The sequence below is a fragment of the Rhea pennata genome, chromosome 2 (assembly GCF_028389875.1).
Source record: "Rhea pennata isolate bPtePen1 chromosome 2, bPtePen1.pri, whole genome shotgun sequence".
In the NCBI taxonomy this organism is placed as follows: domain Eukaryota; kingdom Metazoa; phylum Chordata; class Aves; order Rheiformes; family Rheidae; genus Rhea; species Rhea pennata.
The window spans coordinates 63,869,510-63,941,598 of NC_084664.1; the positions used below are offsets into that span (position 1 = coordinate 63,869,510).

General features: G+C 37.4%; 1 long non-coding RNA gene across 1 annotated transcript; it reads left to right on the top strand.

The window, feature by feature from the left end:
* Nucleotides 1-598: 598 nt before the first annotated feature.
* LOC134136193 (uncharacterized) lies at nucleotides 599-30,772 on the top strand. Its single transcript, XR_009957450.1, has 4 exons — nucleotides 599-737; nucleotides 25,156-25,238; nucleotides 26,148-26,200; nucleotides 30,640-30,772. It is a non-coding gene; the product is annotated as an uncharacterized LOC134136193 (long non-coding RNA).
* The last annotated feature ends 41,317 nt before the right edge of the window (nucleotides 30,773-72,089 follow it).

A 72,089-nucleotide genomic window follows, 5' to 3' on the forward strand; every position in this document is an offset into this window, starting at 1 on the left:
AGTCATTGCTAATACTCAGCTGTTAACTAAAATTCTGCTAAACCATTCTAAACCAACAATTCTGCCATTTTACCAGCAAATATTTGCAAAGTTCCATCTCCACCTAACAAGTAGATTTTTTTTTTTTAAAAAAAGAACCTCAGTTTGTCTCTTGCAGATCCCACAAAGAGCCACCAGATCTCTAGGTGAAAAAACACTACTACATTCCAGCTATTCTTTCCCACAGCTTGTTTTTTCTTTTTATTTCTTGTAGTTTGCAATCACTCCTTCAGCTGCATGTAAATCATTTAATTACTAAGAAATGTAAACTGGTACAATTTAGAATAGCTCAGAATTTTGCTGTTTCCTGTCTCCCACCCCATATTCACGATGTGATATGAATTCCAGTAAAAACCATGAACATTTTTGTCCAAGTTCTTTCTCTTTCCAACAACTGAGAAGTCATCACTGCTTTTGCAGTCCACTTTAAAGATCACATAATGCCTCAACTAAGAAAAGCTTTTAAAAAAATACCAATATTTTATTATTTGTAGATTAACACACATTCGCCGTTCTCTTTTATAGGAGGTATTCCTCTGAAGCTAGGAGCACCCCATCAAAAGCTGCACCGTCTCCTCAACAACCACCCAGTTGTCCGGGAGATCGATCACAGAGGGCACGTAACAGAACAAATACGGGTTAGACGTACTGGCTGCATCCATGCAGGGCAGCATGGCTGCTCCACCTTCCCACGCCCGGTGGGTGCCGTTATTAATTTACGGGATGTACAGAGGCAGAGCAGATGGGTACTACTTTCAGGCTTCCCTGGGATACCTGCTTTTGCAGGCCAATGTTTCTCAGGTTAAACTTTTAACAGGAAAATATTGCTTCTGCTGAAAACCTTGGCAAACCCCATTGATTTCAAAAGGAACAGAATGAAACCATCACAAGAGGTCTGTAGATGGTCAGAGGAAAGTCACTAAAACACTAAATCAAGAAAAAGAAGTATCAAACTTGCAAACAGCAAGTCTGTACAGCAAAAAGACAAAAATATATATGAACTATGTTTTCAGAAAAGTTTCAAGGAGGGCAAAAAATTAAAAAAAACACAAAATCACTTGCTTCTTAATTACAATAGGGTCCTATAAACTTGAGTGCGACTTTTTAAAAGGCCTTGTAATGGAATTAAAAGGAAAAAATTAGCCTTACTTTCATTAACGGGGGGGGGGGGGGAATGTTTAAGCTACTTCCTAGAGAAATTAAATTATACCCACACCCACCCACCCATTTTCAGAAAAAGGGGAAAATATACCAAAGTTACTGAGCAATGCGAAAGGCTGAGAATTCTTTCAAGATTTAAGGTTATTTTCTGACAGAATTTTCATTCAAAGCACTTGAACCAAATGAGCTGCAGATAACAAACAAGATCTCTTCCTCCAGTCTTTGAAGGAATGACATCCTTTCAGCAAATCTAGCAATTTGGAATTTAAAGTATTTTTCAGAAAAAAATTGAGACAGCACAGTGTTTAGGACAGAAAGCTGACTGAAATCTGGATTATATAACCACTTTTAATTATTTATTCATTACTGTGCCAGACCTGCTTTCATGCTGGGTGAGAGAATGGAAGGCACTGGTCATTTAGTCTCCTGTTGCTAAAAATCTCTACCTGAACTAAACTGTAATTGAATATTCTTTTAATCACTATTTCATTGGTTGCTTTGATTCAACTAAATGCAACCAAATGGAGAGTTGGGGGAGGGGGGAAGATAGCCCTCCTCCAGAAAAAGCTCTGTCACCCCATAGTTTTGGGGGCTCAAATGAGGAAAACCACACAAATCAGCAGCTCACTGTACAGGGAATACAAAAGTGTTGCCCTCTTGTGGCTCTTGTTACACTGAAGTGTATGGGTCATACATAACCTATATATAAACCATAACAACTAAGAGCAGGTCTTTTGCTTCAGTAGGAACAGCCTTATTCAATTTGGGGAGTTCTTCTGTTTTTTGTAACATAACATACAGGGCATGACACTGGTTGTTTCAAGATATTCATTTGTTCCAGGAAAGGAATGATCAATTTATCCAGTGACTTTTAGGACTTCATGGATAGTTTTATATGCTTATTCCTCAAAAAAACCCTCTCTTCGCATGTTAGCTTTTATGCACGTTAACTTAAAAAACCCCACAAATTCCTAGTAATTATTCATGAACCACATTCCAGTATTTAAAATAAGGTATTTTGGAACTACAGAAACGCACAGTAACTTCCCACTTCAGATAGTTAACTGTTCACTGTCTACTCAATGTAAACACTGTATTTCTGAAGTCCAATCTTTAGGTGAACTCTTTCCGATCATTGCTTAAAAACAAAGAGTTCTCAAGTATGTTCCTGCTAGTAATACTGCTTGCTTGGGTGTTTGTGGAAAGGAAATACAAATAAGGCTCCAATACAAACAAAGTGCATTTGTTTAGGTATTCAGATAAATCTCTGTGGAAAGATATATCAGGCTACAGTTCCCACCATCGATAAAACTTCAAGTTGCATCAGTACACTTAATGAGAAAGCATTTCTGCACCACCACTTTCAAGTCCAGGTGCTCAAAGTCAGCATCTTCTCTAATGTCTGGATACCCAAAAGTCACCTGTGTCTTCAAATGCTAAACTGCAGCAAGTAGGGGTTAAAAAAAGCAAAAACAACCCCAAACCCTAAAAACCCACTATCTCTTAAAGAAACAAAAAAAGAAAATCCAAAGAACTTGTTTTTTCTATCTTTCCTACCTGAGCAAGTTCTGTCCTTAATTTATAAATAGTTTTCTGTCAGACTGGAGGGCAGGTCTATTGGGGACAGGAGCAGGAAGGTGCAGTAACAAGTGCTGCAGGGGCCACTGATTGCCTGTGCTGAGACTGCACTACGCTGTCCTGCACGGGCTGCTAAGAAGCAACAGCAATAGAGGACTTCTCTGAAGAATACTGAGATCTTAACTCACAAGTGTGAAATACGTTAGGCAGGGACCTTAGCTTTTATCTGCATTTGGAACCTTACTAATTTGACTAACAGCCTAAGTTGCAGAGGGCTGTCAAAGGTAGGTTGTGTTTTCTATCCAGGAGACTGCTATTGGTAATGCCTCACTGCATACTTTACCATACTTCTGAATATTTGTTGAGAAGAAAAAAGAGAGAAAGGGGTGGGTGTGGAGAGGAATAAACACAGTGAGACAGTATAATCCACACAGAAATGCAATGTTTCCTTATTGCCCTGCTAGGGTAATGCTCCTATACATATAACTGCTTGTTTATATAAAAACCCTAAGTAGACCAGATGTTAAAAAAAATTGAAACCACACTCAAATATTTGAGTCTGTAAAATACATATTCCTAACACATGATAGCGTTTCTTACGTCTCTTTATAAGTGTTGACTAGTGTCCATAGGAATGCATCGCAACATTCTCATATCCTGTGAAGATGAGGCACGACAGCCCACAGGTAAACAAGTAATATTAAAGATGTGTTATTCAGTGGTATACTTCATAAACAAGACTTTTGGCCCACCTAACTAACAATCTAAATACCTCTGCTGAGCTGTAAACAAACGTGATTTTTTCCCCCTTTAATTAGAGTAATACTTCAGTCTATGTCCATAGTTTTGTTCATGTCTCATTCTTAGTGTTGCTTTTTATTCTGGACCGGATCACACCTTTTAGACTGCTTTGTAATATTCCCTTCTGGCTCTCCCCAACCCTCCTCATCCATTCTACTTGGGCAGAGATTTCAGAGAGATTTGGTGAATTCCCATCTTTCCTTTCCTAAGCATCCAAATGCAGACAGTCAGACACTCCTAGGGAAAGTGCCAAGTGTTCTTCCTCAGCATAGAATTTTCCTAAGATGGTCTCAAGTTGGAATCAAAATCAAGGCAGCTCAAATAGCAAGTTATTCTTTAAAATCTTGACTGCTTTCTTAATTTCAAGTGTTAGCTCCTCCTCCTTCTAAAAGTCACTTTCACAGAAGTTACCTTGTATGACCAGCGCAAAAAGCCAGATTTTTTTTATTGAAAGTTGTAATGAAATAGATTATTTCAATACATATTTACCATATGTCTCTAGACAGATCAAGCTTTTCTAAAAAACACATTGTTTAACAAGACTTAATGCAACACTGACTACATTTATGATTTAATTTTGTGATTTGAGCATTATCAGAATAGAATATGGATTTTCAAAAAGGGAGAAATAAGGAACACAGAAGTTAAAAGGCTCTTTAGATTGCGCACTCGAAACCTGCCCAGACAGTTAACTCAGTGTCATTTCCTAATTGCCAAGGAGCTGCCAACATGAAGCTCTGTGCTTTGACAGCCCAGGTACACACGAGTTTGGCTTCCCTTAAATTCAGTTGTGATAGGAGCACTTGCTGACAAAAATTGTCCAGCTGCACTTTCAATCCTCATCCTTGTAAACAGTATAAGAGTCACAACATCAGCAGTAGAGGCAGCGCCCCACGAGCATTCACCCCCTACAGAAGCATGGTGGTGAGGGGGGACCAGCACAGCAGGGAGCAAAGGGGGCCTTGGTTTAAGATATGTTTATACACACACACACACACACACACATATATATATATATGTGTGTGTGTGTGTGTGTGTGTGTGTATATATACACACATATATTTGATAATATGTATGTATGGCATCTGAGTTCCTCCTCAAATACATGTGACAGTAACTAGACCTCAGTGATACCCCAGAGTACCCCACTGAAGTTATGAAGTTATAACATAATTAAAGTCTTACTTCAAAGAAATAAAAAATATACCACAACAGCTTAACAGGTAACAGATTGCTTTAGTGTCTGTTGACCAAGGTCGGTAGAGAACACACTCAAGACTTACTCTGTGATTGCGTATTTAACAATATCCCCTGACCAGGAACTTGTCCTTTGAGCCAGGAATTATTAACCAGCATAAGCTAATCAAATGATAGACGTCAGCAAGCACATAAAGAAATACTTGTCCTACAGACACAATACCTTGTGCCAAGGCAACAAAACCCACATAAAAAACAAAAGTAAATTACAGCATACAGCAGCTTGTTACTAGAGTTAAGAAACTTATGACTAAAGTTTGTTAGCAAGCACCTCTCTGATATACTATCTACCAGTCTGTCTGAACAGTGGTCTTGTGAGTTTGCAGTATGTTTACTGGGCTAAGAAGGAAAACTGGGCTTGTTTTTACGTAGTGTATTTAAATAACTTTAAAATCTAGGAAATGTTAGGAAGACTAATAATACAAAGCAAGTTTATCTGACAGCGAGTATTTCGTTAGGCATAAACATTAGAGGGCTGCTGTATAGAAAAGGAATAATAATTGAAAAACACATAGAGCCAATCTGTCAAGATTAATTTCATCCTATTACTTCTACACACAAGGAAATGTGGTTTAACAACTATGTTAGTTATGAATGAATCTGTCTTGGTACCAGAAGACTACCTGCACAGTGTAGGATGACTAAAGAACCAGATCCAGCTAGTTAAGATGAAACATCAGGCTGTTATCAAGTCTCAAACCACCTCATTCACTGAGCTGTATACACAAACCTTCAGGCAATGATAAGTCCATCCCAATATTGCCAGCCTGAAGAGATTAAAAGCATAAACTATTCCTCCTGAAAACTCATGCAAAGACTATTTTAACTTTCAAAAGATTCAGGATAAAGTTTTGGTTTCTATTTTCTAAGGACTTTAGTGCTCGTACAATCTGATCTCAGTCTTCCTAGTTGCAGGGACACTTTTCAAAGAGTTACGCTTATCAAAAGTATTCCGACTCCAGAAGATCCCCAAAATCAAGAAATAAATGTGTTTTTTAATTACTGTAAACCAATGATCCTAAAGTTCCAGAACGGCACAAAAGATGTCTCGCTATGTGCTGTGACCACACTTATTACCTTCTGAATTAAAAAAAAAAGGCTTTCTGGAATGTCTGTTTACTATTCGGACGTTTCAGCAAATGTACCGACTCTCATCTGGTCTCAAAGCTCCTTCTGCTCTCTTGCCTTGCCTCAGAGGGCTCCTTGTTAAAAGGAAGTAAAACTGTGAAGCTTAAGAGGCTTTCCCAAAATGGATTTCATGGGGCTCCAGCACATCAGCATTTGGGTCAGATACGGATGACAGTAGTAGTATTTGGGCTTGCTGAATAAAGAACTTCCAAACTGACTTACAGAAAAATACACACAACTAGACTACCAAAGATTGCTATCGGAATTGAGACCTTTTTTTAAAAAAATATTTTTTTACTGAAGGAGCTAACCCTATCAATAAGTACTATTTCACTGTTTGTTTCAGTTTTGGGCAGCTTTTTCAAGTAAGTACATGGCCTATAAGATACACCTTCAGAAAGCAAACAAAAGCATTATGATATAAATACATTACATGTTTTAACCATCCTTTAAACAGCAATTACTTATTGAATTCCAGTTTTAGGGTTAATGTGAAGGAACCTCTTTACTAATTAATATAGTACTAGAGTACTCTATTTATAATATATTACTCTGAATCTCACCATGGCTATTTGTTCAGTCACCACTGCGATAAACTGAACTTGGGGAGGCGGAAGCGTAGTCCTAGGTAATCTAATCATCTAAACATACCATTTTGAGAAAATTGCACATAAAGAACATCACAGCCACTCTTAGCAGATGCATTTGGCAAGTTTTCTGCCTTTGTGATGGTAAGAAGCCTTTATCTAAAGGTATTTTGAGCTTATCAGAAAAGCTCTTTTGATTTTAAGACACTTTGTTCACAAGACAGGCACAAGAGCAGGAAACTTGAGTGCTTTAATTATAGGGTTACCCCAAGGACTATTCCAGAAATACACCAAAATGCTTTTTGAGGCTGGGACAGACTTGCTATGGTCCAAGCCTCTAGCTCCACTAAGTATAAAGAAATGAAGGGAGTTACTGCAAAAATAAAGTTTATTAATAAAGATCAAGATGATGTCAAAGTTTCACGTTCAGATTTCACATGCTATTATTGCCTGAAATAAAAGCTGACATTTACGACATGCACATAGATAGCTTATACTGATTCAGATGTTAGGTTAGTTCAAAATTTAATATTGCACTTCTAGTTATCTGCACATCAGTTACCAGGGCACACAGACACAAATCACCTCTTCTGGGAAGGATGAGTGCAACAGTCAAATTCAGAGAGAGCTGAAAAAGGCTAGAATCAAGTGATGTGAGTGACCCTCCCCCATATCAGGTCTTTCCTTAAGAGATAAATATGTTAGAATTTTTGTCTTTCTTAAGTGACACAGATGCAATTCCAGTCAGGGAACCAACCAAAATAAATCATAGTCTGTTAAATGAGATGGCAAAAAACAAATTCAAAGACTTTGTTTTCTGTGAGGCTCTAGCATAGCATTGGCAGAGGGGAGGCTCTGTGCACACTTAAATGAAAAAAGTAGTGGGATAACACTTCCAGAGAGACTGAACACTTCCCTCCATTATTTGCTATCACTTTATAAAGGGAAAAGACTTTTTGAAATTTAGATCTTCCATAAAACACTCCATAAGGGCAACACTCAATGTCCTACACTAGGGATGCAAGTGTGAGACCCCTAACTGAAGAATTAAGTGCTTTGATTGTATGAGAGAGTGAAACAGACTTTTAAAACTAAATTTTCTCCCTCATATTTATCCTACCACTCATCTACCTCATAACTTCTCTCTCACGTTCTCAAACTGAGCTCACTCTTTGGAAAGGGATTCCAATCAGGTTCAGGCTTTGTGTAGATCTCTTGGGTGAGATTCAGTCTGTGAAAAAACATAGCAAGAATTTAGCCTTTAACCTTTAGCTTCCAGAAGCTGCTGTGAAGAACAAAAACATCTTTTCGTAGCAGGAGAAAAAAGTGATCAATACTGCACAATAGTTCTTCAGATTTCTAGAGGAGATGAATTTACAAGTTTAGTTTTATGAAAGAAGCTCATTTTCACAGCTTTCACTTGCTGTTAAATGCAATCAGGAGTTAATGTTTGCAGAAGCTGGTTGGCCAATTTCCTTGCCAATACTTCAGATAAAGCATCCAATGATGGCAGATTTCTGATCCTTTCCAGAGCAGTCCCACAGAACTAAAGCAGATACCTTCCCCAGTACAAAGTCTTCTGTTAGAACATTCCCACATTTCTTCCCAAGGTTTTCCCACTCTCTTTACCTAAGGGCCAGGTGGCCACTTACATACTGAATCAAATCCTATCAGACTGGAGAAATCAGAGCACATACAGGTAGACTAGACTCTAATTTGCCCCAGTTTGTCCATTATAGTAGATAGCCTTACCTAGGGAAAAGGGGAAAAAAAAAATCCACAAACAAGTTCTGAGAAATGATCAAGTTGATTTAGCAATGCAGCAGACCAGATGGCTGCCAGAAGACACAAAAGTCTTCTGAAGTACATTGCTCCAAGATGATTCTTGTCTTTTGTCATCTCTGGTCTACAGCTATAGGTTTGCTATAAGATGAACACGTGCCGCCTGCCCCCCCCCCACTCCTTTTTTTTTTTAAATCTTTATTTGCATAGCACCAAGCCAAAAGAGCTGACAAATCTTTTAACCATTTAGCCCCTCTTGACAGGTGCTAATTAGGACACTGTTCCCGAGGCTTTCTAATGATACTATTTTTCTGGTGCTCTAAAACCTTTTAGCTCTGCTATCCTTGTCCAGTTGCTGCAAGAAGTACCAGCAGTTGTTACTTGTAAAAAAATCAAAAAACTAAATAACACATGCACACACATGTGCCAACAAAGCACCTTTGACTAAGATATGAAGTATATTCCCCACCAGCAAGGAATAAAGTTTGCTCAGGCCAAGCCTGATCTGAGAGATAATGAGCATCTAAAGTGAGAAATAACTGAAAGACAGAAAAACATTAACTGCATTTTTCCTGGAGACTGGCAAGAACTCGTTATGTCTCACTTCTGTTCAGGTTAAGTTAGCAGAAACTAAATCACTTAGTTAATAGGAGCAAAAATATTAATCTTCCCCATACACACAGGAAAAGTTCCTTACTTTACAACAGCAAAATGAATCATTAGTCTGGCTTACATTTTTCAAGGCATAGCTAATTTGTAATCTAGATTTCATTGATCACCTGGAATGTTCCCATACCATCTGACTAGAGTTTGCGACATTTACCCATTTCAATTTTTAGAGGCCAATAAAATGAATAAATGGTAGAATAGATAGCAAGTGTAGTCAGACTACACTATTTTAAGAGTATCCTGGTCATTTCCACTGACAGTAAGGAACATGCTAATTGCATTTACATCATTAAAATGGATTAACTCCCCCTACTCCATCCCAACTCACACCAATCAAGGAATTGCATAGCGTTTTTGCCAGAAGAGGCAAATAAGGTAGCATGCTGTTGGAAGAGATCATGAAAACACTAATTACTCCAAGTAAACATAAGGGAAATTCTATTGCTTTCCTGAATTCCAATAAACATAATTTCTCTGTCTGTCTCTATCCTTTCTTTCCCCACATGGGAATCTGGAATGTTTAATTTCAAACTGCAATTGGCTATTTGAGAGGTCTTCATACAGCAATTGAAGAATATCAGAATGTCCTGAAACTCATGGAAAGAGTTTATGACTGAGCTTAAGAGTTGTCACCACAAGATTTTCTTCAGTAAAAATGCTTTTTATTTTGGGGGACAAGGGGAGTGGCAAGAGGATGGTATAGAGGAGGTAGGTGGGTGAAATAGTATCAGTTTGTTGAAAGGGAAATCTTTTTGTAAGTTTTGGAATAACGTCCATAATACTGCAATTATGATTCTGATAAAGTTTCTTAGTAGGTTCCAGACCAAGTTAGAGCCATCCTGAAAGATCTGTTAGAGAGGTGGTCAGGGCAAATGCAGGAAATAAGTTAAAACTGACACAAGTGAGAAGCATCAAATATATTAAACTTATCCCTTCTGCAGCCCTGGCTGTACCCTAACAACCAGAAGCATTAGCTATTTCGGGGCATGAAAAATGAGACAGAAAAGGAGAAAGCAGGCATGCTATTGGAGCAGAAAGCCTGACTTGACTTGCACTGTGGTAACTCATGTTTTTAATACTGAAAATCACTGCTTCAGTTGTGGTGTTTTAGTCTAGAGGTAGGGGAAGAACAAGATGTGAATTTATGTTGTTATTTTTCATAGATTAGTGATGAGTATAACAGAAGGTCTTGAGCAGAGTCACTTCCCCAAGTCTTATCTTCCTTATGCAGTAAAGCAAGGACTAACAGTGCTGACTCTTCTCATGGGACATCAGTTCAAATCATCCATGGTTGAGCAAGATCTGAGGACTGGAACTTAAAAATCCTTGTTTCTTGAAGAACAGATTTGATATACAAAAATAGCATTGTGTAAAGGGGAAAAAATCATTGCAAAAGTCACTTTTAATAAGTGTTCTTGGCAAATTTTAAAATCAGGCATTGCCCAAAAATATGAATCCCAAAGTTTCTATCAGTGTTTCAGCTCAGCAAATCAGAGAAGTTTGCTCAATATAGTTATTTCCTAACCTCAGTTCATTTCTCTGTTGCAAAATGTGAATACTATTCCAAGTCACATAGGCATTTTCCCAACTACTCCTTCCCCAAATACAAGTCCAAGTGAAAATTTAATTAGGTACCTCATGTGTGCACTCATAAGAAAAAAAAGCATCTGGACTCCTAGCACGGTGCACTCAAAAACAAGTATAAGAAACCCTGTGCTCCATGAGCAGCTCTGCCTCTTTCTCCTCCTCTGCCCAGGTGTTCAGAGCTTAAACTTCTAGATCATTTATAGATGTAATCTCTCCTCAGAATTTACATTGCAAGAGAAACATGTTTATTTGCTTTTCTGCAGTGGTTCTTCAAAGATGACTCTCCTCTAAGCACCTGACTCCTTTTTCCCTCCAAGCCATGAGGCCTGAGAAGGATTCTACATGCAGCTCCTATCAAAGCAATTCTTGGCACCAAAAATGCCTTCCCTTCACCCTATAACCTCACCATGGTTTAAGTTTACTTCTTTGCATCAGATGAGGCTTAAAATTGGAACTCGACTGGGCCAGCAACCAACTGAAAACTATTACAAGAAAAGCCAATTTGCTATCTTAGGGCAAACAGTGACTGTTAAGTCATTCTGGAAACAAATGTTTGGAGCGGTGATGCTTTCTCTGATTCAAAGTCATCGCTTGACTGTTTTAAGCGTCCCAGAGCCAAAAGAAATAGGACAAAGGAATCACTGTAAAGCAACACCATATTTGGTGTTTGCTTTGAACCATATTTGGACTTGGGGGTAGAAGGGATATAGACACCTTTTGGATTTTTTTTTTTTTTTTTTTACACTGCAGAAAGAAAGAGGTCAGACATCTCTCTTGGATGCAGAGTGAGCGAGTGTTACACGTACAACAGCTGTGTGCAGAATGTTAGTCCCTGTGTGCACCCTATTGAAAAAAGGATCCTTTTTTATTTTGTATTAGAACTAACTAACTATGAAGTACTTGTCAGCAGAGGAACAATTTTTTCCTGTGTCAGACATTCCTATCAGAAGCAAATGGTGAGCAGGGTCATCATAAGCTGGTTGCTCATAGACATGGGTTTGTCTTTGGGATGAAGCCAAGCAGAAAACAGGAGAGGAAAGATATCTTGATGTGGTTGTGCCTTAGTAGTGGAACAAGTTCATTGGATAAATGTTCATTTTATTTATATACCGAAGGGAAAACACTTATTCAGACTGTAATACAAGCAGTATTCACCCAAACATAGCTCCTCAGCCAACCTGAGTCTTTAGAAAAAGAACATATCCAAAGAGGGGGGAGAAAACAAAAAAAGCCAATATTTTCCTCTCAGACACTGTAGAATACCCCAGAGCAGGTCAGTGCAAATCAAAGAATCCAAGAACCAAACTTCATTTCAGTACAGAGGTTTGAGAAACCTACTCCAGTCAGCCCAAAGCTACCCACATGCTAGGTCAGCTGATAAAATGTGGTAGCTTAGGAAAAACATACCCAGCAAGTCCAAATACCAACCTCTCTTCAGTAACAGTATGTTTAAATTTGTGAGCCCGTAAGAGCTTATTTCCTAGCCTGGAAGGCTTCGGAACAACCCTTTGCACCTTTGTTGAAATAAGCTTCTCTGAAGAGCTTTACAGATTTGCAAGGAATCAATATAGATTCTTCACTCCATTTCGTGGGGACAGGAGGGTAGAAGAGATATCCTAAAAAAAAAAAAAAAATCAACATTTAGCATGCCTAACTTTCTCTTCTATGGTTAGGATAATCACATTACCTAACATTTAGATATACTCGTTTCTCAGATTGTGACAAAAACCTTCCCAGACAACTGCATACTGAAGCCTCACAGTTCCCACATCAGACACCTCCCTCAGATCTGAAAACATAAATTATCCTAAAACAAAAACTGTGGAGCTGTGGTGACCTGAGTGCTAATACTTCTTTTGCAGTATGAAAAAAAAAATCCCTTAAATATAACTCACTGCAGCTGAGGGTTAAATCTTACCAGAGGTTAAGTTCATCCCAGACATAGGCAGGTACATTAAATTTCCTGTTAATTGCTTAAGCAGGACGATCCTATACTGTTTAGATGCACCAACTCATTCGTGGTTGGCTTGGGTGTCTTGTAGGATGGTGCTGCACAGGCCATATTCATGCTGCTGATAAAGTCTGCTCAAAAGAGCAAATAGCAGCTTTAAATGTGACAGAAAAAGAATAAAATAATGTAAGGTTTCAGGCATTTTTCTAGTTCCATATTTTCTTGGCTTCACAGCACCCCACCCTACGTTCTCATGCTTTTAAGATGCAATAGCTTGTACTGTAGAATGCCAGCAGGTGTTCAAAGCAATTCAATACATAACATTCATAGGTATGGGTTCTTATGATAATGAGATATTTCTATCATTGCCCATTATGCTATACCAGAAATCCCAGTTGGGTTAGGCATGTGAAAACCTTATTTAAAATGACAGCTGAAACAAAGTATGAACATAATTAAAGATCTCCATCACTTTACATTTTAATGACTTTAAAATTAATGACAAAAAGAAATGGAGCCATGTGTGTCTTTCAAAAAACCTGAGAGATGAATTCAGAAGATGCAGTAGACAAGCTGAGCTTTGCTTAAAAAAACCGTTAAGATCACAGAAAGCACCTCCAAGTTGAACTTTAGGCAGCAGTATTGCCTAGTCATTTCCCAAAGTCTTATATCACTCATCAGCATTAACAGATACCAAAAACTAATCCAAAAGAATTCAGTACCGCAACAGCAACAATGGTTAGATATATTGCAAAGCAGAGCGGTACCTATAAATTACTTTGGAGGGGAAATATTTCTGAGGTACAAAACTAGATGTGCAGCACCCTCTAGCGATGATCACCCTTAGGGCCAGGAGAACTTTCAAAAGTGTAAGTCCAAATCACAATGCGCCATGAAAACAGTCTTGTCAAGTATTAATAAAGGACCAGGGATACTCACATTACAGTTGAAAGTGTTAAAAAGTCCAAAACACTTAACTGCCTACCTAGAGTTATTCTATAAAGTCCATCGTAAAACAAAGTTAGAATTCAGTGCACGTACTCTGCCCAGAAACTTTATCCCGTTTTCCTGGAAGATTAATTCTAAGAAATTCTGCAAAATAAAATTCCTACTATTCAGAGCACCATGCTCCTATAAAGATGCAACTTTTCAGTATAATTCAGATTTTCAAATTTTCTACTTAAAAAAAACACAATATGCAACAGACATTAAAATTTAAAATACCATTTATATTTTATTCTAGAACTGATTTTCACAGAAATCCATGTCTTCATTTCCATGTTTTTGACAGATTTCTGCCTGAAAAAATTCAGTATCACAAATATCTGCTCTGTATTTCTAACACATGCATTCCAAGACTAAGATCTTAAAAGCAAAAAAGTCAGTCAAGGAAAAAACCTTACATAACTAGCTCAAAAACATGCAAAGGTAAACATAAGGGATAAATACTAAATTGAAACATGTTGAGAAATAAACAAGTCTTTAGGATGTAAAAAGGTAACTAGTACAGGTTCTTCCAGTGCAGCTAATTCATTGTTTGGTAGTCAGTCCTCTCAACAATTCTTTTCCTCCTGACTTTAAAGGTCAAGCTCTGGAAATCCTTGTTATGCAAGATCTCAGAGTTGGGGGGGGGGGGGGAGCGAGATTGCTTTTTTAAAAATAAAAAAAAATTCTTCCACTCTTCATGTGGATAAATGCTTAAAAATATCAACTCTAAAGCATTAAAACACACACATTACATTTGCTGAGGAAAACTATTTTTCCAGTTGAGTAAGGGAACATTCTTAAAAATAATTCTGAAGGATTATACAGTAAGCAGTGAGCTAAGAAGAACCTAGATTCCATGCAGCACTTAAAAATAGACCTTACTACATCCAGCTATTTGGCCTCATACTTGAAGTTAGCTTAGTGAAAAAACACTACTTAAACATGCAATTTATTTTTTGGTAGAATGCAACAAAAATGCTTAAGAGGGAAATTCATAAATGTACAGAGACCACCCCAACAGAAGAGGTATGTAGGTCATGTTGAACTGCAGATTGTATTCTAAGTTTTGATGATTTCAGTTTCAATTTTGAGATGGTTTCTCCTTCTCACTCAGAAGACTGGCACACTTTGGTGACATATTACATAATAATTTAAGCATTTTAAGATTTGGTAGAACTGAAAATGCAGTCTTCTGATCAAAGTTAAGCTCAATGCTTTGCTTTTACAATCTGGATTTATCCAACTCCTCCTCCTCCTCCCCCCATACATGATTTTCAGGTAGTCTTAACCAAGTCTCCTTGCACATTGTCAGGACTATACAGGACTGCTTATTCATCTATACATACCTTCCATTACTTTTGTAAAATTAATTTAATAAGATAGGGTTATTTCATTTGCAAATACTTGAGCTCATTTCAGTCAGAAAGAGTCAGTCCACTGACTACATGTTTCTATTGCTTCTTGCTTACAGATGCAACTGTGACTGCTGTAATCTGTTGAATCTGTTCACCTATACAATTGTTAAGCCCATCAGTCCAACAGGCCAATATATCACTTATTATCAAGGAATAAGAGAATACTATTAAACTCTATATGCTTACATTCTTTCTATAGGGTGAGGTATAGAAAATGGTTAAAGCAAGAGAAAGGGTTATTAACTGAGCTACTGCAAAGCTGGGGAAAAACATATCAGATTTGCTGACTTGTTCACTGTGTTACACTGCTTTGAAGAAAGCTTCAATAAGATTTTACAGTAAGCAATATTAAATGAGGTGCATGCACAAGAATAACAGAATGCCTGAATGTTTAAAGAGACTGTCCCTATCTTAAGTTTCTGAATTTTTGGTTGAAGTAGTTAAAGAACATATAAAAGGGATTGTGCTTTCTTAAGCAGCTTTCTCAGGATATTTTTGTTGTTTTGATTTCTTACTTTTATCCATAGTGAGAAAGTTCAGTTTTATATCTTATCACCTTGAATTTCTTGCAGCAATAGCTTCACCACTGCAGTTTCATCTTGTATTTTAATCTACATTATTTGTTGGTAGCTTTGAAGTTATTCACTGTTAAATTTTGATGCTTTTCTGCAAATAAACAGACATGACTCTGTCCTTTAAAAACTTTTTATTTTGGAGTTGCTTTTTCAGCAGCTATAAATTGTACTTTAGCTTTGCTAAACAAAAGATACACATGGCAATAGCAAGTTAAATCAGTTGATCATTGTAGAAACAACCTAAATACCTCAAGGTTTATTAGAGCAGCTGACTACATACACCATTACTGAGCTCTTAAGATCTTTTCCACTACATTTTGAAGCAATCATTAGCAAACTCGGTCAGTAACTGCAGAACTACAGATTATTATTTCCTGTTCGGTAGATCTGAACTCTAGTGCTACTCAGTTTTATATAAGTTTTGCTGTAATGAAGTAGATACATTCATACATTACCATCAATCAATGAGTTGATCTTGAGAGCTTAGGAGTACTTTAGCATTTGATCTGCATTTTGGACAGTTGTTCTTTTGCGTTTCCCTGTAGTGCATCAGCTGTGTCTGTGCCTCAATAGAATCTCATTCTTCCCAGTTTTAGTTTGCTGCTTTGACTTTCTGACCTTCAGTTTTAAATGCAAAGTCACTAGCAAGACATCTCAACTGGGTTCACTGCAAAGCTCATAGGGATTACCTACAGTCAATGCCAGAGAGCTCTGCAGAAGTGATCAAAGTTTAATCTGTTTCTAATTAAAAGCTGATCTGCTTGACCCTATGCTCTAAAAATATCAACTTGTTTACATAAAGCGTGTTCTTTTCAAATCCCCATGATTTTCTGACACAATTGATACAAGAATGAAAGCTATTAGAAACACACTCATTTAACTGGTGAAGTTGAAGTTCATTTAGAATACAAGTAGTTTAAGGAAAGAAATCTCAAGACCAACTTAGAATGCTGGAAACAAAAAGAGAACACGAATGCAGGTTAGCAAATGAACTCCCATTAGGAACTACATGGCCATTTTTCATTAGAAAGAAACAGAACATTTATAGACAATAGACATGATAAACAACCACTGTTTACATGATGTTCTCCATCTGAGAAACACTGGGGTTAGACTAAGCAAAGGCAGGTCTATAGAAGGAATGCTGACCCACAGAAGAGATCACGTGGATCAACAGCAGTGCTATGAAGTTTTGCTTCCTGGCATTTTATAGCTAACTAATAGAATTACATAATGGCTACCTGAAATTCAGGCTGATACAATAAATAATTGAGAACAAGGATTCAGCACTTTGTATGAGGTGTTTTCTGAGCTACCCCATTTAAGCACAAGGAGAAAACAGAAATCATTCATTGCTTAAAAATAGAAATTTGTATCTCTAAAAGGTTGTGTGCATGCTTTTGGACAATCTCATTAGAGAGAACAGATGGGCCAGCAACATGCCATGAAAATGATTGATGGATTGGAGCATCTGACACAGGGAAAGAGAACTGGGATCGGTCAGTCTGGAGAAGAGAAAGGCAACAGGAATCTTATCAGTGGATATAAATACCTGATAGGAGGAAGTAATGACAGAGCTAGTCTCTTTTCAGTGGGGCAAGAGGCAAAATGCAGAAATTGAAATGAAGGAAGTTCCATTAAACATAAAAAAAAAAAAAAAAAGAGAGAGTTTTCATAACTGTGAGGGTGGTCAAACACTGTCACAGGTTGCCAAGAGACAGTGGAGTCTCCATCCTTGGAAATATTCAATGCTTGAATGAATAAAGTCCTGAGCAATCTGGCTTAGGTGACCTTGCTTGAGCCACCTCCAAAGGTCCCCTCCAGCCTCAGCAGCTTTGTGATTCTTCATATAGAGAGATACAGAAATTACAGCACCATTTTTTACATTCAGTAGAAACGGACAGAGTACAAGCATCTAAGTAAACAAGAGAGGACTTTTGAGCAAGCTCTGGGTTGGCACATATCATTACTCTAAGCAGGCACAACGCAAATATCCATCCTGTCAATTCCTACTCGCACAGAAAAGAAGATCATGCCAGTCAGATAATGCAGATAAGGAATAGTGGTCTATCTGAGCAATTAAACCTCCCTAACAATAAAATGCCTCAGTTTTCAGCTAAGTCATTCAAATAAATTTATTCAAGTATTGAGAACCTGATTCTAAGCAATTTGAACAAGGTGATACAGTATATCATTAGTACTACTCAGCAATCAACAAGCAGCTTGGCCCCAACCATTCTTCATTATTCGGTTTATGATGAATCACTCTATAAAACGTGCCGCTGAGAGTTTTAACCAAAAATTCAGAGACTTAAGATAGAGCCAGCCTGGATTCAAGCAGCTCTTGCTTAGGCACAGCTCTGTATCGGGGAATACACCTCAGGATCAGCATCGGCCCTAGCAGTGGTCTAAAGCAGACATGTTTTACTTTGCAATGCAAGAGCAAAGAAATAATTCATATTTCAGTGGTTCTTAGCAACGATTGTACAGCTGTGCCTTGGCAAAGCTGACCTTGAACATAGGCAGCCATGGAGAAGAGGCTGCAGAGAAGAATTACAGAGAAAGATAGTACAAGTTGGTCACGACAGTTACAATCTATTAGCTCACTCTGGGACCTGACACGGATTTTGATTCCAATAACAAAAGAGATTGGCCAAACTATTGCTTTATTTCCAGAGAACAACATTTTTACATAATCAAAATATTCTGGCTGTGAATGTCTCCCCTGTGGTTTTATGCTAGACTGGAAAATCCTTTTTAAAAAGTAGTACTTCTGTTTAGTAAAATATACATAGTATAAAAGCAAGTTAGCCAGTTTCAGTAGCATGCACATTCTTTGTAATAGATGTGATCATCAATGTTAATGAAAATGTTTTTAAGTGTTTAGAAATTCTTATAAAACACAAACTTGGCCTAGCTTCTAACAACTGACTTACCAATCTGTAACTTCAGAACAAAACCTGCTGCCATATAAACTCTAATTATGTTTTAGGAGCAACTTATTTGAACTTAAAAGTCATAGAAACATATATAGAGATTTTTGAAGTTAAGGAGATTTAGTCTACATAAACAAAAACAGATTAGGCAATTATTTGCTACACAGACATCTAAATTCAATCTTTGAAAGAAAGTGCATTTGGTTCACCAGCAAGTCAATTGTTTCATACCTTTCCTAACACTCAATGATTTGACTCATACAGCGGGATACATAAAGTTCTGATTTTCAGAAAATTTGAGTACCCACAGCACTCCTCAGAGATTAGGTAAGTCAGAGACTGAAGATTTAACTGTTATCATTCAGGAACTAATATCTATGCTCACAGTGAAGACTAGCCACAGAAAAAAGAGACAGCATCCTCCCACTAAAAGGCCTGAATGCAATCTCTTTTCTCGCTTATTTATATGCAACTTTGGAACAAATTCCATATGATCAGGGAAGTATCTGGGAAAAAGAAAGATAGTAGTCTTATTCCATGCTTAAAGAGAGGTATATTTAAGTATAGCTAGAAGGTTACCTACAAGAAGATTGAGCCACATAGCAAAAAAAGGCATGAAAGGAAGAAAAGATGCACTTTTTCAAACATATCTTTCATTTAAATAATTAAGTACTCCCTTTCCCAATTTATTCTTTCACCAAGGAAACAACATATTCACTTTTACCTATGTTAAATCCTCCTTTTTATTTCGTTTATTTTTTTTTTAAAGGGACTTTTTTCACCCCTCTATTCAGAGGGAGCCAAGCAGGTCTTGTAACATCTTTTATCCCCTTTCCAGCCAGGCAAAAGCAAAAAAGGAGAGAAGAAAACAGTTTATTATTTTAAATAGTATTTTCTTGTACACGAAAGAAATCAAGAAACCTAAAACCGAACCTTTACCTCTAAAGAGCAGCCTTTACAGGATTCTAAGAGTCAGAGAGCTGTATTAACTAGAACATATTAACTAGAACATCAGCTGTTTTTTAATCAAAAAAAAAAAAAATCATTTCTCCAGAATATCATCCTATTTTTGAGAATTTACTCTTATTTTCTCAACAGTGCTACAATTCATACTTTTCCAGATTACTTTGGGGGGGGGGAAGCGGGCGGCTTTTGTCCTGCATGCTGTGATACTTAAACTATAGGAAGCCAGGTACAGAAGTTAAAAGGTTTCATAATCAACTACTAAGCAGTTACTTTTATTTATTTATTTAATTTTTAAACTTACAGTTGCGTAGCCCTTCTCCAAACTCTGTCCGCATTCACTATCAGATCCCTAAGGTAAAGAGGCCTCTCTTGACCTATCACCAGCACAAACCAGAAATTCATTTAAGAAGCTTATCATAGCAAGGATTAGGGTTTTCATCTGAAAGCTCTTAAGAGCCAGAGACTACAGGGCTCCATTTTGTAACCTCTCTTTATTTGTCAGAAATGGGATGAAACAGAGACGATAACCAAGTGAATAAGGCTGTGTACAATACACAGCTAATAGCACTTAGTAGGACCTCTTCTTCGGAGATGCAGGTGACTTAGGAACGTGACTTAACATGGGAATTCTTATTTGGGCTTAGGTAGGACAATAGAGTTTTAGCTATGGCTAAGCAGTAGTATTACCTACAGAATGCTGAAGGTGTTTCAAAGTTTGTATCTACTTTTCTTTCCCTGAATGTTATACTTCTCCCTCAGTATGGATTCTTTCTTCTAGAGTTTGAGCAGATAGCAGATTGCCAGCCTATTGCATTCAGATTGCCCAGTGAGCCCTTTTTCTCCTCAGATGTAGTCCTTCCTTAACACTGTGTCTACATCTTTTGCAGGTTGTGCTACTGTAATGTACTGTATTTGAAGATATGAATTCTTATGATGAAAGAAATACAATTTAAATGCCTGAGCTATTGACTTGTTTGTTAAACAGTCCCACAACAACTTGCATCAGTGCTTCCTAATCCTTATTGACTTGTGGTTGGCTCTCTGAATGAGCTTAGGATGTTGGTCATCTAAGCCAAAATTAATTATCCCCATTAATAATGTCCAGATTAGCTGTACTTAAGCATAGATCTATTGCCACTTGCTCCAGCCAGCTGAGGAGGCCCATAGATTTGAAACAATACCACTTTTCTTATTCTTCAGGAGCACTCCACCCACAACAAGGAAAATGTGTTTTATTCTTAAAGCTCAGCCTGCAACTTCAAGGTCAAGAATATTAATTCATGATCTTAAATAGAATAGGTTTCTTCCTGATTATATTCTTTTCCCTAAAACATATCCTTCATAGGAGCAAGTATCACACATTCTAATCTCAACAGAGACTAATCTACCACTTCACTATCTGCACAGGAAAATGGATGGGTGCATCTGGAGAAAAAAGGCATTTTTACTGAGAACCTGTTAAGAAAGACTTTAATCTTAAATCTTAAGCAGTTTTATATAAATCATCACTCAGCAAAAAATACAGTATGTTTTCAAAACATCTGAGCCACATAGGGCATGACTGAATCTAAAGTCAGCCAACAGTAGGTAGGAAAAGGATAGTAAAGTTTGAAAATTCTTACTACTTTAAACTAACGTTCCCAACATAAAATAATGTTCCTAGCTGTCCAAAACATGTTTGAAGCATTTTGATCCTACTATTGAAGTTATCTGTGTTAGATTAAATATTCTGACTTCATCTCCAAAATCACAGATATTTATTATTATGATAAATAATAACTGAATCTATGAATATAGAGGTTTTCTGTATGTGTGATTTGCAGCAAAGGAGTATGTTGTTTTTATTAGCACACAATGGCATATAGTCAGCAGAATATTCACCAGAGTTAAATAGTATAATCCTGTCAAAACTCCAGGCCAGTGTAGGTTAGATTGATGGTTTATTACTCTACTATTGGCTTTAACATTTCTTCATGCACTTTTTAGCTTCATATATACTGTTACAGGTAGTGAATACAACTGTTGGAGATGTATTAATACTTAGTAGCATTATTCAAGTTGACAGTGCAATGGGAACAGGTATCACTATGGAATTATTCATTAGAAAACTATGCCTGCATTTCTTAATTCCTCCTCTGACAGCAATAGATGGAATTCATGAAAGTCTAAGTGTGGGTAAAGGAGGGAGGTACCAGGACTGTGACTGGTCACATGCAACTACGTTACTCAATAAATCCTCTTCTTTTTGAGGCTCTCCAGTGTTCATCCACATCAGGAACTGTAATAACTGTAATAGATAATGCCTCTGTTGGTTATCTGAGCACAGGTCCATAATTCATGTTGTTCACTAGATCGTAGGATTATAAATAGATGTAGTACTCCAGTTAAGAAATTCCTTGATCATCACACTACTGTTTGAATTTTCAGGTGCTTCTGTTATTCTTACAAAAAATTCTGGCTCCTTCTCGAATAGTAAAGGAAAAATCTTTAAGTCTGCATTCCACTGATGGATTACATGAGGTCTTCTGAGGTAATTCTTGAGGGATGCCAAAAAACATAGAGAAACCAAAATAGTGGAGGGAGAGAAAGGAGTAAACAAAGCCTCTATTGAGAATTTCCCTTACCCTTGTCTACATTCCTCAAAGCTTGCTTGTTCTGCACTGTTCTTTCAGGTGTCTCCTTGCCTCTTATGTTTCCCTGCTGAGGAGTATTTCTTCTCCCAGATTCCCTCAGGTCCTCAGTGCTGAATAGCTTCTAACAGGCTAACTTGATCATGTAGAGTTTGCCTTGCCAGTCCTCATGAAAACTGACAGCGCTGCATTGACAGGAAAGGCGAACAGAGTCTCAAGATGTCTGAGGTGTGAGATAGCTGGGGCTCTTAGTGAGCACAGGCAGACATTGACAGCCAGCCCTGCTGGCTTGCCCCAAATTTTGCTTGCAAGCCTGTCTTGGCCTGGCCCCAGAACTCCTTGCAAAAGTTGGAGAGTTGGCTGGTGCCAGCAGAAGTAGGTGAGACTGAGTGAGAGGAGGTGACTTATAAGAAGGTCTCATCAAAGTGGCCCTTATTTGCCACCTGAGCTGGACAGATGCCTTTCAGCTCTGCACTCTTTTGCTTATTCTTGATGAGCTGTTCCAGAGTGGGTGCAGCCTGTTAGCATTTACAGGTAGTGCAAGTAGCTCCTTCCCATCTAAGTACTTAGTTCTCTGCTGAGGTGGTCTTTATGAAGCATGATTTCCAATGAATACTTCTCTTAGATACCTGAAGTATTTTACTGAATGTATTGACACACTAGAGCTGATGGGCCAAATCAGTTCTTAATTTCCTGATACTCATGGCAGGGCTTATAGCCTTTGCCAAATGAACAGTATTCATTATTCTTCTTTTAGCCTGGGAATCACCCAGGAAACTGCTTTCCCAAGAAGTCAGGATCACATCTTCATCAAGTTGCCTAAAAGCTCTCTTTCCAAGAGAAGCTACAATGCAACTTATCTGAATTAAAATGTCCCTTAAATGAAAATATCTCCAGGGTTCCAGAGGACTTTGCTGTCTATGTAAGTGATTTCTCTAGAGTTTGGGTTTTTTTTAACCACATCCTAATGAAATGTGAACACAGGTCCAGCAATGTCTGGAAGATTTATTTGAGGCCTTCATCCTGGCTCAGAATTCCTTTGAGTTACTCTGTTTTCATGACTTTCCTTTTTTTATCCGTTATACTCTTAAAGTATACTTTTAAAGTACTATAAAATACTTGCAAATGTATTTCCTGAAGCTTTTTGGAGCTGTTTTTTCTGTCCTTGCAGGACAGTCTGAATGAAGCAAGCTGTTGAGTGATTCTCTCTACCCTGCGTAAATCATGAAATGACAGTGAGGAAGAAACAGCTCCTTCTCATTTCGGAACAAATGCTCTGAGTTCATCAATGACATGAAACTGAAAGTACAGAGCAACTGGGGCCACCAATACACCTGCTTATATTGATTCAGCCTCCATGATGATCTGGTACCCACCGATGAGGACTCTGTGGGGGACCTGCAAATTCAGATTCTCAAATACCAGTAACAAAAGGGCAATAAAAAATTATGCTATTTTTCATCAGTAGCCAAGTGAAACACGAGCACATGAAAGACTAGAGTGTAATATATTCATAGCCAGCTTGTGTAGGAAATTTGACATGAAATGTCACCTTGTTAATTTGTCATCTTGTCATCTATTATCATGGAAATAGTACTCTCCATAGAGAAACAAACTATAGTGTATTTGTTAAAATACTTTGCATTGAAATAACAGTACAAAGTTTATTGGTAAGAGTTGAATCAGGATCAAGAAAATTATGATACTGCTGAAATCTGCTGCACTGGAATAGGTTCTCTAGGTATCTTAAGCCAGGTGACTTAATGGCTTCTGTGTCCTGGAAGGTAGGCTTTTTGCCAAGCCCACTAAGGTCTTCCCCTGTATTCCAAGTGGGGTTGTTACTTCTGTGCACTTCAGCAAGGCAACCTGTTCACCTTTGTGGCAGATGGTTCTTTGCTAATCCTGCTCAAATACATAGGAGATGTTGGGGACCACTTAGACCAGAGCTGCAAATAATCATTGGGAATATCCCCTATTAACTTACAGTTAAGCGGTTGCCTATTGACTCCATTGAAGCTAAGTGTGCAGAAGACTTGAATGTGATTTGCATGTATATTTCTATCTTGACTCCAAGTCATGTGTTGTTAGTCTTCTGACTTCTCTACTGGCTTTACTTACTGCTTAGTAGAGCTGGTCTTTGAATTCTTGACTTCTGTTAAATGGCTACATACTAGTTAGGTAGCTGCCATTCAGTGTTCAGAGGTTCAGTGCTGTACTGGTAAGACATGTCTTGTGTGGACAGATCCCCACAAGAAATGTATACAACTCTGTAAATCACTAGCAATCACACAGCAGCTTTCTGGGACACCAGAGGAGAAGTTTCTTGACAAGATTTAGGAGGTGTCTTCACCAACCTCTTTGCTTGTATCAAGTGCTGTAATGGAAGTCATGAGTGTTTTCCAACAATTGAGTGCTATTAGTACCTGAGAAAGCACTCAGATATGATACCTGAACTTGAGGTAGAGTAACTGAAAGTTTAGTATGTCTAGATGAATGCATGACATCTTTCCTAGAGGGGAGCTTTTGTTAAGGCTGCATCTGGATGACAGGAGATGGGCCTTATCCAATAGTGCTGAGCGTGCTGTGTTTCCTGGGCCATGGCATTGCCCACAGAATGTTGAGGGATGTGTCTGTGTCATCTCTTAAACTTGGTTCTGATCTAACACAGCACCCATATTAGAAGAATGATTTCTTTGTATGCTCCAGCTCCTGCCATTTCTTCCATGATTGGACAAGCTACCTTTTGCTCCTTTGGTGTAACATAATATGCTTTTCCCGACTCATTTGAGTCATTTGTTGGGGGAAGAAAAGTAAAAAATAAGTAGTCTTTTATTAAAAAACATGGAGCAAATCCAGTCTCTGAAGATTATATGCAGTAACAAACATGACTAGAGTCAAACTTGTCACTGACTTCCTTGCTGGAGTGCCTGCGCTTAGACCTGCAGGTTCAGTCAGTTTCTAGTAGTTCTTCTTGGCACAAATACTTGGACTGCAACATTGAAAGGTTTTCTGTGTTTCAGTTTAGCCTCCTTTTTTCATCCTTCATGAAATTATTCATGCAGATAGTGTATGTCTTGTGTGCCTGAGCCCTTTTCTTTATTTGTAGGCGATCTCAAAGCCAAGGGGCTGCTTTTTAGAGCACTGGAGTCTGCACGCAGGACCAACACCAGCTTCAGCATCCAGGAGAAAGTAAGCTGAAACTATTCTTAAATATAACCAACACAAGTTTTCTTATTCAGTTCTAACTCTATATGTTCTGTATCTGATGAACCATTTTCAGCTCATAATTTTGTAAACTGTTGACAGTGATAGACGTAGGAGGTCCCAGAAACCCTGGCCTTAAAGCCATGGCTGAAGGCATTGGTGGCAATGAAAGGTACCTCTGCTTATGAACTAATAGGCTCTGTAACACTAACGTCAAAAAAAGAAAAAAAAACTTATTAATTATGACATTAGTCATAATTAGTCATTAATAATGACATTAGTTTACTGTCTTATCTTGTTTACAGCCACCTAAATACATGTGCTAGTGCAAGGGAATGGAAGGAGAGTACTGCCAAGAGGCAGGACTGGCCTATCAGCTTAGGCTAGCCAGGAAATGTCTTGCTCTTCCAATGCTTTGCTCTTCCTTGTATGACAGTCAATAAATGGTATAAGATCCATTGGCCATAACAATCGTCCTTCTTAGAATGAAGGATCACTTTTAATTAAAATATAATTTCAATAAATATTTATCTTTTGAGAATATATATACATTTTCATATGTTTATGTAGGTATTCTTGTATGTATGTACTATTACACTATTATGTAAAGGGAAAGATATAAAAATGACTTTTCCATATTGCTATTTTCCAGAAAAATGTCAGATTTAAAATACTTGAAAATACTCACAGTCTAAAATTGAATCAATCTATAGATTCCAATTTTGAAATAGTTCATTTTGATTTAGTAATGGTATTATTGGCCTCAACTCCTTATGCAACCATTTTGGCCTGATAAATACTAGGATGCCATTGGAACAATGCTCCAGAACCTGAAATCTGGAACCAAATAAAATCTGCTGAAATTGTGTTATTATCATCTTTTTCATTTTGCAGTTTTTAGACTGACGTGTTTGATGAAACTAACCTTGTGCTGGTTTTCTACAAAGGTACTTTTTGCAGTTTGCTGAGTCATTTGCAAATTATCCCCCAAAGTGGATTCCAAACAAGAAGCCACTGCAAACATGCTTGCATGTTCCTGTATCTTCAAAAGCTGTTCATTTCAATAGCAGTGATGACGTGCTGACTTTTGTAAGCAAATAACTTAACTGCATGCAGATATTAGAACTGGCCTGAATCTCATGGGTTCAGGTGTCACTCATGACCTTTTGCTGGCACAAACAGCAGGAATACACCTGAACTAGAATTATACAAGAGCTCATGTAACTTTTTCCTTCTTTTACATTGGTATATGGAAAGACCTCATAAAAGAAAATCTAACCTTTTGAACAATACTCAGATATTCTGTAAATGAGAACCACTTCACTGAAGGCAGTGATTTACAGCTTTTTACATTTAGCAGTAGTTCAGTTACCATTTATCACATTTATTCTCATTATTCCCTAGATTCTACCACTATGTTCAAGACAAGTGTTACAAGACCCATTCACCAGGAAATGGCTTTGTGTATTGTTTTAATGACTTTAAGACTAACAAGACCTGAAACACAACTTTCTCACTAAGGACTGTGTTATAAGAATAGTATAAGGAACCAGGAAGTAAAATTGCCTGTTCAGTATGTGAACTGAAATTGTAGCTAGATGGTATGATATGATTAGAAGTGTAAATGTTTTATGATGTATATTTTCTAAGGCTTACGCATACATGGTTTAGACAGATTTGAAATTCTTTGTCACCAAATAATGCCACGTGAAAGCATGCTGGATGTGGTGAAGTTGTTAGTTGGACAGGTGGTTAGAAAATCACATAATAGTCTACTGGCTTTGTGCTACTATTTTGTGATCCCTGACAAAAATATCAATGTGTAGTAGGTGAGACTAAGAATCTAATTAAACTTGTATGTTCTACACTACTTTTAATTAACACTTTAATGTGGAACAAGGAAGTGGTAGATTGAGACTCAGATGGATCCTGATCTTTTTAGTAAAAGAATACCAAAGTGTTGTACATCTAACATACCATCAGGAAGCTGAAATGGAAAGATAGATTTAATTCTTCATTCCATCTCAATTTCTTTTCCTTGAAAGAGTGTCTGACTTACTTTTAACCAGATGTCCCAGGAGATCCTCTTGTTCTGTTTTCCGGATTTTTTTTGTCTACTCTCTGTGTCCTATTAGGCCTCTTTTTTTATTTTTCTGTTCTAGTCAGAAATGGATTTCATAAGAAGAAACATGTAGGTATTTACAGTTTATACACAAAGTATTTCAGTAAGTTGAAGTTAAGGTTGAGAGAACAAATTATTAAATAGGAACAACATTCCTTTCAGAAATGCTTAAAATTGTTATAAACCTAGCTAATTCAATATTGCGTATAACCACAAATGACACACCACTTAAATGCAAAGAAAGCCTCAAGAGCAATTCAGATCTCACCTGCTGCATAAAAACATACATTCTAAAAAAGTGGATGCATGCTAAATCAGAACTGTAGTCCATAACATTCCTTTCCTTAATAATTCCATTCAAACTTTCTCTTTAAAAACAAATGGAAGAACTCCTTCTCCCCTGTCCAACCCTCACAACCCTAGAATATTTCAGACTTCTTGGACCCTTTACTTGCTGCTAAAACCTTAAGAGTTACAGGATCCACATGCAGAAAACCACAGGTGAAGATACTGTAGCATTTATACTTAAACACCTGATTAATCATTCCTCCTGAACTGAAGTTTACGAATTCTCTACTATTTGTTACTCATACAGAAAGTCTTTCATGCTAAACGTGATGCCGTATCACCACAGCAACCTTTCTTCTGGTATTTTTTTTTTCCCAACTGTGCCATAACGTAAGGACTGGGCAGGAGAAGTTTGCCATTGTAACTACATCACTCTTTCGCCTGCTGACACCTGCCTGCTCAGTGGCCTGACCCAGAGCCATCACAAGTACTGCAGGCTGAGCACCATGGCACTAATTCTGCCAGAGCATGTCCCCAAAATTCAGAAAGAGTCTTTTCAGAATGAAAACAGTCAGGGGAAAGCTTTCAAGTTAAGCCACTACAAAGTTAAGAAGGCAATGATGAATATTGCCCAGCCTGGGAGCTCGGTTGTCACAGCCTGTTCCCGTAGCAGTAAGACTGTCCTGCAGGAGATTGAGTGTGAACGCGCTGGTGCTGGAATACTAACTCAAAATTTTGGCAATAACCGGGATTATTGTCCTTTTGTTAAAAGGCTGTATGCTACTCTGCAATCATATCCATGTCAGTAAAAAAATAAAAAACATTTGCTTTCTATCATGTGAGTTAGCACATTGGCAGAAATTGAAGATATTAGTGTGTGTTAAAAATAAATATGTATTTATCTTTACTCAGTATTGCTGCTCAGAAAAATAACATTGACTTTAGTGAGGTTTACAGAGATGCAAGAAAAATTCCAGGACCTTGAGATCAAAATGTTAACATAGATTATTAGAGCAGTAAAGATTTTGTTGCTTTTTCCCCCCCTCTTATTCTTCTTAAGGAATAGATTTATACTGCAATAGCCTGAAGTTTTGTGTGTTCTCTTATGCACTACTGGGAAGCTTCATTCACAGAGGTCAATAATTCAGAATGAGTTCATGTAAAACCCTGCAGGTCCTTGGGTGAGCTGTAGAACACTTTTACTGTACTATCAAACAGAATAGTAAGCATTCTGCAAATAGCAATATTGGTAAATACCAGTATATTGTCTTCACATCATTTTTAATCAGTTTTATAAAGGTGACTTCACTCTAGAGACTGTCTAAAAAACAATCTGGAATTTGCCAGAAAAAAATCTCAGATTTAAGGAAAATTAATTATCTAGGAGAATGATTCATACTGGAGAAATTTCATAATAATAATATGCAATATGTTCTGTGTTCAGGTGGAGTGCTCCAGGAATACAACATAATTTGAAATTGGCTCTTCCATCTTCATATGTCAGATCTGCAGTGTTTTTTTTGTTTGTTTTTTTTTTGGTTTTTTTTTGGGGGGGGAATGGAGTTAGACATTCCATTATTTTCATTTTTTTAAAAGATAATCCTTTATATCTATTTATCAATCACTGCAGACTCCAGTAAATGTTTTGCAGAAGTAAAGGTCTAATATTTTAAGGGGCTTATTCTGACTTTCTCATGATTCATTTCTCTTGAATCAAGAAGCTAAAATTTGTATTTTTCTAATTATTTGAACTTTGTATAAAAATCATTTGCCTGGGGAAGGGTGTTCCTGAATATCAATTAATTCAGCTTTCCAATGGCAGATTAATATTTGGCAGTGGTGCTTTTTTGCAATGATTGTCTTTAAATTTAAGTTTTGAAAATTCATATTGAAGTGTAGTTGGACTGAACTGTAGGTTTCCTCAAAGTGCAATGACAAAACCTCTTTCAGTACGTTTCCAGGAAATCAGATCTGTCTTTGTGTAGGTGGAGCCTTAAGGACAGGCAAACCAGGATGCTAAGAGGGAAGGAAAAAAAAATCCCTGAAACCTCAATCAACTAAAAAAAAAAAGGGGGGGGGGGGGGGGAAGCCAAACCTACCCCCCCCCACCCCCCGTTCAAATGGGAGCAAAAGTACCAGATTCTGAGCAGTCAGAGTGGAAGAGGCCAGAAGTGGAAGTAAAGAGGCTTCTCGCACTTTGAGTGGGACTGAAACAGCAATGTTCAAACCAGTTTTTTCTCAGACCCATTAACTTTTCACCTGCTGACCTGTCTAGCATATGTTGGCTTGTTTTTATTATACTGTAGTTTTTTCTTCTTCCAAAACCACTTGGTAACATCTAGTGGTAAAATATTACCTATACCCTCAAAGAAGATCTTATCTCAGCTTTATTCAGTTGATAGATAATTTAAATATATTACGCCTTAATGAAGAGGAGGAAAAAAACAGGCATTAGTAAGACAACATCATGCTGTGTCCATAGAAGCTGTAAATCACTGGCCATATGAGAACTACTATTCAACCAGATTTTCAAAGGCTAGGTGATCTGATAGTTTGTTCTTACTGTCATCAATGTGACTGAAATGTTTTTCTTATTTTGATAAAGCAAGAATATGATTCAAAAAAGTAAGGTGCCATGTTTGTTTGTCTCCAAGATACAGCAATTGCAAAACAAGACTTATATTTTCTCCTCATGTAAGGCAGACAATTTATTTTCAAAGTATGCCTCTGAGGAAATTATAGTTCAGTCAAATTTGATAAGAAAACTTGTATTTTGGGCAGAATTTCTGGGCTTAGTTTACAGCTGACTCTCAGAATGTCAAGCTGTCTCTTAACCTCCAGTATTAATACCACCTCCCATTTATTTATGCTAGTATTATAAATATTCATAATATTTTGCACCTACATACTGTTTTTCATCTGTGAATCTCCAAGGCTTCAGAAGTGGTTAAAAACCTCACTCTCATTCTTTGACAGGTGGAAGATTTGAAGTACAGATTTGAAGGCCTTAATTGTCCAAAAGCTTGCTTTAAAGGCTTAGCTGCAGTGGATACGGCCATGGATTTCTCAAGGAAGCCTCTTAACGTATGGATTTGAGTAGCTTCCATCTCTGTTGAAGCCAGATCATTTCACTTAGAGCCAGCTAGTCAGGCAGGGAACTCCAGATTACTATATGGAGCTACCAAATTCCATCTGCCTTTTCAACAGGGGATTATTTATCTATCCTGAATAACATTGGATTTTGAAATCAAGAGATACAAATGAGATTTCCCTGATTGGAAATGAAAAAGAATTTTGGAGCCACTGGGTGTCGCTGCTTGACTGCATTTTGATAATAATAAATACAAGAAGGTACGCAAGAACTGTAAGTAATCTGCAACCGCTCTCAGAAGTGCTTTACCTGGAAAACACTTAATTGCTTGTTCAAGTAATAGTATTTGGTATCAGTATCACAAGCACCAGAAAACCTTTCTCCTTTCACTCCTTGCAAAGTGGTATCTCTGCAATATCTTATTTATTTAGAATAGCTTATTTTTACATACAAAGTGTTATTTGATAATGAGTGATCAGGAGAGTTTTTCAAAACAGTGGTGTTCTTAGGCAGGATAAAAAAATATTTATGTTAATTGAAATGATCTGCACTTCCTTGGATCCATTTGCACGTGGATAAAGTTACATCTCATTTGCTGTTTCCATTTCTCATCTCTCATTTTTTTAAGCAGTATATACACAAATCAGAGACTGTTGGCAGAGTACAAGGGCTGATCTTGAAATCTGAAGGCAAAATCTGCCATTATGGACAGTGGCAATTCGAGCTGAGCCAGACTGCCGGTATAGCTTTACACAAACATGCAGTGGACTAATTGTGCACAATATGCATAACAAATGACATACAAAGAAAAGTGCTAGCCAACAATTTAAAATATTGTGCATCATACAGCATAGCTCTTCTAGGGGAGGTCCCTGCAATGATGACAGGGAGAAAAGGGGAAACAGCAACTCCTCTTTTTCTTAGGTCTCTGGCTGCCTGATCCTTATTATTTCCTTTTGATGGAGAATTTCAGAATCTTAGATTTCATTGGGAATAAAAATGGTTTTAAAATTTTTGAGAATCTGCACAAAAGAAAGGCACTTTTTGCATTAGTGGCTTTTCTGAAATTCCAGTTATCACATGATGCAACAGCCCCCTCTTCTTCAGTCATCCAGCTCCTACTTTGCTGGGAGGATTTAAGCTCCTCCCCACCCCTCTTATCTGGGGAACTCTATCTGTTTTCTTACAGCTCTGGTGTCTCCTGGGGGACATTCCCTCTCTTCCCCGAGCCAGGTCTCTTTAAAAAAACCTCTGCTTTGGGAAAGAGTCCCCAAATCCACTTTCCTCAAGATAAGAAAGAGAGAAATGTATATACCAAAGCAAAAATTGAAACCTATGGTCAATCTCCACTTGGAAACTTAATTCCTTACCTGCCTTGTAAGATGTCTCCCAGAATCTGCCTATGGTCTATTTGCCCAAGATTTGCTTTTTCTTATTCCTCCCTCTTTATCTTCTGCAGAGCTGTACCATTTTGATAACTACCACTTTTCTTCAGAATGGTTATATGTGTGAGCATCATTATTTTTAATGGCCTCATTCTTTAAGGTTTGGAGCTGATGTGGAGCCAGCTCTTTCCTTGCTGTTATACATCAGTGGCAAACGATCCTACTCGGTTACTGGAACACCATAGTGCAGTGCTCCTGCTCAAGCACTCTTAGAGCTAGCAAATTAATTTTCTGCCTTTCTCTCTCCTGTCTCATGTTGCATAGGACCCTAAGCATGTGAACCCTTGTGTTCCATAGTCTGCCTTTAGGGAGGCAATGTTGCCAATCACACCAGAAAAATTAGCTGTTTTATCCCCAGGCCTCCTTTTCTCTCAATTGGCTCTTGTAAGCATCACTTGTTTCGGTCTCTAGCACAGTCCCTTTGCTGGGGAAATGATGTCCTCCTGCTAAGCTACATCCCACAATCTTCTGTAGTTCTGAATGCTCAAATCAAAACAAATATAAAACATATATGAGAAAGAACATTACTAAGCCATTTACACAGATCGCAGACCTTTCTTCAAGACCTGTCCATCAGCTCATTCACAGAATCTCAAAGGGAAGAGAAGTATTTTTCAACTTAGATAATAAGCCATTGATAAAGAGAAGCTGCTGTGTCCAAATTCCAGACATCTCTCAGATTCTACCTCCAAAAAAGTAAGAACATGGAGCTTAGCACATGGGTGACTAGAGAAGGATCAGCAGAAAAATCAGCCTAGAACGTCATAGACTAGAATATTACATAACATGTATATGGCTTTTACAAATTGAACTTGAAATGACCATATAACCAAGCTGAAACATTCAGATTTTCTCCAAAGAGCATCTGGATCTGGGAACCTGATTGGATTCAAGAGTTCAGCTGAATCTAGGCTGGTATTGCTGCGCGTTGGTACACCTGCACTCTCAGTATAGCAGAGAGAAACCATTCCAATGTGAAGCAGCATAGGCTGCTAAGATGTAACAGCTGCATGGATAACGAATGTGCAGAAAGCCTCTGAGCCCTACCACATAAACCAGGCAGCTGAGAGAAAGGCTGAGGTTAGCAGAAAGGTATGATCATTTTTCTGTAGATGACCACAGAATCTGCAGAGTTTCTAAAAAATTTTCTAATCTTTATAAAGCAAAAGGAAAGGATAAGCACTAAGCATTTCATGGTGAAATGTGCAGCACAGAGCACTCCAAAAAGGGAAAATCCCCATGCAAACTAAAGACTGAAATTGTGTATGCAGTAGGAGAATATTTGAATACATTCAAGACAGAAAATCCTAGGCCTTCAAATTTGGCTTCCCTCCATCAAGCCTTAAAAATGCACTGAATATTGTTGTGGATATATCACAAATGAATTAAAAGAAGAACATCTGCTAAGGAAGACAGATCTCGTATTATAAAGGCGCAGGAATAGCTCAAACATACTTAAAATTACTCTTTGATAGCATAAAAACATCAGTAAATATTACAAACAGAAATCAAGAGAGAAGGCTAAATTCTGTGAAGACCTAATGGGTGATTGCTTCACTGTGATGAGCTCTTAAAAATCTGATTTTCATAATGTCTTCAGTATACAATTTTTAAAGGAGATTTATTTTGAAAGTCTGGTAAGATACATGGAAACCAACATTCTGTTTTCACAGAAAATTTCCAAAGTTTCATCAATTCTTTTCAAGTTTTGAGTGGAAATGAAGATTTTGGAAAATTTTGGGAAAATATTTACTTAAAAACTAAGCTTATACGCTTCATTTCAGTTCTGACTTTCTGGAACAGATACAATTTTAAAGAACAGAATTCTAAAGAACCGATACCACAAAGAGACAAAGAGATCACTGCTTGAACCAGAGTGTAACTTTTAGTAAAAACTTTCGATGCCAGTGGAAAAACAGATGTGAAAGAATTAATTGTAATCTGTTTAATTTAAGAGTGATAATTAGAATTTCAGCAAGTCTAACTCTACTAGGCATGATCTTGCTTCTTCATATTCTTGAATTTGTTAGACGTAAGAGCTCTTTGAGTTATCACATTTCTATTCCCATTTAAGCCACAAACCTTTCACTCCTTATTTTTTCCCACGTTAATCTAACACATGGACCACTTGAATTCATCAAGATAGAGAAATTTTCTAATTCATAAAGCATTTTTGTGGCTCTTGAACTTCTTGAACTGTAGGCTCCACAACTGGATAGAAAATTTCTGCTATGGTCACAATTAAATCTGTTACAGAGATAGTGAAACCTTTCTTCACTTTTTTTGTACTCATCTAATATTTCTAGGAATATGTTAGCTTTTTTCTGTATTACCACATACATCCTCAATGAAACAACCCCCCTGAAATCCTTGACTAGGTCTTACAGTAATTTAAAAATGTGAATAGTCACTGCTTAAAATATAAGCAACTGCATATGTTTACAAGGGTTCTGAAATTGCCTGAGATATTTCAACAGTAGAACACACCTTGGTAAAAAACAACTCACTTTAGAACTACAAGTTCACAGAGCAAAAGCCACTCAAAGACAGAAGAGAATATAGAAACAAAAAGAGGGAAGATAATACCCGAAAACGTTTTACAGGCTCTTGCAAAGGTTCTTCCTTCTTGAAAATGGAGATGAATATTTAATTTTGAGTTACAAAACTCAAATTGTTATAAACTGAGTTCTAAGTAAGTACCTACACCTCAATCATCTGAATTAGTTTTTTTTTTATTAGTGAATAAATAAAAAAAACAGAAGGACTTCTTTTGCTTGTTTTTCTGTTGTTTGTAATAAGGATTTTTGATGAGCAGCTTCTGAGGAATTGGTACCTTCATTCTCTAAAGGGCTTTTTTTCCAGAGAAATTCAGGATGAGACCAGTTAAAGAACGGCACATTCAAAATAGTAGCAAAGCACACAAAAATAGCAGGAAAGCAGAGTCATTGGAGCAAAATGCTGAAAGAATTGAAGACTGGAAGACTTTCTGGAAGATATGCAGTAGCCAAACCCAAGCTATTGCATTCTAAGTGAATACAGAGGAAATTGAAGCCGTTCTGAAAAGCACACTGTTCTCCACTGCTCCTTCTTTCTGACATTGAAGGTCTCTGGTGAGAGAATTACCTTGCCCCACATAAACATGGCTTTCTTAGCCCACTGGAGAGAACATAATGAAGTTAGAATTAATTCTAGCAATGCCTATTTTGCCAACTGTATTTAAAAAAAAAGAATGTATTTTCTAAAGCTTATTTAGTGTAAATACCCTTCTTCCTTTTCAAAGCTCTTTTATATACTATATGTTTCAAAACATAGTAAAAAGTTATCTCAAAAAACTCATCTTTTTACCTGCTAAGTTCTTTAGTCATCTATCTATTTTGTCCTACTCGAAACAGAGTAAATAGATCAGAGGTCATCCTACTTGTAGGGGCAGGATGAGCTCAGTTGTCATGATGGCTGAAACCAGGGGAAGCTGCTGTTGTAATACAAGATTGCGTATTGTCTCAGCATCTCTTCATTTTCATTATTGAGCTAGAGACTCTTCTTTCAAGTAGGCAGATTCTTGCTGTATTACTATACTTAATTCAGAAGAATCAGGCTGAACATCATGGAATGTGGAGTTCCTTGCCTCACATCCTTTTTTTTCTATAAAAATGTTTTCATTCTACACATAAAATGACTAGGGCTGGTTCTCCCCCCTTCCCTGTTCATTGACAGCCCTGCAAATTCTATCTGATTCCTAAAAATAAAACAAAGTGGTCATTTTCTTTCCCATACGTTGCCAAAATTTCAAAGGTTGCTATCTATCAAATAAGGCTTCACTTAGACCTTGCCAAATGCATTGTCTTTGGAACTTATGCTAAGTGATGCTTACACAGTTGCATGCTGTTCTTTCACGGTTTTGAACTGTAGTAACAGAATAGATGCAGTGTTTTTTAGACCCGTTTTCTATATTATTCCAGCAGTTTGAAAACTACTAGATCCAATGTGGTACAACAGCTGGTGTGAATTTAAGTACAGTTGGATGAAGATGATGATACTCATCTCCTAAGCCAAACTTCTTTTTAATAATAGTCCACAGATGTGCAGAAGCCATTCTGGTTCAGACAGTATATGTCTACATACGTGTAAGCCCTCATCATTCATCTCTAAGCCTTCTTCCATAATAACTTTGGCCTTGGAGGAGTCAGCTATAGCTATAGCTAATATAGCTATATTGTCTTTAAGAAAGGATCAGTATTAGTTATCTCTCTGTACTTCTTTAAATATCTCAGTAATGGTTTATGCCCTTGGTTACATGGACGCTTTGTCACACAGATTCACAGCCATTCATGGAAACCAACATGCTAGTAAAATAAACTTCACTTGAAAATTGATTTTTAAGCCAGTACATGACCACACACTTGAATGTGGGGAAAGAGACAGAAAGTGCACACTCAGCTAATCACCATGGAGGTAAGTAACAGCAATTGAGTTGTTTGGGGGAGAAAGATTTATGAATGGAATTTTAGCTTCAGCCTTAATTGGATAAGGAAAATAATTATGGGAGGGCAGTGCCAACAGAGCAAAGTAGCAAACATGAATGATTTGTGCCTTCCTCACTTGAACATGAATAGCAACATCCTCATCTGAATTTAAAATTGGTCAGTCTTTCAGCTCAGATTCCTAAATCTTTAATAGTCCATTTTCTCTTCTAAGCTCCATCTCCATAAGGTATTTAAACACATGCCTACTTTTAAGCACAGTAGTGTTGTTGAGAGCACTCTGAGTGTGAATTCCAAACTGGCCGTATATATTTAAGTACTCTGCCAAACTGGTGCTTAGAATAATAGTATCGAAGAGTTGGATATCTTATTCCCTTTTTATTGATTAACCTGACGTGAGTGTATGTCTCAAAGCTACTGCAGTAGCTGGTTCATTTGTCATACCAATTACTGACAGTCCTGTGTTCCTTTGGGATGGCAGCTCCAAATAATATGACATCAGGGAAGGTTATTTATAGCTTCATTTTTCTGATTTGTGAAAGCCACAATCTCTTATGTTCAGGTCAGGATTTGACAAAAGCCCTACTGCAGCGGTTCTTAGTATTTATGGTGCAATACATCTAGAAGGCTTATTGTTGCCATCATGTTGCCTAATGTACATTTCCCTTTGACTTTGAAATATGTTGTCCAGATTGATATAGATGGAAAGGGTTGACTTGGTGAAGGCTACTGTATAATGCCGTAGCATGTTGATAATTATTTATAAAAATCACTTCTAAGGGAAATGTAGTGCTCAGGCAAGTTAAAATCCCTAGACTGGAAGGCCTTTACCCTTTTCTTTGGGACAGTTATTTCTGTAGCGATACGATACGGCCAAGCAAACTTCCTCCCACATATAGCCAGGGCATCTTTGCAAGTAAAAGGTTAGCTCTGTTTTTTCCACCTTTAATCCTTAACCTTTTGTAGAGACTGCAACCAGTTGAGTTCTTTTTTTTTGTGTGTGTGTGTGTATAAAAGCTATTTGCAAAACTAGAGACTGAAACCAACAACTCTTCTCTTTTCATATATAATAGAGAACACTACAAACAGCTTGTAGAAAATTTTCAAAGATTGATGGTCCACACACTTTTTTAACTCCTTAGATACCGAACAGCTTTACCATAACCTTCCCTTTCTCACATTCTATTTTGATTCCAGGTTAGTCTACTGAAGAATTAAAGTAGCAGTACAAACAGCAGCATTCTCCTATGGCTGGGGACAGCTTGTAGACCCCTATGGAGACGAAGTCTTTTTTATACTGTGCTTTGCAGAAATCTTATCTGAATGGCATGTGCACCTGTATGAAACAATAGGCTGTGATGTTGTTCCAGCTAGTTCTTACGTTTCATTAAAATTTCCATGACTGTCACAATGAATACATATTTTCAGTGGCAATTACATTTAAGTTTGCTAATACAGATTCCATAAGACTAAACGCAGTAAAACCTGCTCAGTTTTAGCATGCAGGAAATCAACTTATTTGGAGAACTCTGTAACTTCTGTATCCTGGAGGCCACCAACAAATTCAGCTTGTGATTACTGAATGTGTAACTATGTGGAGTTCCCATACTCGTGCCAAAACTCCTGAGATTCTTGGAAAGAGCACTGGTGTGGGTGCACACTGGTCATGCCCACTGGTACTAAGGACTCATACTTGATCTTCACAGAAATTTCATGTTCAGGGTCTGTCTGATGGTCTCTGCTTACTGCTCACAAGCTTTGGACAGGAAGCAAACTTTTGACCTTCATGAGGCAGACGCAAAAGGAAGGTGACTGTAATTAACACAGCACAGAGAGAATGTGCAGCCAGCAAGACTAATCAATACCATACTTTTTCATGTGCGGTTGCAAATACAAGGTGTGTACCTTTTCCCCAAGAGACATCAAATGTTAAAAACAGTAACGGATTAATATCTAGTGAATCTGTGCATACTGAGGAGGGAAGCAATTTGTCTGTCTCAAAAGACATTGCAAGAATCTTTATCTGTCACACATACTTGTTTGCGAAGGTCATCTTTCAGTCTCTTAAAGCTCGCAATACAATTAACTAATACTTAGTTAATTTCATTACTCTAGACTTTTTTCATAGGTTTTGTTTCAGGATTTTTTTCTTCCTTCTAAGTACAGCAGTGCTGAGTCTCAAAGTAATTTTGTCTGCTCTTGTCAATAAATACATAAGGATCAGCCCTTATGTTTTATTTTAATGAGCATTCAGACACTGCTCCTTCTGCCTACTGCAGAAACTGTAACCCCTCCAGACTTTGCTTCTGAGAAGTGGTAGTCTGAATTTGAAACATATATACTACCTGCTGTGCTTAGTACATCTCCTCAGTTAATGACTGCTATTTTTGCCCATTTGCTTTCTGCTTGTGTACTGTGAGGAAAGAGTTGCAAACTGATTTTAAATACTTAAAGAAGCAGAAAGACAGTGCGTTATTCAATAAAATTATTATACCTGCTAAAGTATCTGCATTTCCGTTGTATCTGAAGGCTAGAAAACGTTGGTGCATCTTGTTTTTAAAGAAAACAAGGTATTAACAGATAAACTTCTACTTGCAAGTAAAAATTAGTAAGTTTTAGTAAACCCCCTCCTAAGCCAAGGTTAAAGTCAATCAATGCACTAGGTATAAAGAGCTCTGAGCAGCAGAGAGGGAAGCAGGGAAAAGGTAAGTTACAATGAAAAGAAAACATTAAAATCCAATGTATGAGACAGTAGGAAATGAGAGAGAATAAGGAATAAGAGGTATAAATTGGGGAGTGGTTAGGTAATGAAAGGATTAGCTTGCACTGGAGAGAAGACAGATATCAAAAAGCAAAAGAAGATGATCACATCAAAGAGAAAGATACTGAGTGAACAGAAAAGTGTGTCTAGTGCCTATTTCATTACCAATCAGTGAAATAGGAAAGACAGATGATAGAAAAATGAAACTTCAGCAGATCACTAATAATGAAGAATGCAAAGTGCAAAGCAAAGTTACAAATAAAATAACAAACCCAGAGAAGGAAATTCCCAAATGAGAGAGACTAGATCTGAAGGGGGAACAGTCTATTTATCAACAGTCTATTCCCTAGGGAAAAGGGCAACTTTTGCCACAGTTGTCTGTAGTGGTAGCAATGATAGAAGCTGATGACAGCAAAGAGCTGTGCAGGAATCCCTCACAGTGTCATATGGTATGTGCCTGTCCTGACTTTGTCAAAAACGGTTTCTACCAGGTGCTGACCTTTATATTACTCTCTTTTCCATACTTCCAACCCTCCATATTTTAGGTTAATATTATTCTCTTTCCAAGAAGAAGTTCTAGTAATGTGGTCTCGCGCTAGCCCAGATCTCAGCCATCCTAATTAAAAGTTTTACTAAGGGACTTTATTTCATAGACAAACAAAGTAGAGTCAGACATCCCAAACTGCTGAACTAAAAATCTGCCATTTTCACTCACACCAAATAGAAGTCTCCTTCAATTATTTTAATTTCTATTTAAAGATCTACTCTACACCCAGCAAAGGCCTTTTTCATTTTAGCTACTCCTGACACTTGACTTTGGCAAGAATCTCACTCTGGACTCAAGGCTCTGTAACCTAACCTAAGGAGCTAAGAATGCTCCTTGGCTCTTTCTCTGTTCAACAGATTTTTTTTTTATTCAGCAGGACTATTTATCTGCATATGTCCGTAAAGAGATTATATGCCATTTTTTATGCCTCTGTTCTCCTCACCCTGAGGAACAAAACTGGCCTCCCTAAATTCACTGAGAAGATTTCAGTGTGCGATTTCAGACTACGTTAAAGTCAGCCAGTGTAATGTACGTTTTGGTAGTACTAACTTTCAGACACTGGTCCTTTTGCAGGCATCAGAACGTGCCACCTGAAGGACACAAATGAGTCACTGGCAGCACACCTAGTACCAAGCATTTATTCATCATACAACCAAGGTGCTTTGTGCTGATCCACAGTGAAACAAATCCTAGAATGGGCATCTGGCCTCAGTTGTTTCCATTTTTATGCACTGGGCTTTAGACTAGAACAGGTGGAAGAAACAGCTGGAAACCTTCTGGAGTGTCTTTAATGAACAATTCCACCGGGTGCAACTGCTGAGACCCTCTCTGGCTGTTAAATTCCTTTCACTTGAAATTTATGTAAAGGATTACCAGCTGCCAAATAGGCATAAGAAAACTGCAACAGGTGATGAGCTTTTCATTTTTTTGCAAGGAAATCCTAATCAATCTGTTTCTGAGATAAAGACTCACCACAGTTCACTTCTAATACTAGAACAAGAAACATGGATTATGTCCGAGGTCTGTAATTACTTTCTGAGTGCTATTCAGCATTTGCAGAACATAAGTATGCTGAAAGCTCTCCTTTCTCAGTATTGGTTTGCATATTTTCGTCCCTGCTTTGTTAATGCCAAGCTGGACTATACTAATACCATGGTTAACAAACTTCAAGATTCTGCTATTGATAGGCTGCAGCTTGCATGAAATCTCACAGGTACGAAAGGCCAAGCTGAAGCTGAACTACGCCTCTTCATAAGACTTGAAATTGAGTGCCAGTAAAATTCTTCATTGGTTAGAGAATTATATGAAGGATTTAGTTAAACATATTTTTCTACTGACTATAACTTTTTATCACAGAGCTTTTACTATTACTTTATCTAGATATTTCTATTGTGGTTGAATTCAAAGCCTCAGTGAGGATCAGGGCCTATAAAGAGCTAGTTCTTACTTTTAAAGTCCAAATATGCAAAAATGCAATGCAGAGTAGGTGGAGGGGCATACAGCTTTACTCTCCAGTTGTTACTTCCCCGTGGAGCAAGAAATACGATTTTGAGTTGTGACATAGTTGCTCCCCATTTGCATCACTGCTGCCTCTCTGTGCTCATAGCTATTACTTGGGCTTTGGCATACTGCAGTACAGCACTAGAACTGGTCAGGGAAAAAAGAAAAAAAAAAGCAAAAAAAAAAAAAAAAGCAAAAATAAAGCTCCCATTTGTCTCCTGTGCATATCACTGTCAGCCAGAGGTGGCCACCATGGAAATACCTGACAACGCTGTAATAAGGAGAGGGTCAGCCCTGTGGTTTGCAATAAGGAGTCTACAGTTATAGTAGGCTTTACTAGTTGAAGGGGGCATTTTTTAGTATAACCATGCTGAAATTGAATCATAAATACATCATGTGGTGCTATAACAACATTGACAGTATTTCTAGGAAGTTATTTCATCCTACTTTATATGTGTCTCTCTCTGTGTGTGTATGCACACAGGTAACAATATCTAATCTAAAGAACAGACTTGGACTAGCATGATTACTGGCTAATAGATATTTGACTGTTGCAGATTTAATTATTTTAGCCTCTAATTACAGGTGTAGTAAAAATGACTATTATCTATATTTACCAGAAAAGCTGACTGAATATAACACTGATTGAGCTACAAAGCAGTTCATGAAGAACAGTGTACCTGTTCCTCTTAACCACTTGGTAAAGTGATTTTACTTATATTTCCTCATCCAAAGCAGCAAGGAAGAAAAAAAAAAGGAACACAGAATTAGCCTGGACAGACATACATAGCAATAATGCAGGCAGGAGAGCAAGCAAAACACTCTGTTATAGGAACTTGGAAGCTAGTGCAGTCATTCACTCTGCTGCCTGTCAGTGTGGCTGTCCAAAGTCAAGTTTGAAACGCTGCATTTTCCTTCCCTACCTCTTAACTTGATGTTGCAGAGCTTAATACTAACATTTAAAGGTGCATTGGAACACACTTATCTCCAGTCACTTGGAAACTACTTTCTCTTACACCAGTGCTTCATTGCTTACTGTAATCACATACTCATGTGGTGTATTTTATGTCATTGTCAGAAAAATAAGATGAATGCCAGAGAGGAAGCTTGAGATGAATCTTTGCCACTATAGTCCTTCATTTTCTTCTGCATGCCTTGTTGTTCCTCCCCCCATTGAACACACACACCAGGGCTCTCTATTTTTTTCCATTCATTTCCGTCTAGAACAGAACATCTTCTCTGATCTGAAAATACTCAAGAAATTCAGCATAAATTCAAAAATACTTTTGGGATATCTGAAATGTTTGCCAGTCCCTATCAGTGAACTTGTAATATTAAAAGAATAATTTACATAACCATTCACATTCATAACCAATGAACAAATATTTCTCATAATAAACGCATGGGTCATAAGCATCTATTTGAAACTAAGGTTGAAATGTGTAGAGAAGCTTTGGGTATTTAGACTTCATTCATTTTAACAACATGAAAATCTCTTTCAAGGTAACTATTTCTAACTTACCACAACACTTCTCTGTAAAACACTGCTGCAGTTAAAACGTTGGTGCCATCATTAACATGGTATTCTGACAATCTGCACTTCCAATACTGCCAAAAAATAAGACAATGAAGTTAGTTTTATCCACATATTTTATGATTTAATACCTTTAATTTTGTACACAAATATAATATGTAGACATGGAAAAGTTGTAGTGTTCTTGAAACAGACTCCTAGCCTCCTTACTAAGCACTTCCAGAGCACTGAGATCAGAGGAACGTGAACACAGTGTAACAAACACTGTAGTACAGATGTTGCATTACAGATCCTTCCCTTCCACTTTGCCCTGGGTACAGCCTCATCTGCTTGCAATCATGTAGCATCCTGATAGCAACTACAACTATTACTTAATGGATAAATTCTTATCAGGCATACACTCATGTGAATGCTATAGAGATTCTTGCTTGCCTTCTGGTCTTCTATGGCCCCTGCTGTGCTCGCAGGCACTGTGCTGCTATCCAGCTGAATTCGTAGATACCACCTCAATTCTATGGCATCTGGAAAGAGACCTAAGAAATGGAAAATGAACAAAGGCTTTTTGAAATAATAGACAAGATCCTCAGCTTAGGTGCATCAATTTATACAAGCTAAAGTCCTGTTCCAGTATGATCAGTGTCTTCAATCATTCAATTTTTGTTACTACAACTTTTGTCACAGCAACTATATAAAACCACTATCCATACACTCAGTGCATTGCATTTAAATGACCCTCTGAATGAAGGCAGTGTTCTGTTAATGGTCCGTAGATAGCCATCCAAAATTCAAAGTCTAATAATAAAAAGTGGTATAGATGCTAAAAACAAGCTCTTGAAAGCATTATCATTTTGATCAAAGGATAAATATCTTAAAGGTGAACTTTTGAGCCCCATCAAATTTCAGAAACATTTGAATCCATCATTTATTTGGGGGATGTTTTTCCCCAAAATTGCTAATTATGAAGATGAATGTTTGTAAATGAGAGCTCCTTCCTTCTGCATCCCTAAGTCTGGGTTTTATTGATGTGAAAACCGTATTCCTTTGTGAAAACTCTTTCTCTGTGGGGCTAGTTATGATGCCACAAACAAAAGATGACATTTATAGGAGGCTCATGTTAGACGAAAAAGAAAATTCCTTTTGATACACAACTTTTTGAAAGACCAGAATCATATAAAAGAACAGAAGACAGGCTAATGCAACGAGGCTATTGCACTGAATGTAAAGTTTGCTAGCATTATGTATGAGTGCAAATGAAAATGGCAAGCATTTCCTGCTTAAATAGCAGAAGAAGTGGCTAGCAGCTTTCATAGGGAGAATAAATAGCTGAACTAATTCTAGTTCAGTTGTAGGACAACAAAGCTTTGTTTGATGTATGAAATAAATAAGCTGCTACCCTGTCACCCTCTTTAATCATTTAGGATAAGAGGCTCTATTCTCCTCTAATTTCAGACTGTATAACTCAAGAGTAGTACTAATGGGTGGGATAGATATATATATGCATACAAATATATTACACTATATATAGTGTTTAAAAATATAATATTTTAAATTATAATATGTGAAACTAATCTACATAAAAATTTTAATGCACACACAGACCACAGACACACATGCACACGTATATACGCACATATGCATACACATAAAAGTAGAAATCAGAAGAGAAACAGGCTTGTAGTGTGAATATACAGCCGGACTGTTGGGTATTTTTTTGCTGTGATACTTTCTGAGTTATAAACTCTGTAGTTATTCTGTGTACAGCAATTAAGAAGATGGGAAGTTCAAAATAGGGAAGTCAAAATGCATACTTTCAATTCCATACTTAGCATGGATGGGGTATGAGAATTTCTTACATCACAGGCCTTGCTATGGTAAAGACAGCAAAGGAAGGATTATGCTATGCCATATACCAGTCCTTAGCCGATGCTCCAACTCCTTGCATAAAGAATGATTATTACATACCTAATTTTTAAGCAGTTACTGGAGATTTATCTCTATGCCTTAGACCTTCATAAGGCTGGGCTATAATACTGGGGCTACTACTAGATGGCTAATACTAGGGGTACAGGTTTTAAGAGATCTGACAATGATAATCTGCAGGGAGATGAATTGAAACAGAAAATGCTCAGCACACTCCTAAATGAAATTTTTTTAAAAGGGTCTCCAGTTGGAGAAAATGAAAGTCCTCAGTAGAGCTGCTCACCTCTAAAAATCTTCTACTTCTTAGTTTTTCAAACAGCTGTTTCACATTCTTTCCCTGTAAAACCAGGATACTTGGGATTCAAGTTTTACTACTGCCTTATGGCTTCCAGGGATCTTAGAAAGCTAAATCCAATTGCTGCAGGTCATGTCCACATAAATCTCCATGTTTCCAATCTGATCCCCCAGGTACATGGAAGAGTTGCCTGTTGTGCCTGTTGGAGCAAAGCACTGCCTGCACAGCACTGCTAGACTGTCCAGTCATCTGATATAAGGATCACTTCCCTGCAAGAATGGAGACTATGGTGATGTGAGGACCCTGAAATCACCTTTAGCATAGGCTGGATTAAAGAAAGTGTAAAGTTAAAAGTTGGTCACAAAATCCAGATATGGACTTTATAGTTCCAAAACACTTAGCCAATATATGCATGAGAATGATGTTGCATTTACCTGTCTCAAGATCTAATCCAGTAGGAGAGGCCTCCCTCCATCTCCAAAGAGGGCCTGTTCCTTACATTCTGCAGAAAGTAAGTGGCTACTCCTCTTTGGGGGCTACTGATTATTCTGTAGCTACTAATATCCCTTTTGAATGCCACCATGCTTGATATTGAATTATGCAATTTCTCAATTGGTGAACCAATGTTTATCACAGTTTGGAGCCCTTCCACATTTTAAATTTATCTTCCATGTATACTGGAACCCGTGCTTTACACTAACACCTAAGCATGACAAATGTTTGCAGCTCATTGCTAACTTTTGACTCAGGCTAGCCTGACAGCAATCAGTCATGTTGACGTGGTAATGGATTTTAAGAGACTGATCTTCAGATCAGCCTTAAGAAACACCTTGACAAACTACACATGAACACTACAGCTGAAAAAAAAAAAAATGGATTTTAAAGCAATGACAAAGAGGTAAGTGCAGATCTGTCAAGACTTGTAGATTTGGCATGGTGACGACTGACAATTGTGTTCTACTATCACCTGAGAAAATTCTTTTCCTGTCTTTGTGTCCAGGAGTTGGGATATCTATGCACATTATCACACCTGCCTAAGTTATACATCCCTGCTCCTCAGTATGTGGCCAGACCACTTAACAAGATATAACAAAATGTGACTGTTGTGGATATCTTGTGTCTTGTATCATGCTTCCCTATGTCAGTGTTCAGGACAGAGGAATTTGTTTTTGATTTACCTTTAAACACATTTTCTCAAGGCCAATTTGAATTGTTGTTTTGGAAAAGCTGAACCAGTCTGAAAGAAAAGCCCAAATTATATTTCTGCCATCTGCTGCTCATGTATATTTTGACAAGTCTAGAGAATAACTAATTCAATTCAACAAGGAAAATGTGGCCTAAATGGAAATGTAAATTGATAACTATTCCGAGGCAGGTCCCAGCAGTGGAAATCAGCCCTATTTTATCAGTCAGCGTCAACACTTTAAATTAAAATTGAACTGCATTCGCAATAAACATTTGCCCTTTTACACAGACTTTTTGTAGCATCTAGGCTACAAACATTTCCTGGCAATTGTGAGTTCAAATGGAAGTTTTAGTAGCTGGCATCTCAGGGGACTCCAGGCCCCTACTTTGCACTAGGCAAGATTACCCATTATTTCCCTTACATGCTGTTTCCTAAAGTCATACACAGCACAGAATCTTCCCACCAACCAGTAAGCATGCACATGATAAAATCAATCTCAGATTCGTTGCTGTTGTTCCCCTCTCTCTCCTCCAATTCCAGTGTAACCAAAGAAGACACATATTTCAGCTTCATGTCTCCTTTTCATTTCTATCTATCCTACACATGCTTTTAGCAACATGCCTCAGTCCTTCGTCTCCTTCCTCCAGAAGGCATGGTCCATTTCATTTTCAAACAGAAGCCACTCTCTGTTAGTAGAGTGAAACTACATTTATTTTTAATTAGCCACTATATGCCCTGTATATACAGCATCAAAGATACTTAGGTGTTAACTTCTCTGAATTAGTGACCGCTAGATAGCGAAAAGGCTCTGCGGATGAGTGCCCAAGTGCCCAATTAAGAAACTCATGAGCTTCTTATAATCCCCATAATCACTGTTTTTACCTCTCACTTTTGATATTTTCCTGCCCTCAGGTAGGGCTACCTTATCATGTTCAATTAAACTTCAAGGTCCATACCACGACTTTAAAAATCCATTCTAACAGCAGACCAGAGAATGAATGTTTACACTGCTTCCCTGTCTCTTGCTTTAGTTTATATAGAGAACTGAGGAATTTATTCAACCTCTTTTCACAAAGCAGCTTATTTCCTGCTGTACATGTACTGAGTAGGGAGTAAAGACTCTTGCAGAAAGATTTTTCTTCCCTATAGCTGTGTCTAAGCTGATCTTTCTCCCATTTATAACCCTGGGGACCAGAGCAAGCTTATGACCTTCTTTCCCTGAGTTATGCTGAGCCACATACCAGTAGCTGCAGACAGATTTCAGTCTGTTGTATTTTACCTGTTCTTCTTCTCTAAATTAAAACCACAGAGAGAAGGAGAATTATTTTTTTAATAAGTACATAATAATTTTGAAAGGTTCTGCAAAGTTGTTGTATTTCAGGATAACTTCTCATAGCAATGTTCTTGACATAGTACTGAAAATATTCCTACAAGAGCAAACCAAATCAAATATACCAATATCTGAAAAGAGAGGCAAGAGATGTTCCAGTACACAAATATTTGTTCTATTTTTCCTGCTTTCATACCTTTAAGGCATTTGTGAGTATTTCTGCCATAGGTTGCATCTTTATTAACCCTACCTACATAACTAATTCAGGTTTGGGATCATATTGAATTATAGACACACACCTCTGGACCACTTAAACAAAACTCTACGAGCATGATTTTTTTGTAACTGCAAGCAAAAATAAAAGTCTTTCATACTGCCTAGCTAACTGTAAGCCAGGAATTTTCAAGCCGGGAGCAGAATCCCTAGACTACAGAGCGCTCTATGAAAACATAGTGTTGGGCTTCCTGGGAATGAGTGGAGGGTCTCTACTTCTCTGCAGCAGGCTCCATTGAGAAGTGCATTAAAAGTGCATAAGAGGATTCATGGAAAGGTGCTAGCACTGTTCATTTCATGTGGCCTGCTGATGACTAAAATGTTGGTATAATTAGGCTTCTAATGAAGAAAATTCTTTTTTTGTAGCTGTCCTAGAATGACAAAAACCTGAATGGAAAAAGAGACCTAACTTTTCTAGATAGGTTATTCCACCAAACTCTGAAATTTGACACGTGTAAGTTAACACCATGCCCTTAATTTCCTTGAACACACATGAGACTTATTGAAGATAAGAACCAGACATTGCTGGTTTTTGGCAGAACAACAAGAACACAGCCAAAAGAGATGTTTATATCAGATAGTAAACACACACAAAAAAAGGATCAGGATAGAGCTCAATGTGCCATTACCATTACAATCCACAAACTAATGTACTGTTTTCTCAGTAGAAAAACAAGTGAAATCTGGCTTCTGTTAATTTGCTTCCTACTTGGTCTTTGGACATGATATGATAAGCAGAGACACTATTTTCTTCAAGGGCAGCTCTCTAAATGGCATTTCTAATGGGTTAACAATTTAGAAGAACCAACTTTGTGAAATATATTTTCCAGAGCTAACTATTTCCTTATGACAGTGAACGAATATGCCCATCTAGATGGTAAATTATCTGAAAAGGGAGGCTGGCTCTTTAACAGTATAGAAAAGTGTCACCTTACATGACACTTGATATTCATTTAGAGCTTGTAGGCCTAAATTATCGCACAAGCTAAAGATAAATCTTGTTTTGTGAACTTTTCAGAGAGCTTTGATATTTGTCATCCAAAAATTACTATTAAAATGAAAAAAAAAAAAAAAGAAAAGGAATCATAATTTATCGAGTACAATAGGCCTGAGGATTACAAATTAATCACTTCCTTTCTGTAATTAATTTGTAGTTAGATTTGCAAAGACTTGACTTCAAACTGAAAGTGATTTGCTACAGTGCAGCTACACACATAGCAGAGTGTTAACTCTCTTGGAGTGGTTACTTTGCTCTGTGCCAATATTTTTTGAGGGTTTGTGGAAAGTTTTTGAAGAATTGTAGTGAATGATTCAGGAGACAAGGTAGGAGGATGTATATTTAATTAGGTATTTTGCTGTCCCATTGATACATTTGTGGACTGTCATATGATCATAAAAATGCCCAGTAAGGAACCCAAAGTGGTTGATGGCTCTGAGGTAGCATCTAGCTACTTCTCAGAGTCAGTTTACTAAAGACTTTTAGGGTTTTAAATATGTGTATAGTCCAACACTTTGCAAAATACATTAATCTTCAAGAAAACACCATCTCAAAATAAAGAATTTGTAGAGAATCTCAAGGGAGTCAACTCCTTCATTTAATTTACAGAAGCCTTAGAAAACTATAGCAGAATTATCATAATTAATACAGATATAGGTAAATGAATCATGTAATAACTCCATTCTACTAGAAGAACAACACAGAAGATAAATCTTCTCAGCCAGATGCAGTATTTCTGGGTAGTGATATTATAGAGTTTTTAATTTATAAATTAAATTTTTGGTGATTAATATTCTCAAAAAGATAAACAATCTGCCTCAATATAAATACAGATTTTGAAAATTGTACTTAAGAGTTTTACCTGTAGTTGTACGTCATTGTCAAATATAGCAAAAACTCAGTGACAAAAGGTACAAAGTTCTACTCTGAAGCAGCACTGAGCTGACAATTCTACAGCTCTTATGGGCATATTATTACTTTTTTATTTGCAAATGAGATTTTTGTCTCTTTTGTGTTGCTGTGCTCCATGCCCATAAAGATAAAAACATGCTTTCTCTTCTTTCCCCTTTACTGTCTTAACCCCAAGCTGCTGTACTTTCAAATAATTGCAGTGAATATTATTTGCCAGACGGGAGAAAACTGAGACTGTGATATACAGATGTGAGTTAATATTGATTACTTATCTCCTTATTTGGGCCACTTCACCTCCATATTCTGTCTCATTTTTCTCAGAGGTCTGAAGAACATAATGAAGGCTGCTTCTCCATATTTGTATCAGAGTCTATAGCAAAGCACTTGAATGTGGTGATAACCACTTTGTTGGAAAGGATCAGATTAGGCAAGGGAGTGACTAGCACTAGGGAAGTCTTCAACATCATGACTGAGCAGCAAACCATCTCTGCAGCTTAGTCTCATAATGCCATGTGCAGACAGGGAGGCTACAGTGAGAACCTGATTCTCTTCTTTCCATTTCATAAATGAAGAAGTAAGGTATAGAGAATCTAAACCCCAGATCCACAAAGGACACCTAGGGATTCATAGGGACGATTCCCATGGAAGTCTGTGGGAGTTAGACATCTATGAACATTTTAGATTATCTAGGCTTAATGACTTGCTGGGATTAATTTGTAAAGCTGGGACAGAGCAGGGATCACAAAATTGGTACTGCTGTGTTATTTAAATTTAATGTTTACTAATTTCTTTTGTTTTTTTGTATCCTTATTGTTTTTGTGAAATAGCAGCTAGCCAACAGCACAGATGCTTAGCATGGGATACTTAGTGCATCCACCTTGTCTGAGACTGAGAAGAAACAGTTCTTGTGTTCTCTCCTTAGTGGATCTTGAAGTGTTATCTTTTAATTTTCTTTAAAGAATAAAAGCATTCAGAAAATTGTAATCCTAAATAAAAAAGAAGATTGATTTAAGAACAGACATAAAATGGAACTGCTGACTCAGTCATATTCCTTAAAATCTACCTGATGAGCAGCTTCTCTGCTTAGTTACAAGAAAAACAGAAGAGTTGAGTAACTTGAATTTGCTTAAAGCCGTTTCCTTTCTGACCCTCTCTGCTCATGATCCTATCAGCATTGCTGGGGATTCTGAAAGTAACTTCTTTTTTATTCTGTCATAAACCATGAATTATGCACAAAGGCTCAACACTCTCTAACAACATACTTAAATGTTTTCTTTGCTTGAGGCTTACACATGTAGCTACACACGTTGTCAGGGACTTGAGGCACTGAGGATATAGCAGGCTATTTTAATCCCCAGAGAAAAGAAGCAGTAGATTTTGTGCTGTCTTGCCCTCTGTGTGCTGCTTAGGAATTCTTTTCAGTCCACAGTTATTTCTACTAATGGCCCAGAATATCAGCCTCCCAAATAACTTCTTGCTCAGATCCTGGAAAAATTCAGCAGCACTGTGACACATGTGACTCCTGAGTAAATGGTTTAACTGAAGGTAAGACTTTGAACCAAACAGTATTTCTGTATTTCAGGAAAAGCAAACAAACAACAAGCTTGTCCTTTCCCTGTTGGCTCAAACCAATAGATGTAATATTCTTAAAATATTTAACAATCCAGTGATCTAAAAGAGATTTTAAAATAGGATGATTGACAGTAGAATATAAGCAGATTTCTAATTAGAACCTTCCAGTTCAAAGGATACTATTTCAGCATTTCCCACTGCTAGTTTCCCTGGTGAGTGGCATTCTGGTGGCCGGGAACTTCATAAAGAAAGACTCCTTTGCTTAGACTGTGGCCAGGAAAAAACAGTTTGCAGAGTTGCTCTCTGTTTTATTTCTTTTTTGAACAATCTGACTTCATTTTCCCTTATTTGTGAATACAGTATTGATCACCGGGACTGCAGCATCAGGCCATTTGCCTAATATGAAAAGGAGACTCATCACACCTCACTGATTCTAGTCTTTTTGGAAGGGAATTAATCTAAAACAGATGACAAATATACCAAGGATGGTTCACTGACACAGTGTGACCTGTTTGTACATTAAACATTCCTGGTTGTACATTAAAATAAAACCCTCCTGATAAGGTGATTCTTCATTGTTTCTCCCCCCCCCCCCAACTCTCACATCCCAGAAGACATGTATGCATGGCCATGTAGCTCTCAAAAGATGTCAGAAGTGACATCTGGTCCTTTCTGACACAGTGTCCAAATTTAACCCTAATTTAAAACAGGCAGATACTAACATCACCCCGTTTTAAGCAACCTGACTTGAAATAGGCTCCTCCCAAAGGTAAGTCAGTGCTGACTTGCAATTTTGGCTCTCTGTTGCTGCTAGGAAGTGTGTTTGTCTCCACTGAGTACAGAGAAATGTGGGGGAGATGACCTGGCCGAGTTCAAGGCATCAATTGACTAGCTTAATTGGTTCAACCTTCCCCTGTAGAATTATAGGCTATACCTCATCACAGTAGGGTATTATTTGTCTTTGCAAACTGCATGAATGAGTACATAATATTATTTTCTACAGCAAACAATGTCACACACCAGTCAGCCTCTCATTTGCTTAGCTGACTGCTAACAGAGTCCCTTCCCTATGTTCACCGTAACTGAGAATAAGCTGATGCAGTTTTATTGCTTCCTGCCTGCTCTGTGCAGGAACAGCCACATGAGCTGTTGCTCAGTTCTTTTAGGGATAGACTAGCTAAGCAATGGCAACATGTACTCTGCAAAATTTAGCTGGTTTAAATTTTCTGGGTAGAAATCATATCTTGATGCCAAGCACTTCTGATTTCTTACAAGAGCAGCTACAGAGAATATACAGGCATTTTATTAATATTTGCCCAGGCATATGGATCATCATCTAAACCATAGATTTTGGCCAGTCATGACCTGGAGAAAAGGCACAAGTGAAGATCTGTGTCCTATTAATTCCTGGTTGTACATTAAAATAAAACCCTCCTGATAAGGTGATTCTTCATTGCTGCTCCTCCCCCTCCCCACTCTCACATCCCAGAAGACATGTATGCATGGCCATGCAGCTCTCAAAAGATGTCAGAAGTGACATCTGGTCCTTTCTGACATCTCGTCCTGCCTGTGAAAGGACATCAAAGTCAATGTAATTGGTGCCAATGACTCCAGATGTCCTTGCAGCTAGATATGACCACACCATGCAGACACAGTTTCAGCGTCTCTTGTGTTTTGAAGTTATGCTGCTGGATTGCTCTGTGCCCTTTCTTGTGATATGGAGGACCTTGGAGCCACGTGTTGTCAGCTAGGTTCTCACAGGCTGACGGCTGCTGAGTTTAAAGTGGCTATTAGATCTGGGCAGGCTGGTATTTTCAGGGAAAGCAGTATTGATAGATTTTCTGTGTGACATATTTTCCAGCAATTTATTAACATTTTAAGGACCAGCAGATGGGATGTTGAGTGTACACTTTGTGACAGGGTCAACACAATGAAAATAATAAAACAGTGTGGCTGTAAACAGCCACGCTGTCTAGAGGTCTATGGTCCTAATCAGTTAGATGCTCTTCTCTGATGCAAGCAGCCTCACTGCTTTATGCTCTACAACCCTTCTGAGGTCTGCATGCTCTATAGGCCATTAGAAGTTCACACCCCTTTATGCATTATTCCTGCCATATACAAAACCAGCCTGAGATTCCCATGCAAAAGGATTTATGAATAAAAAATGACTCTCAGCTCCATTATAGGTTGTGAATTATTAATGTTAGAAAACACTGCTGAACAAGTTTGACCTGTATCAAGTACAAAAGGGGAACCATGGGTAAAGAGTTCTCAGAAAAGGTTTAACACCTGGTTTTATGGATGCAGAGTCAGTTAGACAAATATTGGACTTAAAACAAAATCTGTTTTCTTTCCTCTGGAGGAGCTGCTTTCTTTTTTAAACATGTATCACCAAGAGACACTGTTCATTGTCCAATTCCTGTATTATGTGAAGTGCTAAAAAAAGAGGGTCTGATGGACAGATAGTTGAGGAAATAAAATAAGAAATCCCAACAAAAGCCTTGAGTACCAGCGCCAGTCAGTGCAGTGAACAGACAAGAAGTCTGACATGTGGCTGTGGGTGATCTCTGACCACAAAGAAAATGTTATCACAGGTCATTCCTCAGCTGAATGGACTTAAAGGCCAGCAGAGAGAGACAGGGAAAAGAAAGAACATTAAATACAGTGCAAAAGGAGGCAGAAAAAGTGTTTACTGAGACATTGTTCTGGGTGTTGTACCTTCAACAGAGACCCAGGCAGCAACTCTTTAATGGCTTCAGCTTCCAAATTCTGTTTTTTAAAGTCTGACAGACAGACTCTGAATAGAGCCCAAGAAGGTTTATAATACAGTGCAATACAGCAAATGTTTCCATGGTTCCTGTCAGAGTACTCAAACTTTTGCTAAGCTGTTTTTCCACAGACTGTCATAGTCTCCCCCCCACCTTGCTTATCCCAGGAAAATTCTGAAATGATCTTCAGAAGTAAAATTGGATGATAGTTACTGAAACATGCACAAGGAGAGAGATACTAACCCTCCTCTGCTACAACCCCAGAACAACAAAGGTAAGTCTGAATTGTCAAGATATCTTAATGACATGGCTGGGGAAATACCCCTTTGTTTATCTAATATAGCTAATTCTAAAAATTAGATTGTACAATTATACAATCTAGATAACTGTATCTTCCTGTCATCTACCTGAACCTGAATTGTATTTACTGTTTCCTTTGGAAGAGATGCACAGGTTTCTGCTCAGGTAAAGTTCAGGTCATCCGTCTGAACTTTGGCCTGCTGCATTGCTGATGTGGTTTAGTGCTTTTAGATGGCCATATATTCCAGGTTTTACCAGCTCACTCACAACTTTTAATTTATTTCTCATAGGCGCACTCTTTGAGTACAACCTCATTACCTTTTTAAAACAATTATGGGTTTGACTGGGCAGCCTAAAAGCATAGACATATTCCTTGCATTTGTAGTTCTGTTTGCAGTATTGATTGGGGTGGGGGGGGGGGTGGAGGAGAAAGAATAGCACTGGTTAGTTTGCTTATGCTCCAGAGTTTTCCCAAAATGTATTTATATATTTGAACCACATTTTAGATTTGCTCTTACGTAAACATACATGTCTCTGCATTATATAATCCTTTTTCAGATGTTACTCTTGGTCTCGTCAAATCATCTCAGCACTTTAAATCTTTAAAAAGGTCTTCAGTTGTAAGTAAGGATTGTCATCTCTTAAGTGTATTAAGTGTTCTAATAAATTAAAATTGTTCTACTTTATGCTGGCCCACTGGCCTTCCCACATCAAGGGAAGATGTACATTTTTAAAGATTTTTAGTGGTTGTACATACCGCAATTTAGGCTGCAAAATATCAAGCTGCTGGTGACAACTTGCCAAAGTGTTTCTGGTTCTTTTCTCTTCTTCCAATTTAGGGACTAGAAGACTTTATTTACTTTTTGAGAGGCTCGTTGTCATCTGCCCTAAAGAACTTGGGGTGAAACTATAAGCCATGAACTGCCTGGCTATGAAGAAATATATCAAGATACAACAGCTGGATGCCTTGGAAGATGCTATGATCTGTTCCCAATTAATCATTTAGTGTGTTTAAATCACATTTAAAACTGAGTTGGTTTTAATTTTTTGGATCAGGCACTATTGCTTATTCATTTCATTACAATGCTGTTCCAGATCTCTGATTCTGGAATTTTACCCTGCTGTGCTAGAAACACACACATAGACCAGACAGATAATTTCAATCACAAAAGAGGCTATCTCAGCATGACTTATTTTTCTAAGTTATCTGAAAATCTTAGTTAGTATTTTCAATGTCCTTTGCAGCATAATTGCAAGTTAAAATATGTAACTAACATGAACTAAAAACAATCCTGCCAATCTTCAAACAGGTACAAACAAAATATTTTTTATCTCTATGATTAACCCATACAAACACATATATATACTGTTTAATTTTATGCTAAAATCCATCTCAGTGCTTTTTGAAAAATAGAGAGGTATTTACTTGCAAAATGTATGGATATCTGATGACTGAAGTGCTCTGCAAGAGCTTGAGAGGATCCCTGTCCACTGAGATCCTTGTGCAACTGCCTGCATTACAGAAGCTTCCAGGTGAATACAGCCTTTTTGTGATTAATTCATCATAATATTCCAGGGACCTTAATTAAACTGACACAAAGACATGATCCTCAAATTGTGTATATATATATATATACACGCACTGTGCTTTTCCTTTCGGCTTTATATATACACTACAGACATACAATTTCATTCAAAAATTTTGCATAAGATTCACCAGTAAAAGTCAGCTCTTTTTGTTTACATGGGTAATTTCCTTTTTTTGCTTTGCAGGTTGAACAAACTTTTTTATCTAGAGCCTAAAATACCCCGTAATTTTGTTTCAGATCTGTCTGGGGAAACCTTTAATGAACTAAAAGTGTCAAGTATCTCCTTCTTTCATATAACAGTTTAATATTCAGAATGAATATTACAAGCAAATGGATTAGCTTTCCTTGATGTTTATGAAGTTGCTGTAAAAGCAGATGGATAATCACTATAGCAACTTAGCACATCAGGAGAGCGCCATTGAAAAGCATTCCATAATCAGGACCACGACCTTGACAGCCCTCACTTCCAATTGCCTAAGCAATATTTTTCATCTGTTGCAATCAGGCAAATTTGTTGCATGCCAGTAAACCTAGCTGGACTGTCCCAAAACACTGTCTCCGTTTGAGTGAGCAAATTTAAGAAAGGCCATGTATTTCAATTTAAGATATTTTGCTGTATTTTTCCCTGTGGTATCTTAGATATTATTTCTTATATTTCAGACTTAGTACATTAAAATAATAAAGCAAGTGGATCTTGTTTATCTCAGTTTTAATAAGACTTTCGATACTGTCTCTCAAAACATCCTCCCTTATATACAACCCAGTGAAGTAAGGGCTAGATAGGTGGATAGTTAGGCGGACTGAAAACTAGCTGAACTGCTGGGCTCAGAGGGCTGGGATGAGCGGCATGAAGTCCAGCTGGAGGCCAGTCACTTGTGGTGTTGCCCAGGGGCTGATACTGGGGCCAATACCATTTAACAGCTTCATTAATAACCTAGATGATGGGACAAAGTGCACCATCAACATGTTTGTAGATGATATAAAACAAGGAAGAGTGACTGAGACACCAGGGAGTTGTGCTGCCATTCAAAGGGATCTTGACAGGCTGGAGAAATGGGCTGACAGGGATTTCACAAACATGCCTAGGGAAGAACTCCTGCACCAGTACAGGTTAGGGGATAACCAACTGGAAAATAGCTTTGCAGAAAAAAGCCCTGGGGGTCCTGGTGGACAACAAGTTGACCATGAGCCAGCAAGGTGCCACAAAGAAGGCCAACAACAGTTTGGGCTGCATTAGAAAGAGCACTGCGAGCAAGCTGAAGGAGGTGATCTTCCCCAGCCCTGCTCAGCACTGGTGAGGCCACGCTTGGAGTGCTGGGTCTAGTCCTGGTTTCCCCAGTATGAGAGAGACATGGACCTACAGGAACGAATCCAGCCAAGGGCCACAAAGGTGATTAAAGGATTAGACTATCTGACACACTGGGAGAGGCTGAGAGAGCTGGGATTGCTTAGCCTTGTGCAGAGACAAACAAAAAAAAATATCCACAGTACATTACCCCTTCTCCTGAGGGGGGTGCCTTGGGGGATCTTATCAATAGGTATAAATATGCGATAGGAGGTTGTAAAGAAGATGGAGCCAGACTCTTCTCAGTAGAATCCTGGGACAAGACAAGAGGCAATGGGCACAAATTGAAATACAGGAAATTCCATTTAAATATAAAAAAAAAAGAAAAAAAGCTTTAAGTGTAACTGAACACTGGCACAACCTGTTGTCTATCCTTGGGAATATTCAACACCCAACTGAACAGTGGCCCTGAACAATTGCTGTGGACAATTCTGCTTTCAGCAGTGCGATTAGATTAGATGATCTCCAGAAGTACTCTCCAGCCTCAGTGACCCTGTAATTCCATACTAAAGCATTGTGATAGGATCATAACAGAAGGTACTGAAGTCTGATTTTCCTCAGTTAATTTGCCTATCTACAGTTGCCTGAAGATCTTGTGTGTTGTAGGCTAGCCTAATGTAAATACCGTATCCTATTCTACAGCTCCCTTCATGTGACATGAAAAAAACTAACCTCCTCCGCCCAAATCTCAACATTATTAGAAGGAGTTGTTAAGAGAAGCACAATAAGGAATGAGGTCCAGAACAGCCTTCCAACAGTTAGCTCTTGTTTCTCTTCCTTGTTCATAAAGTCCTGTTTCTGGCTGCCAAGGGAGCACACAAGGCTGTTTGAACCAACAGATTAAGAGTGTGAACTATTCCACCATTACCAAACAACACTGGCAGTGAAAACTTGGGATGTCTCAGCGGTTTAACTGAACATCTGGTCCTTTGAGCATGTGGTGAAAAATTTCCATAGAAATCTCATAGGATAACGTTTGCTCAAAATTTCTGGCATTTAGTGATATTTATCAGAGATGCAAGTACTATATGAGGGCATCTTAGGATATTCAAATACTAACCAGGAAGTCTTGAGTATTTATTTATGCTCAGAGAGATGTGCTAACAAAGAGAAGCAGACTTATCTATGTCTTATAGACCGAGAAACAAAGGTGCTAAGGATTCAAGTGATTCACCTGAGGTACCAAAAGAGGGTGACAGCAAAGAACTGGAATGCCTTACTCCCATAAGATACGCAGCAAAGAAGAGAAGGCTATCTCTCTTCTTTTCTTTTCTTTTCCACTGAAAATAAAAAGTTCTGAGGTATGTAAAAGCAAAAATTAACCAGCTTGTCATGATTTGCAAGATCTTTTTCAATAGCAGTTTTATTTTATACTGAGGCCAACAGCAATACCCAGCAAAAATCTTTACTAAAACCAGTAACAAGGATTTATTCACATCCCAGCTGCTGTTTGAATAAAAATAAAATTCCTAACTTGTGCTATTCAGCTGACTAATTGTGAGTTTTGAGGCTGAATGTAAAGAAGCAGTGCTGTCACTTTTTGTAGATAGGAGATAGAGTACAGAGATCCTTCTTCCACAGGAGAAAGAAGAGTCTTTTTCTTATTGTCTTATTTTCTGCTTCCCCATAGCAAGTGGGAAGATGTCAGTAATGGCAAAACTTGTATTGGTGAGGGATGGGAACATAACTAATCCTAGAAAAGCAGCAGCATTTGACACTGCACCATTAACCTCCCTGGGATTCCCTAGAGTTAATTTTGATCTGAAAAAGGCAAGAAGCTCCAAAGTTCACCTAAGATACGCAGCAACTTCCACATATTCCTTTAGATTATGTCTGAATGAAAAACAGGTGGGATAAATACCACTGCATAAATAGAATTTTGTACCTGAGAAAATGGAGTAATTAAAGCAACAACAGGGGAACAGGCCCTGTCTTTGGCCATAAATACTGGAAATATTTATGCTCCCTGAACTAGCTGCACACTGCACATTGCCAATGGGCAGTCTGTACCTACTGTGTTTTCCTGAATGTTATCAAGTCTGGAACATAACATCCAATCCTGCTCATTAGCCTATAAGAGCACACAAAGTACACACATAAGTAGTTATAAAATATCTGAAATCTGCAGCTTTTATATATCAATATATATCATACATGCATCTAAGCATCTTCCAATGGTGCTGACCTAAGAAATGTTCAGTTTTGAAATAATGTCTAGAAAGGATGGAAAAAAGTATTGCTTTCAGTTCATTTGGTATGCAAGAAACTAGTATATTTCATTTTTATTTTGGTCTTTGCTAGGTCAGAAGAGTGTACAGTTTGGCGTAAGCACATGCAGCCTTCAGATATATGAATAGCTGGTATTAAGAACCCAAATTTCCAAATTGGATGTCAGCCTCCAGGCCACTCTCGAGTTTGAGAATTGTCGTAATTTCACTGCTGCCCCTGTGAGAGCTCCTGCCTTGGAGACCAGCCCGCTTTGTCTTCACTCAGGGCCACCAAACCCCCACTCACAAGGACACTCCTCTAGATCACAAAGTTTCCTGCCACCACTTCAGCTTGTGCAGCAAAAACAAGACAGTTTGTATTACAGTGCTGCTTACTGGGAAAGATTTTCCTCAAAATATGTGATACAAAGAAATAGCAAAAATAGTCAGTGGCATTAACTATTTGGCAAACAGAGTTTCATGAATTGAAGCCCTATTAGTGAGTGTGCAACATGTCAACCTGAGCTCTGAATTTGATTTGCAATTCAATGATCATTGGTAGTTTAAAAAAAGCAGGTCTCTACAAGCACCTTGTTAATTGTTTTTTGATGACTCGTTGACTTAGGTTTTTCTGACTGCATAGGACTCAGAGCCATATACAACGACTTTAAAAAAACATTGTATCACTCTAACTTCAGTCTATTGATTCAGGCTGTTCTCTTTTCATCCTGATGGGAACAGACTTATTGCCTTACAGCTGAATATCGCTGCTTAGTTATTAACAAATCTTGAACCTTTTATTACAATGAAAAGATTTCTGAATAAAAATCTGAAAGACTTCAGATCTAAAAGTAATAATAATTAAAAAATTACACTCCTAAACAGTCATGGCTTCTATCTTTAGGAACTGTTGTGAAAAAGATTAGAAGTTTTATTTCTCTTTTACAACTTCAAAAATACCATTAAAAAGCTTAATTAGCTTTCCTAAGGTCACACATTAAGTCACTGACAGAGCTGCAACTGGAGGGTAGAAAAGCCAAGCTATCGAATGGTAGTAACCATTGCACTGGAACTGGCGCCCTAAGTCTAAGTGCCTGCCTACTCTGGGGTAAATCTAGCACGTTGTTTCTTCTCTTTCCCCTAAAGAACCAAATGATTTGCAATTTCTGCTGGCTGCTGTGCGGTTGGTTTGCTGGAGCTTCTGCAGCTGAAAAGCAATCAACAGCAGGTGGCAGCAGTTTGTCACTCTTCCAGTCTTCTGGGTTCACAAGCAAGACTGGTCCTCTAGCTGGCTTTTTACTTTCTGGATTCCCGAAGAAAGTTTTGACTCTGCCCAAAAGGTTTTCTGCTAGACTTCAAAGAAAGCTTAGAGTAGGGCAATTCTCAGTGACAGCAGGTATGCCCAGCACGCTGTGCTTAGTGCCGAGTGCTGGTGTCCCCACAGGGCTGACTGCTTACAAGGGATAACAACAATGTTCTAGGATGCTTGGCCACAGTGAAGAAAAAAGGGGCAGATAGTTGTATGCAAATGTTTAGAGCACTACAGGAGTACCCTGATTAAATGGGATGATTAGAATGACTTATGCACACTTCTAAAGACAACTATAAGATACAGCTAAATATTCTCTATGAAACAAACCTATCAATCACAGTTTTTAAGTAGAGGGTTTGATACATCAGAATACATCAGTAACGTATTTATTATTTTCAATTAACATGCATGGTTCCTTCCATCTAAACTTACATTTTTGTAACATAGATAATGTCTAAAGAATATGTAAGCTAATTGTTTTGCATCAAAATGGCTGCACCTTTCATCTCTAACTACAGTTACTATTGTGTGCAGGAATGCTGTTAAAGCCTTCGTAAACATTATTAAGCACTAAAAGAATGATGATAGTTCAGTGAACACTAAGCTGTGGACTAATGAAATGATGCATGGTACAATGCAAGCACAAGGGGAAATGACAAGAGGAATTCCACACTCACAAGCAAGCTGAGTTTTGTGAATTCTCTAAAGATAAATTCAGCAAGGTAACGAGTGATTACATACTTGCTGTGAGTTCTGCTTCTCAGGAGAACAAGCCACTACAAGAATGCCAGTGAAAGCTAGTGAAAAAAAAATCTCTCTCATACACATAGACGTTACGATATGCAGAGAAGTTGCATATGTAGAACTATATATTTTCTAGTTTGTATTAATTTAAATATGCAAAAGCCTATCCATAGAATCCTTACAGCTCCACTCAGAAAATGGATTTTAGAGATGCAGATGAAAAATCAGTTTCCTTTCTCATGCTAGTAGGTAATAATACCATGCTTTTCAGCTTAGCATGGACAGCACTTTCTGAGATAGATGAATCGTTTAAATGCAGCACCAGTCCACATTTATATTAAACATTAGAATCACGTGAGCATTTTCTAGAAGTTATTATTTTTAATTAAAGTCTGCAAGACACACTGCATGGGGAACTCAGCTCCCAGTAAAGCAAAACTCTATTCCTGTCTGTTCCACTGAATTCCTGCATGATTTTGATCAGTGGGCTCACATCTCTTGCTTTATCTTTCTCCGCACAAGGAATGAAGATGATGATCTGTATCTCCTATTTAAAGTAGCTAGAAACAGACACAGAGCAAATGCTAACTGATGTACAAGTAAAAAGGGAGATGTGATGGTATAAAACAGATATATAACCTATTGAAAAATTAGGTTTTCTTTATTTTACCCCTTTTCTGGAATACCAAGTCATTGAAGGATAGAATCTGCATGTTGCTATTTTTTTTTCCAAAGATATGTCTATGCTCTCCAAAGACTGCCTTGTCAAGACCTTAGGGAAAGCTGTATCACCAGGCTAGTCTGCTGTGGTAGAAACAGAAATGTTGGAGATACTTTCCAAATCCCTACTCTCTGCTTTGAATTGAGCTTTGAGGCTTTCCAGTGTCTCACATTCCAAGAAATCCAGAGAGATAAAGAATCACAGCTTTCTCTTTTTGCTGACTTCCCTTGTTCTTCATACATATTTGGTGTTACAGGAGATAGGATAATCCAAGGGTAGAAATCAGTGGCTGTACAAAACCATCTCCATAGAAATGAGTTTGCAGGCTTGCTCATTGCTCTGAATAGGTGAAGCTTATTAATTGTGATACCATGAAGTTTCTGGCCCCTGATTAAATTTGTTAATTTGGAGAACGAAGATAGAAAGAACTGGTCCAACTAGTCTGGTTAACATGATTTTGCATGCTGCATTTGGTGAGGTTTACAGTCCCAGATGAACATTGCCTATAGCAGTTGAACCTCAAATTTTCTATTCTTATATTTCTAGAACATTAGTGAATATTCCTCCCACTTAAGTCCTACTGAAGTCATCAAAATATTAGAATTATAATATATAAATATATATAATAACTGCCTTATGTCAGCCATTCACATTATATTCTTGATATGACATTCTAATAGCAACTCTTGGAAGAATATCAGCAAGTAGTTGTAATGCACTGTACATGGACTAGATCGCAGTATCATTAATACATCTGTAAGCACATCTATTAATGCCAATTAGTCATCACATTGAAAGACGTGTCTTGTGTATGCCCATCACTTTACACTGTTAAACTGACAGAATAAGACAGACAGTTCAGACTAATTAAAACTAGAATTAAGAACTGGAGAATACCAAGATTCTTTTAGCACCAAGAATGAATAAAAAGTGGAAGCAATGATAGAAAAAAACTGATAAAAAGCATTACATGAAACTACAAAATAAACCTAGTTCATAGTACATAGTATCATACCATAGTAATCATAGCATTTGCCTAGCTGATCATTGATCATCTATAGTTTATTTACTACCTTTTATACATGGCAAGATTTCCTTCATTTCAGGCTTCTGAGCATTTCTGAAGGACCAGTATTACCACCCACACTCTAATGAATACAGTGGAGATAATCTTAGCAGAAGAGAATGTGTAGCTCCTCAGATATACTCTTTCTGATGGCCAGCACAACCCTGATTATTTGACATTAGTCTCATGACTGGGAACTTCATAGTATTATAAGCTTTTGTGTTATATTAATTTGTGCTGTACTAAGAGATTGTGCTTTTTCTTCAGGCCAGTATTGGACTGTAAGAGTAGCCGTATTTCCTGTTAAAACTTTGCCCCTCAAGGCTGTGAAGAACAACTTCCAAGTCACAATAAATGACCCTGCAATTCCTTGAATTACTGAAAGAGGAGATTGCTTGGCATTTTTTTCAGGAAACATTCCTCTTTTGGGAGCCAACTAAGAACTCCTACACATGTGCTTGTTGCCTTTTTTTTCTTCACGGGGCATTGCCTACTTTTAGACATGAGTTAATGTAGTCCCTGCAGTATCTCGCCCATCTAGTATCTAGAAGAAGGATATAAGCTACCAGAGCTGCTGCTGCTGTTCTTCGGACACATCAGACAAATTGCTTTCTATTTTAACCATTTTATTTGGTTTTAGTGTGGTTCCATCCCTTTACCAGGGCTTCCATCATTAGGTAGACTTGGATTTGACAGGTATAAAAGAAGGTACAAGCTGAACTGAACATACCATATATGACCATGAAGAGAGAGATCAGCAGCAACAGGCATGTTAGGAATAGATTTTAGTATAGCACAGGAGCTAGTTATGATCTTAACAGATAGTTTGATCAAACTGATTCTTAGAACAGTCCTTAATCAATGGGTGTAAAAGCAGGTCATCAGCAATAGAGCTACTATTATTATTTTTAATACAGTCTGTCTTTGAGGGAGAGATTCAGAGATCACAAGCAAACTCCACAGTAATATGTATCTTATTAAGACTCAAAGAATTACATTTTTCAAACAGGAGGACAATTGGCAATTATTTACAGTTGCTTTGGGACACTTGTCTTAATGTGAATTGTCTTAAGCACTATTCTCCCAGCTATTATCAAAACTTAAGTTTGCTTTAATTAGCCTTTATTGAAAAAAACAGTGCAAAGAGTAACTTTTTTGGGTTTAATGTCAGTGGCTTTTTAACTACAGTATGTAGAACTATTCTGATTCTGAGAAAAGGAAATCTGTTTTAATAAAGTTTGACTTGAAGCGTATTAAATTGAGTGGGTAGCCTTAGATCAAGTGCCCATGGATTTATTTCTATTTTTCAATACCCATGGAGTCAGGTAAAACTAGATCTCAAACTTGTTACTGAGATGCAAGACTTACGTGCTCGAAGTAGGTTCTGAAAAAAATGTAAATTGAGTAATTGAAACAGTATTAAAACCAATAAAGTTGCTTATGTTCACAGAAAATTTAGAGGGAGAATTTTCCCCAAAGCACAAGCTTTTTTCAAGCAGAAGCTGCACTGGTTGAAAAAAAAGGCTCCTAAATGTTAAGCCTCTAATATCAACAGCTGAGTGTCAACTTTCACCATCAGCTTTAAGCCACTCAGCTCAGTACTACGTTAAATATATCATCTTTTTCTAACATGCTCCTTCTCCTTGCCTCCTGAGAGGTTTTCATTGCTCCATTACAGGCATGTTGGTTCAAACATATACATAAATGTAAATGTTTCCCGAACAAGTGTATGTTTGAACCATACAAGAACTTCCAGCAACAATTCAAAGTAGCTGCCAGAACCAGGACCACTCTGCAGGAAGTGCTGTGCTTGCAAGCTTTCTGTCTCATATTCAATTTTTAAAACTCTCTCTTGCTTTCAACTGTATTTCATAGCATTTGCATTGTGTTACTTTCCAGGGCTTTGTGATAAGCTTAATAGATCCCTACCTCTCTGTTTTTAAAGTGCATGCACATTACTGCTCTGAAGATGGAGCTAAAGATTTTTGCAAAGTTAGTAGGCATTAAACACAAATAAACAGAGCAGATAAAAAGCTTTCTTTTTAGTTTTTCCTTGTAAAGGATTGATAAATAAGCCATGTTTTCCTGACTGCAGCTTATAGAGTTGGACATCTGCAGCTCATTAGTTGTCTACAACTGTCACTCAAATTGATTAATTGAAAGAATTAGGTGCTTTCTAAAAGAGAGATGGAACAAAAATAAATTCACTTTTCTCCTTTTTCTTTTAAATGTCTCTCTGGCATTATTATCTGCTAAGCACAGAATAGCATATTGTTCCAAATCTTTTATCTCTTCTTCTTCCTCTTCTTCTTTCTCCTTTGCATTAACCAGTATTTTGTTTATACGTCAGAAATATTCAACAGTTTCATTCCTAGCCAATGCTTTCATTCTTGGAGAGGGATATTTTAGAACCCAGACTTATGAAAAGGCCTCTTTGATAGTCTATTTATCATAATACAGAGGCCTAGTATTTGAGTACTACAACAATCATCTTATAAATGGCAGTTCCAACTGTGATCAAAATTATTTCAAGTATTACTTCTATGCTTGTTGTTATGATTTTCAAGGATATTTTTCAGTATTTTACTCCTCTAACAGTTTTCCTGTTGAAAGATTATTACAAATCATCTTGCCTGTATTTCTTCTATATTATCTCCAGGTTTAATTACTTCATAAACTGCTGGGACTCGGTATTATCCTTTCCTTGCTGGACATCAGGAGAGAAAAATTTGGATAGTCTACCAGAATAATAATAGAAGATCACTATATAGACTTTGGTTTACATGAAAGCAGCAAAGAGCTGTATAGCCCACTGGCACTACTATCATTGCATGAAGGACTGGAGAAAATAAGTAGGATGGAATTCAGTTTGCACAAGTGACTGTACACCGAGCATTAACCTTTGGTTGCCTAACTTTGTAATCGCACCTGATCTTTTAGTAAGACGTCTGTAAGTAAGTATTATTACGTGGAAAAATGGCTCAGCTATCCTGCTGTTCCTGTGCTATGCTTTTATAGAATAAGACAAAGTCTTGTTCTGTGATAATGAATTAATTCCAGATATTTTCTCTTTTGCATACCACAGTTCATTTTTAGTCTAATTCTACCCCAAACCATGCCATTCTTCTTACGATTTCCATTAGCAAAGCACATAGCTTCCTATTCTGGCCTAGTTTATAAAGCTGTTGTCAAATCCTCTACTGCTCAGACCAGAACAAAATGAAATAAAATTATTGGACCACCCGAAGGAGTGTCCATTCTGTTTGCAAGTCCTTCCATTGCAATGAGTGGCCCTCATCCATCAGGTTCTGTGAAAATTAGCTTAAGCGTATAGCAGGGGTTTATTTCTAATCAGGTTCTAAGTAATCTTATAACCAGGTTCTAATCAGGTATGCTAAAATCAAATAAAACTAAACCCTACAAAAGAAGGAGAGAGTGGAAAGAGAGTTGTAGCTTTACAGTATCTTTCCCACAGTACATAAAAAATTCTGTTATTCAGCAAAAGAACATAAGGTGCTAGACACTACACACAAAACACTCATAAGAAACATTGCATATACCTTAATGAAATAATTCATGAAATAATAATCTGAACTAGAAAGTTAAAAACAACTCAAGAAAAAGAAATGCTTCTAGGTCATTTTTTGAAAAATTTCCCCGAGGGAAAAAAAGTGAATACTTTTCCCAGTATTTTTCAGAAAATATAAATTCTATAAAATACATTTCATGAACAACCTCTAAGTCATCATGTAGGTAGAGATAAAACTAACGCAGTACAGTCCCAGAAAGGAGGAAAAGGAGGCTCCCAGATGAGTGATGACTGTCATTATCCTTTGCTTCACTATCTGCAGTTAAATGAAGATTACTTGCAACCCTGGCTGAAACTGTTTATAGCTAGTGTTTGTATTGCAAAGTGCAAAATCATTACACACTTTCTCTACTTATAAACTCTAATGATCTTTATCATTTCATGCATATGTTTTAATAAATACATATTTAAATAAATATTTAATCTAATAAAAATAAGCTTTAATATTCAGATTTTTTTTTTTTTTTGTTAAATGCTCCAAGATATTCAAAGGAAAGGTGCTTTTTAGCATCAAAGTACTGTCCCTTTTAACACCATTATTTATACTTGACAGAGCAATAGGAGAGACAACAATTAGGGACTTTCAAATGATGAATGCTAATTCTTCCAAATATCATGACATTAATTAACTTAGCAAGACTTGTCTTATCTTCATTTTTGCTACTTTTTTTTCTTAGAAGTGGAACAGCATTTCTCATTCTGCAAAGAGGATAAAACTGTAAGTAACATAATCAAAAGTAACACAAGAGAAGACTCCACTTCTTCTCCCTAAAAGTATATCCCACAGTTTAGCTGAACGGTTACTGCAGCTTTGACTCTGCTCCTGACAGATTTTTAGTTTGAAATAGATGAGAAAGATTTTTATTTAATTTTGGGTACTCAGAATAGTCTCACTTTTGACTGTTTGGCTCTGCATGATGGATTAAACCACAGTGGAAATATGTGACTAAACCAGATCTGCCTCTTTCCTAAGTCAGATGAAGATCTCAACAGTATCTTTAGCTGAATGAAAAACTGTCCCTACAAAACACATATTAAGAGTGTTGTCCAGGATTTTATGTCTCCAGAATCCTAACTTTTGGAGTCTATGAATATCCTTGATCATTGATCAAACCTAGGCTCACTGTGAGTACTCAGGATTTCTTTAATTTTCAAGGCTATTACTGCGATGAAAGGGCTTGAAAATGTTAAAATGAAAACTTAGAGAAATCTTACATGCCCAGCCCTGAAAACAACATGTGCCTCTGGCTGCAGGCTTTGTACAACACAAAAAGAGCTACGGGAATGCCTCAGATTTAAGGTGTTTATAGTGTCCTTTTCCTGCTCAGGGCTATTTCTCTGATGGCTTCAAGAAATCCTGGCAGCTTTGGGAGTTTAATAGTATTTTCTGCTTCTAAATCTTTTGCTGGTTGTTCGGAAGAATTATATTTGATCTGCTTAGTGGTTATAGATCTTACAGAACAGAATTGTTCCTGAAGTTGTCATTTTGTTTATTGAAAAATCATTTCTCAGCATGTCCTTGACCAGTGGCAGATGGAAAAGCCTCAAAATCATGCTTGCCCAAGTGGATCTACTCTCTGACAGAAATTATTACATAAAGGCCCATCATTTTCTTTGCAGAATGTATCACTAAAAATTTGTTTTACATTGTGTTTGGTAAAAACCTACTACACTTAAAAACAGTAATCAGCATTACATTTTTAAAATTATTTAGATTTGTATTAATAGGTCTATGCCTACTAATCAAAAAGATTTGCCCAGAAGTTCACATTATAAAGATGCTTTAGAGTAGTGTCATCCCCACTTCATGAGGGCCACGGGAGAAGATAGGGAGGAGAATATCAGGCTAAAGAGGGCTCATGACAAAATTAAGGTAAGAAGTACACTCCAGGTGGCCCAGTTGGCTCCAGGATGATAACCACAGCTTCATGAGCTTTTTGGACAAAGAGATTTCCTACCAATTGCAAAGATCTCTGCCTGCTTAGCATAACCAAAAGTTGTAAACACTGAAAAGTGGTATAAACATCCCTATGGAGCTGCAAAAATTACAAAATAGAAGGATACTCATATTTTTAAGTGTCAAGCCATAGGGAAAAGATCTTAATAGAGAATGCTACTAGGAATATCTACTCAGACTGAAAGAAGTCTAGTCTTTTTCATAGTCTCCCAGAAATGAAACCTTTACCATGCCTCTTGCAAACAGTTTTTTTTAATAGTTAGTTGCCCTCACTAGTCGATTAAACCCTTACCACTTGTTAACTTTAATTTTTGCTACAGATTTTTGCTAGGATTTTGCCTGTTAGATAAGAAAATACCTCAACACCAGACTTGGAACCAAAAGGTTAAACTTTGGGTCAATTTGTTCTCTCTCCTCTCTGAGGTACTTTCAATGCATTCTTTGGAGTGCTGCATTCAGCCTATTTCCTTCCAGTTTGCAACCCTTGAAAGGATCAACCTTTTCCATATGTTCCTCCGCTTTCAAGAGGGATGTGCTGTTGCTGTTGCTTTCATGCCTACATGTTCACAATGCGACTGTAGAGACTTTCGGTTCTCTGGGGAGAATTTCCTGTCTTGCCTCACCCTAAGGAGAGTTGATCATTTTAGACAATCTCAGTGCTGAAAGTTTTAGGTCATTTCAGTTACTATGGTTTTGATATTTATCTTTGAGCGGAGAGATGATAGCAAACGCAGCGCAAAGCAGCAACCAACTATCATTGTGTTATCAGTAATCCAGAGAAACTTCTCTGAAATTTTATCAGTTGATTATCAGTTATGCAGGCTCCTCCATATACCTTCTCGTTTCAATTTCCTTCTGATTAATTTTCCATGTTTTCCTATTCTGCTCCACAAGGAGACACTGTTCAGTAAGAAGCTCTGGTTAGCAAGGAAGTTGTGCTTGTCTTAATGGTGCACATTTTTTCAGCAGCTTCTTCTCTAGACTTAGCAGCTGTTAATGATACAGAGATTTGGAGGCTGCTTGCACATATGGGTATGATATAAAAGATTTCCTGTAAAAGGAACAAAATAAGAAAAAAAGCCGAATTTCCAGATGCTACTTTTAGATGAGGCTCTGGTTGCAAGCACATATGCAGTCCATATAGAGATTAACTGTTCCAACAAAGGAACCAAAATAATAGTGCAAAATATGCTGTTGTTAAAATCAGCTAGAGGTTAAGGTGAAAATGATTAAGAATTCATTATTAGCAATATGCTGTGGTTAGGCTTTTTTCAAGATAGAATGTTTTTAAGAAAAATAAAGAGAGAAACAAGCCTGAATTACTGTGAATTGGTCTGTTTCACTTTTAGTAAAAAAAAAAAAAAAAAAAAAAAAAAGAAAAGTAAATGCATGAAATTATAATAGCATATTATACTATTCAGAAGAAACAAATTGATTTCAGTTCATTATTTGCTGAGGCACTTGGGAGAACATCCACAGAAAAGATTCAAATTCTGTGAGGTGCAAGTGAAAATGAGTGTATCAGTGATCTTTAGGCATGGGAGATCCCAGTAACATTTGACCGAGAAATTATAGTGCTCCTTCCTGGAAATGTTTCTCCCACAGTGACAGAGTTGACACTCTACAAAGAATAACAAAAAAATCTATTTATGCAGTGGAAAGAATGGGTCCTGTATTGCAAATCATTATTTTATTTTATTTTATTCTGCTTAGCTACCATTTGTGGGAGTACTGACTTTTCTGCCTTATGTTTTTTATATCCTGGCTGCTTTTTATGTCAGATTAAATGTATAAAATCCTTACAGGCTAAAAAGAAAAATATTGAGGGTCAATTTCTCTTCATCTTTGCAGTATGAGCAATTTCACTTGTTTTAACGGCACTGTTTGAAGGAATAAGAAAAACAGCATGAACAAGAGAAGAATAGGAAGGACAAAACCAGAACTTTATCCTAGAGCTATTTTTGCTTAGGGAAATTAGAAAGTATTTAAATCAAAATTTTAGCCAAAATGAAAAATATTTGATCTTTCTAAAATACGGTAAGCCTCAGATTCAAGAGAACTCTGTGTCACCAGTTCAATTCCTGACTGGTGAAAGCATTCTGAACGGACGCTCCTGTGGTTTTGTACACGGTTCTACTGACAATTGTAATTTTGGACCTTTATGTAAGTGAGCATTCAGAGCCTGAGGAAGAGGTAGAGGGTTTTATAAAATTAAAACATTAGAATTTCTACTGGTTATTATGTATTGCCATTCTCCTCTGCTTATTGTTTTCACACTCTGTAATAATGGAAAGAGCTGTCATAGAAGAACTGTAGGAAACTAATTGGGAATCACTCAGAATTTGATTAATTAACTGTAATTTACTTTTTGACATTTTTGAAAAGAACAAATGCTTTCCTACAAAAGTAAAGTTGCTGAGTTTCTTTCTATCAGAGTTGATCTGAACATAATCTGAACATATATGAACATAAATGTTTGAGTTCCCTTCCTTTTATCCAGCATACAGTCACAATAAAGTAAACATAATTTCTGAGCCATACTCACCACAACATTCTATCAATTTAATGCTGGTATAATTCAGTGAAATAAAGGGAAAAATCTGCTGACTTAAACATACAAAACTGTATGTAAATTATTCCCTATAATCTCTATATAATTTGATTTCAATGCTTTTAAAATATGTTACGTACAATGAATAAATAGGTTAATATAATTCAAAACTATTTTTATGTTTGAAGTATAAATATCTCCTAAATCTCATATTTATTTTGACAGTTTTGTATATTTGAAAAACATGCATCTGAGAGCCAAACTTCCAAATGTTGTTATATATATCCTAAGGACTAAGCCAAGGTTGTTTTATTATTATTTTACTGCAATTAATTCAAAACCTGATCCAAACCTTTTTTCATGACAGTTGGTTCTGTTAAACTGTTTTTGGATGAAGTACAAAATATGCAAGCTATTGGAATCAAGGAAAGGA